Genomic DNA, 72,089 nt, shown 5'->3' with positions numbered 1-72,089 from the left:
CCAACAGGTGATCCCTGTTCCATTCTGTAGCTGACAATCTTCTTCATGGTGTCATAGCGTTCTTGACGGGCTTGTTTCTGGAATAGAGTAAAAGTCCAGTTTTAGTTTATTGATCGAGACAACTTGATGAACCATTTCATCTCTCAGGACACTTAGTTTTAAATAACCTATTAAAACAAAGTTTGTCGCGATAATACCAACCAATTTTAAGTTAATAGTTTTACCTGTTAAGTTATTAGTTATGGAAAATTAAATTTAGTTTAATTTTGCAAAACATGATTGGTTAATTTATTTTAATGTATTTGGTATTAGGTTGGTGGTATTATAACCTATTATAATTAAGTAAGCAACCACAATAGCAAATAAGAACATGTAAATCTTAAATGGCCAAGATTAATGGTTGATCTTGCTAGAGACTATTAGCAAGATCAATCAGGTCAAGGGGTCACAACACCAAACAACCACAAGGATGGACTCTTGGTGCATCCCGTCATCTTTGGTAGCTCCCACTGACTTCAAGAATTCCATGAGCTCGTCCTCGGTTTTCCTTTGGGTCTTCTTCATTACATAATTACACTAATACAAGTAATGAAAAACCAAACCCTATCTATTACAATTTTGAACCATCAAGGTGGCCAAAAACCATAAAATAAAACCAAAAACTAAATACAACTTTTAAACCATCCATATGGCCAAAATAAAAATCATTCAACCAAACAAACAAGGTCGGACCAGATTTACATATTCAACGAAAAATAAGTCAGACAATATTTTGGTCAAATAAAATAAATAAAATTTTGACCAAACTAGAATTGCCCTAATATTTCATCTAGATCAAAAACGTCATCTACCTTGAAGTTTATGATGTAGAACCGGTGAAAATACCAGATTCGACTCGTATGTTGTAACCTGGCTCTGATATCATTATTGGGTTTCAGTGGTGATCAATTAAAATTTTGTTTATTTAAACCGGTTAAATAAACGTGATAGTAGTAATTAATCTTATTAATTATAGTTATACGCAGCGGAAAGTATACAATTAATCAGCACCGAAACTAAACCCGACAGGATCTGGTTACAGACAATACAAGTACGAGTCAAAACATTAAATATATAATTATAAACTAACAATATATTTAAGTTTACCCCGGTTAATAATTAACCGGTTGAGACACCGAAGGCTAACGAACCGAGCTAGGTGACACAACGAGATCTAACGACCAACGATGGTGGTGCACGACGACAACGGCAGCGGTGGTGGTGTACCGCAGCAGCTGTACGCGCGGTCTGCAGTGGCGGACAGTGGATGTAGGCGGCGGCAGGCGATGGACGAGCAGCGGCAGGCGGCGGTGAACCGTCGGTGGTGACTAGTGGCTGGACAGTCGCCGGTGGCTGAGCAGCAGCAGTGGTGCAGGTCGGCCGGCGGTTGGATGGAGGAAGGATGATATGGACTTGTTAATTGGCTTAGGGTTTTAGGTTATGTAAATATCATATATTTATATAACCCTTAATTAGGTTTAACTAATCTAATTAGTTATAAACCCAATGGGCTAATAAGTCCACCTCTTGCTCCAAAGCCCGTTCCATGTAATTTTATCTCGTTAAAGTATCTAACCCGGTTAACTAACTTAAGCGGGTTAATGGTTCGTTACCTCACGGTGTAACTCTCGTCATAACCCGATTGACCGTATTGACTTACCTAAAACAGTCCATAATTCCAACAGTGAAAACGTTATGCATATTTTTATGAGGTAATTTTAGATACGTGACAATGCAACAGAAGATTTTCACCACCACCACGAATGCCCTCAAAGTCATATAAAGAAGGTATAAACCCGCCGCGTTGCGGCAACACAGTGGCACGAGTCCGTTCGGTATTGGTTAAGTCTTTAACTTCATTACAATACATACACTAAATCAAAAAGATAAATCTGTAAACTCTCAAAACAATATTGCCACGTGTACAATTTATGATCAAAATGACATGAATTTGGTTGGCATCAATTACGCTCGTTATGGTACCGGCACAAAACTCAAAAAATAATATATTAAACACCCATAATAGTAATGACACTTGTATAGCTTATGAAAAAAAAACATATTTAAACGTTTTTCTCGATCAGAAAACGCAAATATCGCAACGGTCCGACGCGAATTTGGCGAGTATTGATATGTTTGTTATATTATCGGAAATAAACCAAAATAATGATTTCGTTAAATTGACCTATTTAAATAATAATATTAATAATTAATATAAAACATAAAAGAAAAAAAAAGAATATTAAAAAAGAAAATTCCAATCTACATTTTTTTTTTGAAAGGTAATTCCAATCTACATCTAACAAAAAGGGAAAAATAGAAAAAAAATCAAAAAAGAAAAGAAAAATATGCTTCAGATAAGACCTCGAACCGCACTTTTAACAAATATCAAAATAACCAACTAAACATAAAATAAAATTAGTTACTCTTAAAAATAATTTAAAAAAAAAAAAGCCATAACAACTAATAAAATATTAAAAAATAACTTTGAGATGTCTTAATCGTATTAACCACTTTAATATTATTGGACCACGATTTCTTTTAAGGATATATTATGATTTTAAAAGATTTTTATTTAATTAGGTTTTATTTGTAATTATTTTAGTCATACTTATTTATATATATATATATATATGATTAATTATGCACCATATTTCATCGTTTTCACTACTCTATATGTTTACAAAGCTTTAGGGTTCTAACGTTTGTACGAACATATATTAGGGTTTTCTTTTTTAATTGTTCTTTTACTTTTCCTATGTAAATCCGCCGCCGCTTGACATGATACAACTGCCGTCGCTGATCTTCTTTGATCACCCAACCATCGCTGATGTCTCTTCGATGTGTGTCGCCGCAGTTGTAGCTCTTGCCACCACAGTTGTAGCTCCTACCGTCACTGTTGTGGATCATGTCACCATGGCAAGACGTCGTGGCTTGACCATGATCCAACAGTTCTCACTTCCATTCGCGTTTTCGTTTCATGTGACAACCGATTGTGTGTCTTGATAATTTTTCAGTATAGTCTGAGTATATGACTTGCTCTCTCTTCGGTTGTGAGGAATACTCTAGACTCTAGAGAATGCATTATTACAATGTTTAGGATATTTATTTGATTATTTTTCTTTGTTGTTATCCTTTTTATACTCCTATACATAATTGATTAATAATAGACGACACTTTACAGAATTTTCATTGTTCTAAAATAACAATCATATTATGGTGTAAAAGAGTGGGAAAATTAAAAAATAAGATGAATCTAAATCTTGGCTTCGTTTGAATTTGTCTGTTTTAAATTAAAACATTGTTGAACCTAATCCATTTTTGTTGTTTCTTGAAGGGAACCTAATCCAAGATGAATCCATTTTTGTTCTTTCTTAAAGTAATATATTATAAGTGTAGTTGCAAAATATATGCTATTTATTTTATCTGGTAATCTTGTCATTCATAACCATGTGTCCGAATTAAATAAATCACGTGTTATATTCAAGTGTCCTTAACATTACGAGGCACTCATGGATACAAATCATAAATTACATGTAACGCGTACCTATAAATACTCTAAAACTTTTTTTTTGTTTGTTTTTTAGTTTTTCAAGTATAATTAATGTCAAGAGTGAATCGATTTTATGTGGCAAGTCTTTTCCATGGAATGATGCCATGTACTCTACCCACAGGGGTGGTGACGGTGTTGCCATGTAGTTTAGAAGCCATACACCTTACCTATATTGATGCCCCTTCCTCTCTAATAATAACCATACAAATCCAGTGTGCAAGGTTTCCGCATTAACCCCACACATTTGGTTTGGTGACATGGTTTAATAATAAACTGGAGGTTGGATGTTCAAGTCTCTTAAGAGGCACATGCAACAATATTTAGCTGTTCAAACTTCAAAGAAAAAAAACAAGGGTTCCTCATGTCTAGGATCGCAAGGTTGAACCGATTCGGGCCTCATCTATGCATTCTCAGGTTGCATTTCTGTAAGGGTATGTTTCACATCTTATATATAACAGCATACCGTTACTCTAAACTTCACCCGTAACATAATTATAATCCTAAAAATGTCAAATCAACGCCACAAAAGTGAAACATGGGTTGCAAACTGAATTTAGTAAAAAATCTGCTGACTCTTTGATTGCTGACAAGCATTAAAACCATGAAAATGCCAAATTAATGCCACAAAAAGTGAAACCGGGATTGCCAAACAGAATTTATTCAAAATGCGTCAACTCAACTATTGATGGCAATCACTGATATATTCATCTATTATATAATTTGTGGCAAGAATTTGACCTACATTTTAGTTTCAACTAATTTCCTGGGTTTATATATTTGTTGATGATGCCTAAAGGTACCTAATTTTTATTTCCACCTATATGCGGATGACGTGCCAAATTTAAGTTTGTGCAACCACTAAAGCATTGGATATACTAATCTCCTGTTTAAAAAAGGTAAATTGGATTTTAATAATCCTAACTTAATGCCATTAACCGATAATAATCCCAACTTATAAAGTAGCTTTCATTGATCCCAACTTTCACAATATTTGTTTTTATTGGACATCATTTAAAAAAAACTTAACAACGTTAAGTTTTTTTCCAAATTTCAAACTTATATTTTAGGGCTTTTGATCGGAATAAGGATATGAGTCGATTGATGTAAAACTTACCTCAAAACAATGGTCGTTAAAAGGAGGAAAGCGGAATCTGGGGATGGGAGCCAAAAAAAAATCAGAGTTGGATAGATATTTGGCAGAAGAGATCAAAGAAGATATCGATTATTTTGCAAGTACAAAATTTACCGTTTGGGTTGGTGGAAGAAAAAAAGTGCAGCTTTTCCTATTTATCTCATATTGCTCGTGAGATCCTTGCAATTCCAATTTCTACGGTGGCTTTAGAATCTACCTTTAGTACCGGCGGTAGGGTACTTGACTCATTTAAGGGTTCTTTAATTCCTAGAATGGTGCAAGCACTAATTTGTTGTCAGGATTGGATTCGGTCATCTAACGTCCCTGTCAATGTTGAAGAGCACCTCGAAGATCTTGAAGAGTTTGAAGATGGTAGACATATAATTATATTTCTTTAAATGTTGATTTTTATTTATTATATATATGATTAACATCTTTTTTCTTCTTTATTGATGTTAGATAAAATCTACGAATGAATCAACAGTGTTGGATATTTAGGGGTGTGAGGTAAGTTTACATATTTACTTGCACAGTTTATCTTGTTTGTTAGAGATGTGCATGGTACATTTAAAAATAAATAAAAACTTAGCTAATGTATGTTGGCACAATTATTGTTTGGCCCAAGTGTAAGAATTATTAGGGTTTTATATATTTGGTAATGTCTTAACTAGCAAATTTGGTTAATCTATATAAGCCGAGTTATGGTTAGATATTAGATGAAGTAGTTGGTGCAACCGAGTTAGGGTTCATCAAGAGTCAAACCGAGTTAGGGTTTGAGAGTTGTAATCAGTTTTTTGAGTTAGATTTTCTAATTAATATAAACGAGAGTTATTCGTTAATTCGTGGTTGATTATCGATCTGGGACTTGAATTGAATCAGAACCGAGTAGCGGCGGTTCAAACTCGGGGAAGCCGGGTTTCTGACTGAACAGAAATATTCGCTCCAGTAGGGCCACAATAGGTTACGAAAGAAAAAAGGTAGTTTTGATTTTTGTGTGCACACTTTGAATTAAATAAAAAAAGAAATATAGCCTTTTTCTTTTTGGTTTAAGAAGTTTGTGTGCAATTTTTACACGGGTTGAACGAGTTAGGTTTTAACCAAGGTTCGATTTATTCTGTGGGCAAGCGGATTTGGTTCTGAAAAGTTGTTCGGGGCTGAGTTGTTTGTATTTGTTCCAAAGACGTGGAGCAAAGGGGTTTGACGTCAATGGCAGGTGACGAAGAAATACCAATAATCCAACCCAAAGCGAGTGGGGAGATATTACTACAGGTTCCAAAGTTGAATGAAACTAATTACATCACATGGACGATTGTGGTGGAAGCGATATTGGACGATCAAGACCTATGGGATGTTGTTCAACCAGAAGAGGGTACGGTTATTGATGCGAAGAAGAATAAAACGGCAAGATCATTTTTGTTTCAAGTGGTGGATGGTGATATTCTTCTTCAGATTTCTCAATACAAGAATGCCCAAGATATATGGATGGCTTTGAAAGCGCGGTATGTTGGGGCTGAGCGAGTTCAAAAGTCTCGACTGCTAACGTTGAAAAGTGAATTTGAGAAACTCAAGATGGCTGAAAACGAGACAGTTGACGAGTTTGCAGGAAAAATAACAAGTATGGTTTCAAAGGCAACGAGTCTAGGTCATTGACGTAGGCTGTCGCGGTCTACTCAAAAACAATTAATTAAGGACTTAAATACCTATAACTAGTACGGGTAAGTAAGTTCGTCTCCATAGGGACTCAAGGAAAGTGCAAGCTTAATATGACTAAATTAATTAATTAACTAAGACGGACAGACGATGTCAAGCGGTTTTTAGAAAAAGATTTAATTAAAACTATTTATTACTTAAAAAGATTTGTAAACAATATTAATTAAAAGTATTCATTCTAGGTTCGGGTAATGTGACATTCAACTTAATCACAGATTTACTTGTCTTGATTGCGCAGTAATTACTAGACCTAGTAGTTTGATTGTGATAACAGACGATACCCTAACCGAATTGTTGACACAATTAAACTCGATCTACACAATTACCAATTTATGTTTTATGACAACTAATTAAGTAGCATGAATCGATGATTATAAGTTCAATGACACAAGAGCCTAACCCTAAGTGTTGATGAACAAAACCAAACAAGTGATGCACTAATCAATAATCGCAAATATAAATTGTTTAAACAACCAAGCAATCAATTAAACAAGATAAAAGCAATAACTCAAATCAAGTTCATAACTTTAAGCATAGAAAATCTGGTCTTAAGAGGAATTACACAAAACCCTAGCCTAGAATGAACAAAGGACTTAGCCGAACATAATCATAATGTCAAAACACTTATCTTTGATGAACATGCAAACCCGAGATGAACCAGAACCTTCGGGATGGCTGAAAGTCGCCCTAGAACACCTCTTCTGCCTCTGGAAGTCGTTATTAGCCGAATGGGGAGGTTAAGGGGTTTAAATAGGGAAACCCTAAATTTTTGGCCGACTTAAGCATCTTCGCGTATCACGAAGATGTAAAAGGGTGCTTCTTCGTGTATCGCGAAGGATAAAATAGTCGCGACCGAGATCCTGCAACTTCGCGTATCGCGAAGTTGCCCCTCTTTGCATCTTCGCGTATCGCGAAGATGTAACTTTTCTGCATTTTTATTTTCTTTTCTTTACTGCCTCGTGATGCGTGCACTTCCAATCTTTCACTTCTCGATCTTCATTCCAAGCCCATAAATATTCTCGTTAAGCACCAAAGCTTCCAATATCCTGAAACACGTAAACAATGCTTGAAGTACCAATGTTCATTCATTTATTTACCTAAATATAACTAATTAATATATAATAATAACTAACTTTTACCCAACCATCACATCCCCACACTTATCCTTTTTCGTCCCGAAAAAGACTTTGCAATGGAATCAGAATAAGAGACTATTTTCGAAATACTTCATAGATTATCTTATTTAAGCACAAAGAACACAAAAACCGCGATTTCCGATATTGTTGTCCACTTAAACCCATGCCCCAATACTTACCGGGAAAAATAAGGTGCGACAGTTTTATTAGTTCATATGATTAAAATGGAACCCACACCTCAAAGCCCTGAAGCCGCTTTACCATGCTTAGTTATAGTTTGACCGAACCAGACCACCCCAACTTGACTTAAACCTTAAGATTAGACGATCAAAATTTTGTACATATGCACAATTTTTCAAGCCCATATGTAATAGCTAAGAAAATATTGGATATTTTATCGAAACCAACCCCAAACTTAAGTATTAAAGTCTACCAAAATGGCCATTAGATATGATTAAGGTGCAATTAGGTAACCAACTAGTAAATAGCACCCACTACATGACATACCCATGTTATCAAGCAATACCCCAAAGTCCATCACCATACGTGAGTAGGCACGAATTCATCTGTAGGGCTTACATATGACGTGTCCCGTGTGGTCCATTTCTTAATGGTAATGAGACGCGAGCACGGGGACCCCATATGACTAACAGCGTGGATGATCAAATCAGTAGTGAATTTGTACTTTGAAAGCACTATTTGTGATCATATTAATTGACTTATAAATTGGCAGATAAACTGCGGGTTTGCTCTTTTTAAGCTTTTTTAATATGAATAAATCCACTTAGGATTTACACATACCAGATGATAAACCGCATACCGACCCATGGTCTCCGTTCCCCGGGGCATCCCATCAATACAGGATTTAAGGCCATAAAACCATACGCCTATGAAGTGTTAGCCACTTAACTAGCAGTTTTTTCATTTATGTTTATATCACAAGTCATTTAGCATACTCTAATGCTAAGCCTATCCAACCATTGTACTATAGACTATTCATATTAAAATATATTTTTGGTGATCAAATCTAATAGAAAGGCTTGAGTATGGCCTAATCTTCCATTCCAGTCCTTACACAGGCTTAGCTAAACAAAAAAAACCATGAAGGCGTTTCCCACTAAAAATCAAGCATTTTAAGTTCAATTAAGTCAACAACCAAATTATCCTTTCATTCTCAAAGCTGAGCCTACCGACACATCCCAAATTAAGTGTGTTCCTATTTTATTTATCATATTATATAATACTTTTGAAAAATAATCCCCGATTTTCTATCATTTTCCATTATTGTGCAAAAAATCTTAATTCAAGGAACATTAAAACTTTTAAATTTCCAATTTCTCCCCCATCCCCACACTTGAGGCAAACATTGTCCTCAATGTTTAAAATTTAAGACATAAAATAGGGACGGGTTTAAAATTCACGTGACAATTTTCAAACCTGGCCTAATGTGATGGTGGTTATTAAATATACAAAAATACAATTACACTTTTAACACAAAAACTAATAAAACAAATAAGGTTATGAAAACGAAATCACCTGATAGAAAATAAAACTCTCATGTGCAACTCTCGTACCCTCGATGATCTCTCGGTGAACTTACCCTTTCAACTCTCAAAATAAAATCTGCAAACTCTCAAACATGTAGAAGCAAGCTTCTCACAAATTTTATAAATATAGGTCTTTTAAACCGTTTGCAAAACCATTAATTTTAATATTACCAACCAATTATTAATTAAATTCATAACCAAATTTGTTAAACAAGTAAAAATGTTAAAAGACCTAACTCACTTTCGTAGGAATCACGGTTGCATTTAGCGTATGCAACAAGCCCTTTAAACCCCCCTGTAGACCGAGGGACGAGTATGGTCTTGTGAGGGTTTATAGTGAACTACACCCACAAAGTTCAACTACAACAAAAATATACACGTACCTGAATACAAGGCCGGGTTGCCTCCCGGTTAGCGCTAAGTTTTTTGTTAAGGTCTTCAGCCGGAACGTTACCTCATTTTGCGTTTATGGTGGTCTAATGGAGTGCTTACCTTCCTCCACCTTGTTCTTCTTACTCCTCCAACATAGTGGTGCACTTTCCATGACACTCCATCTTGGCCCGAAACATGCCAATCTTCTTTGTTCATTTTCAAACCCCGGTGGCTTGCTCACCTTCTCCTTCTTTGGCGATTTCTCCTTACTTGTCTTACCTGTCTCATCATGAACCACCTTTTTTCTTGCATGTTTGAACATCACCTGACTTTGCCACCTCTGCAACACGTATCTCTACCACATTTAGCTCCTCTTTTTCTCTCTCCCGCTTCGACCTATCAAACACAAAAATTTCTTCTTTGGTGCCATCCTCACTTATATGAGGAAGACACATGTTAGTAGCACATGACCTAAGAGATTTATTTTCACAAGAATAATCAAATGAATTTGAAAAGATATGCAAAACTAACTTATGATTACTAAAGGCCATGCACACTATTCCGTCTCGGCAATTGATTTGAGCATTTGATTTTGCCAAAAATGATCTCCCCAATATCACTCTCGGCTCTTCTTCATTCTCTACCGGTTCATAATCCAAAACAAGAAAATCTTCAGGATAATAAAACTCACCAACCTTTACTGCAACTCCAACCAACTTCCCTTGGGGCCGTCTTCGAGTGAAATCAGCTAACACCAATGTGGTGTCAACTTCTTGTAAAGGTCCAAACTCAAATCGGTCATAAACACTTCCCGGTATAACACTTACACTCGCACCATAATCAACTAGCACCTTGGTGGTCTTGAACTCGCCAATCTGAATGGGAATAAGTGGTGCCCCTGTTTCAAATTCTTCAACCGTGTCGTTCACCCCATGATCTTCAATGGTGATTGCACTAATGTGTACGTTTTTACCATTTGATGAACTGCTACTCTGATGGCTCGGGTTCTTCACAGTATCACTTGGTAGCTTGGATGGATTCCTCTTCAAACTAGCCACTTCTTCTGCAAACTGGCTCACCTGTTTGTCTCTTGCAGCATTAGCTTTCTCTTGGAGCTCTAATCTTTGATTCACGCTTTATTATGAGCTTCTTGATCCATTTTCATTTGCTTCAGGAAGTCCATCACATCTTTAATCGACTCTTCCTTCTTACCCGAAGAATTTCCTTGACCTTGAGCTGCCCCTTGACTTTGCTGACCCTGCTGATAACTCTTCTGATAAACCTTATTATGACCACCCGACTCTCTTTGATTATACCCGCTTTGACCGCTACCCCTTTCGTTCCCATATTGACGCTGATTCGACTGATAACCTGCTTTTTGGGAATTACCATGAAAATTCGGGTTTTGTTGTGTGTTCGGGTTTCCGTAACTGAAGTTGGGATGGTTACGGAGGCCTTGGGTGATAGGTGTTTGAATTCATATTATTATTGTACCTCTTCTCACCCTGAACAAAGTTCACCTCCTCTTCTTCCTCTTCTTCTTCGTCTTCCAACACGACCCCACAAGTAGCCACTACATGGCCTATTCCACCACAACCTTCGCAAACTGGATACGCTTTTCCTGATTTGCCTTTTTCTTTCACTCCCACACCCATCAACTGATCCAATTTTTTCTCCAACCTAGCCATACAATCATCCGACTCACCACTATCCACGGCTTTCACAACCGCCCTTTTTACATGTGATTTGACTAAGCTTGCCTTTTTGAGTTCATTGCATGTCTCTCCAAATGTTGCCAATCTTCATTCTCGTCATTTGTCAGAAACGACCCATTTGTGGTCTACTGAAGATCACGCACATCGTCACTCGACAATCCGTCATGAAAAGCTTTAATCAACTCCCACAACGCAATCCCGTGATGCGGACAAGTTCTCAACAACCTCTTAAATCTCGTAAAAGCTTCTTGAAAAGTCTCACCCGACCCTTGCTGAAAGTTTCTGATGGAGGTTCGGGCCTAGGAAGTTCTTTGCGGTGCGTAATACTCGTCTAAGAATTGCTGAGCCAGTCTTGCCACATATAGATACTTGCTGACGGTAAGGATAAGAACCACTTCTTTGCTAGATCTTTAAGGCTGAACTGGAACACGACTAGCTTGACTTCATCAGCAGTAAATCCTTGAATCGAGATGGTGGCACAAATCGCATTAAACTTGCTCAAGTGCAAGTACGGTTCTTCTGATGCTTTCCCATGAAAAGTAGGCATCCCAGTCAGGTTGCTTTGCCTCACTGAAAACGTTCTTCCTTCTCTAACCGGAATCACAATGGGAAGCGGGTTCGTGGCCACTTGTGGAATGAAGTGGCTTTGAACCCCCCGAATAGGCGGTGGAACAAATGCCCTCGGGACCCCATCATCAAATTCATACTCGGGAAACTGTGGCTCGGGGGGATCTTGTTTTCTTCTTTCTCGACGGTTTCTTGGTGGTTGAGCGGGCTCGGGTGTTCAGTTTCTGGGAGGTTGTTGTTGTCTTCTATAATACCGATCCCCTTGCACGTCTTCCATCTCCTCTTCATCCTCGAATTCATCAAAATCGTCAAATCCCCCCCCCCCCCCGCCGATCATACTCGAACTCGACTCTATTGTGCGGTGGTTCAGACCTGATTGAACGATCATCTCTCATTTGATATCTTCTTTGAGCTCTCGGGTTTCGGTTTTGGTGAATGGGTGGGTTGAATGGTGGTAGGTCATGGATTGGTGGGTTTGTGGAATGTTTTATGGATATTTTGTGGAATGGGTTGATCTCGATTGTGCGGCGGGTTAAGGTCATCGGGTTGAAACACCGGTGGAACCGGGTAGGGTTTATCTTCTTAATGATTCATGTCTTCTTCTTCCGGTCTTGAAGTTTCACCTTCTTTGTTTTTGCTCGATTTCTTCTTGCGGCATTCTCAATCTCGGGATCAAACTGCAACACCTCCTTGTCTCGAGCAAACCTCGTATGCATCAACCTGAAAGATTAACTGCACACCACAAACAAGTACACCCCGCGTAAAATCAACGAAGAAAAGAAATTAAAATAAAATTAAACTAAATTACGCTAACTTAAACTAAGCTAAACTAGCACTAAGCGCGTTGAGTCCCCGGCAACAGCGCCATTTTGGCGTAGGCTGTCGCGGTCTACTCAAAAACAATTAATTAAGGACTTAAATACCTATAACTAGTACATGTAAGTAAGGTCATCTCCACAGGGACTCAAGGAAAGTGCAAGCTTAAATGACTAAATAAGTTATTAACTAAGGCGGACAGACGATGTCAAGCGGTTTTTAGAAAAAGATTTAATTAAAACTATTTATTACTTGAAAAGATTTGTAAACAATATTAATTAAAAGTATTCATGCTAGGTTCGGGTAATGTGACATTCAACTTAATCACAGATTTACTTGTCTTGATTGCGCAGTAATTACTAGACCTAGTAGTTTGATTGTGATGACAAACGATACCTTAACCGAATTGTTGACACAATTAAACTCGATCTACACAATTACCAATTTATGTTTTATGACAACTAATTAAGTAGCATGAACCGATGATTATAAGTTCAATGACACAAGAGCCTAACCCTAAGTGTTGATGAACAAAACCAAACAAGTGATGCACTAATCAATAATCGCAAATATAAATTGTTTAAACAACCAAGCAATCAATTAAACAAGATAAAAGCAATAACTCAAATCAAGTTCATGACTTTAAGCATAGCAAATCTGGTCTTGAGAGGAATTACACAAAACCCTAGCCTAGAATGAACAAAGGACTTAGCCGAATATAATCATATTGTCAAAACACTTATCTTTGATGAACATGCAAACCCGAAATGAACCGGAAGCTTCGGGATGGCTGAAAGTCGCCCTAGAACACCTATTCTGCCTCTGGAAGTCGTTATTAGCCGAATGGGGAGGCTAAGGGGTTTAAATAGGGAAAACCTAAATTTTTGGCCGACTTAAGCATCTTCGCGTATGGCGAAGATGTAAAAGGGTGCTTCTTCGCGTATCGCGAAGGACAAAATAGTCGCAGCCGAGATCCTGCAACTTCGCGTATCGTGAAGTTGCCCTTCTTTGCATCTTCGCGTATCACGAAGATGTAACTTTTCTGCATTTTTTATTTTCTTTTCTTTACTGCCTCGTGATGCGTGTACTTCCAATCTTTCACTTCTCGATCTTCATTCCAAGCCCGTAAATATCCTCGTTAAGCTCCAAAGCTTCCAATATCCTGAAACATGTAAACAATGCTTAAAGTACCAATGTTCATTCATTTATTTACCTAAATATAAATAATTAATATATAACAATAACTAACTTTTATCCAACCATCAGTCACGTATTCGAGCAAGATGTCTTGGTGAAAAAGTTACTGGATGCGGTTCCAGATAAGTATTTTCAACTCGTAGCCTCAATCGAGCAAAGTGTTGATCTCGATAGTTTGATGTTTGAAGATGCTATTGGAAGACTTAAGGCGTTTGAGGAACGTCTACGAGGGAGAGAGCGCGCTTCAAATTCGTAAGGCCAGTTACTTTTCAATCGATCGGAAGGTAGTTATAAAGGCAAGTCGTATGATCAGTCCGGTAGCCGAGGTAAGGGTTGGCTGAGTTCACAGGGGCGTGGAAGAGGCCGTGAAACCGGAGGTCAAGACCGAAACGATGAGGACCAAGATGGTTGCGAAAACCGAGGTGGTCAAAATCGTGGGTCAAGTCATAAGGGTCAAAGAAGAACCAATGATCGTCAAAGGGGAAGAAAGGATAGATCACAGGTTCAGTGTTACCGTTGTGATGAGTTTGGTCACTTTGCGGCTATGTGCCCGGAGCGTATGAAGAAAAAGAAAGAATCTAATTTGAACAAAGTTGATGATTTTGATCCATCTCTATTTATGATTAAAGGTGATCAAAAGACAGTTTTACTAAATGAAGACGGTGTGATTCCAAAGCGTTTCGAAACCGAGCCGATGGAGAAAGATGTTTGGTATCTCGACAACGGAGCATCGAATCACATGACTGGTAATAAAGCGTACTTTTATGAATTGAATGAACAAGAAACGGGAACGGTGAAGCTCGGAGATGAATCTTGTATTGATATTCGGGGAAAAGGGTTAGTCTTAATTGAAGGGAAAACGGGGGAGCAGCGTCTATTGACCGATGTCTACTACATCCCGAGCCTACAGTGCAATATCATAAGTCTTGGTTTAAGCAACGGAAAGTGGATGCGAGATTCACATGAAACATGATTTGCTAACCATTAAAGATGATACAGGTAAGCTTCTAATGAAGTTGACAAAGATCAAGGACCGATTATACAAGATTAGCCTTAAGATAGCAAGTCCCAGTAAACGAGCTATCATTGGAATGAAGAATTTTGCAGGTCGGGATCTTCAAAGTGTTGGACTGAAAGAAGACAAGCCGGTTACGAGTCAGATTCCAATCAAATATCCAAGTTCCAAAATTCAAAGTCCAATGAAGAGAGTTCAAGAAACTAAAAGCGCGGTCAAGAAAGAGATTCAAGCCCAAGAGAAGGCGAAAATGATCAAACGAAGCAAGTGTTACTTCAAGCCAAGTGGAGCCCAAAGAACATTGCAAGAGATCAAGAAAAGCCTCGGGAAAATCAAGAAAAGGATGACAAGCGTGAAGTTGAAGATCCGCCAATTTCGAATAGGAAATTAGGGGGTGAGTTGGGTGAGTCGGATACAACAATTGAGGGGGTGATTGTTGGCACAATTGTTGTTTGGCCCAAGTGTAAAGCCCAACCCAAGAATTATTAGGCTTTTATATATTTGGTAATGTCTTGACTAGCAAGTTTGGTTAGTCTATATAAGTCGAGTTATGGTTAGACATTAGATGAAGTAGTTGGTGCAACCGAGTTAGGGTTCATCAAGAGTCAAACCGAGTTAGGGTTTGAGAGTTTTAATCAGTTTTTTGAGTTAGATTTTCTGATTAATATAAACGAGAGTTATTCGTTAATTCGTGGTTGATTATCGATTTGGGACTTGAATGTAGTGGTTTATACACAGTTACCCATCTTAATTCCTTCAAAATATCCCATGTATACTTATTTTGGCTAATAAACACTTCATATACTTATCAACTGGTCACTAAATCTTTGTTTTTTGTTTGTTTTCTGATTGTTTCTAGATAATTAAAAAGGGCGTTACATGGGATCAGCTTTTGGGATGGAGACTTGGAGTTTGTAGCTAAACTAGTGAAGCTTGGAAGTTTAACTTTTTGGTTGTAAATTTTACAATGTTAACTTGTAATTTGGATGTTTCCACTCCGAAGTCTGAATGTTTATTTATGATCTTTTTATCTCATGGTTAGTTTGAAATTATGCTTTTGGTAGTCTGTCATTTTGATGGTTTGTAAATTTTATGGTTGTTGTTGGGTTGTATTTTTTGATTGCAAATTCGAATAGAATTTTTTTCGAATTCAACTTTTACTTCGAATCAAATCGAATTTCGAATTGGACTTTTATTTTGAATTCAAATCGAATCAGCCAAGTCTAATTCGAATTCGAATCAAATACGAATCCATATTCTAAAAATCAAAATTCGAATAATTCGATTCGATTAAAATCGAATATTCAATTCGATTTGTTGAGCACCTCTAGTTTTAGCCATCATGTTTGGATGGCATGCCAATTGACAAACTAAGTTCTAAACCTTATTTTGTCTGTCTCTACGATCAAAATGTCTAAAACCAACACACTAAAGATTTTCATATTCAAAATAGTTTACAGTTAGTTAATCAAAATATTCTTCGAAATTAAAAATAATCTTAATGTCTTTTACTGAGAAAAAAATGCTATATAATTTCTTAAAATGAAATAGCAAACACATGAGTTACTCTTATTACAACTTTCAACTTCAAAAGAAGAAACATTGCAACCGAAACAAGAACTTAGAAATGCCATCTTATAACATAAACAATATTAGAGCTATTCCACAGGGATAGCACGCGCAAATAAGCCAAAAGCAGGATTAATGACGGTTAAACCTCCATCAAGTACCAGATTATGCCCACTCATGTACTTTGATTCACCGCTAGCTAGAAATAAAGTCGCTTCTGCAACATCATCTTGACTGAGAGCTACCCCTTTGAGATTAGAATACACTTTTGTGTATTTCTCAGGATGATCATTTATCATACCAGCGGTAGATGGAGTCGGAATGAAATGAGGCGATAAGCAATTAACACGAATCCCATATTGGCCAAGCTCGGCTGCAGTGTTCTTTGTGAGCCCCACGATTGCATGTTTCGAAGTCGAATAAGAATGAGAAATGATCCCTCCAATGCATCCAGACACACTTCCTAACGTAATGATGTTGCCGCTACGAGCAGGGATCATGGCTCGAGCTGCGTGCTTGGTTCCTAAGAACACACCGGTTACATTGACCTTCATTACTCGTTCAAAAGTTGGCAAATCATTATCAAGAATATTCGGCTTTAGGTCATCGACAATGGCTGCGTTATTGATCATTATGTCCAATTTACCGTACTTTGCAAGTGTCATATTGATGGCATTTTCAATATCTGATTCAATAGTCACGTCACAGTGGATAAATGTAGCATTGTCAAGACCGATATCTTCACATACAGATTGACCTTTATCATCTTGGATATCAGCAATCACGACTTTGGCCCCATGTTTGACGAATAACCTTGCGGTTTTCTCTCCGATCCCTTGAGCTCCGCCGGTGATAAATGCTACTTTCGTTGCCAACCTAAGTATCAAGAAATTAAGGTTACAATTTTATAAGAAATCAATTCACATTTTCCGTTCAGTAGCATCTTCACTTTGTAGGAGCAAAAAAGTCGCATGGGTCGGTTTAGGGCTAAAACCCAACCACTTCGGTTTTTGAGTGTTTAAAACCATTTGGTGTCGGTTATTCGATTTTGGTTTGGGTTCGGCTTACTTTCGGGTTGTTACTGTTTTACCATTTGGAAATGAAAATCTGTAAGAATGGTTTGGTTTATTTTTTGGATTTAGTTACAAGCAAAACCAAAATTGAAAGTTCGGTTCTTATGGATATAAAACCAAACCATTAGTTTTTGTTTTGTTTGATTATTTTGGTTTATTTATTTTCTTTAAGGATTGGTTTTTCAGTTTAATGCACACCATGTTATGTACAAACTGCATAAGACCGTGTGTAGTGGATGGAGTTGCTATGCGGATGTTTTGCGACATGTGACGTCACGCCATTATAGGCGCTTTTTTGATTAAAAAAAAGGGGTATAGTGGATGGAGCCCCTACCCTTATTATTATTATTATTATTATTATTATTATTATTATTATTATAAATAATACAACTCAAACCAAACAACCAATCAGACCCTATCAATCTCCTCTCATCCGGCGCTTTGTGGGAAGCGCTCCCCCCTTTAAAGTGCCCAACGCGCCTCGGGGCGGTGTTTCCCGACGCTTTAGGACTTTTTGAGTGGAAAGCTCCCCACTACATTTGGCCTTAGTAGTGAGAGGGTGTAAATTAGAAAAAGATTACTATATTTATCAATGGGACACTAAGTTATCATTGTTTAGCAAGTCAACCAAACACTAATTAGGAACCTGTAATTTATTAACTTAATGAGTTTGATTTACCTATTATACCTCTCTAACCCTCAAAATTCATTACACTCATTTTTAAAAAAGAGTATCCCTTTTATCATTTTGGTTTTCCCCAACATATAAGTTAATCCAAACATTTTTTTTTAAACTTATTTTAAAAATTTATAAATTAATAAGTCTTTTTAACAAAAAGTCATTTTTCACTCAAATAAGCAATCCAAACACACCCATAGAAAATATTTTTTGCGTGTTGGTTATTCCTGAACATTGGTTTACATTACATTCTGTTTGGAAGACCGAACCAAACAAGTATTTCACATCACATAGAATATTACTTTGGAAGTCAAATTAACGTAGTAAACATTTGTAGTCAAATTAAGCTCTATTATTAGCATAATTTAAAATAGAGCTTTGAAACGTCATGAAAATGAAATTTAATCATAGTGGATTTTAGGTTGGAAACATTTCCAAAATAACCCAAATGAGAAGAGAGATTCCAAAAATAACTCATTTTTTTGAAAAATTCTCAAAATAGTCCGTCTCAATGTTATCTTTGAGATTCAACGGCTAACGAGGAACTGCCATGTGGCTTCAAATCTCATCGTGACGATGAGATTTCGTCACAATGAAATTGAGCTCAACCTTTATGTCGTGATTGTGGAAAATTCACTGCTTTAGGTTGTATGTAGTGGGGCGATTTTATTGTGATTTTAGGCTACAAACCACTACACTTTAAAATAAATTTGCCCATTTGCTGATGTGGGGGACGGTGTTGTAGCTCTTTGTAGCCCCCTTTATCACCCAAAACTCCTCCAATTGATCGCCCACTACACACTCTTATCAACTTTAACCCTCAAATCAATTTATTTGATCAATGATATAGATTAACCCTCAAATCAATTTATTTGATCAATGATCTAGATTTTTCTGCATGTTTATGATTGCTATCCATTTTGGGGGTTATTAGTAAATAACTAATTTTATAAGTTGGGAACCATGAAAATCACATAATCACATATAATTGTGATGGGCCAACGCTTGGAGCCACATCAACTCAAAAACGCCCGTACACCAATATTGGTAGTCGATTTTGAGGGATATATATGCATGTGTGTGTGTGCATGCATGTGTATGTATATCATGTATATATATGTGTCTACAAGCAATTTTAATTAACGGGTTGTTTGGAAAGAGGCTTGACCGATTAAAAGGTAACCTCTAAATTGGTTAACATGTTTCTAAAACTTACATATTACATACTAACATGCTTCATGAACCATTAAAATGTATATTTTAAATGAACCAAACACATTATACATTTGACCAATTCATAAATAGCATTCCATTGCAATAGCAAGAACCCCTTACCCAAGAGATAGAGTATGAAATTATGTACTCTTTCTTAAATGTTTTATATATCAAATTAGTTAAACACGAACAATTTAATTATACGATCCTAAAATATCTATATCTAAAACAGTCGTGTATACATATTGTGTATATGCATGTACTAATAATAAGATCATTTTTGGAACATAATTTAGCATACATTAGTTGAAAAAACAAATTAGAATCACCTGGGCAGAACCTGTTCTGTAACCTTTGCCATAGTTTTTGGTTGATACTTGTAATCAATTTGATGATAAAACTTGGAAAGAAATTTGTTGCCAATAAATAGAAGTAAAACTGTTCACATGAATCATGAGCAACTTTGTCCTTCAACATGTTCACATTATTGAATTAAAAAAAAAAGACCACGTTCATCTTATGACCACCGAATAAAACGTCACGCCATTTTTTTAACAAAAGAATACAGTTACTTTTTTAGTTGACATTTAAAAAGACCATTATATACTTAAAACCATTGTTATAATTATATTTGTTTATTTTACAATAGTTGTGCATCGTACAACGAAGCTCCGTGGTTCTAAAGGCCGGTAGATTACATACTGACGTGCCCTCAATTAATAATTAAAAAAAAAAAAAAAACCCAAGCAAACTACATCTTTCTCTTTTCCATTTATTTAATTGCCTTTTGGAATAAATGGTAATAAAATAAAAACTCACTAGAGTTATAAAAACTTCATAAACACATTCTTAACCATATATTTTTAATTAAAGTTTGAATCTTGCTGTCCATGATTAAAGTTAATAAAAAATCTATAATATATATAAACGAAAACCCAAAATCCTATTTGTCGCGATGTGGTCGCTCCCCTTTTTGTGGAAGCCATCAGATTTCTTAATTTTTAAATGGAGGTCTCTCATTGATTTAACCCAAATTCATGGGTATGGGTCTTACCAAAACCAGATAGCTCTTAAACGGGTTATAACATCTCATTAAATTAAAAATTAATCTTACCAATTATTTGATATGAAAATCCTACAAAATAGGAATATACTAAAATTTAATATCCAATTTAAAAAGAAAAAGAAATTATTTATAATTAATAAACAATTTTATAGTAAAAAACATAAACGGGTCATGGGTCACCAAATCCAGATAGCTTTTAAACGGGTTATAACATATCATTTATTTATGAAACCCTTTAATCATCAAACCCTAAATATATTATTAACTTTCATACAATAAAGAAAATAAATATTAAAAAACAAAAAATTTAAAACAACCGTTCTCTCAAGCCATCAGATTACTTTATTTGAAAATGAAACCTTCTCACGCATTTGACCCAAGTTCACGGGTAAATGTCTCACCAAACCCAGATAGCTCTTAAACGGGTTATAACATCTCATTATATTAAAAAAATAATCTCATCAAATATTTGATATGAAAATCCTATAAAACAGGAATATACTAAAAACTAATATCATATTTTATTTTAAAAAAATATATTATTTATAATTAAGAAACAATTTTATAATAAAGAAAATAAACGAATAATGGGTATCACCAAACCCAGATAGCTTTTAAACCAGATTATAACATATCATTTATTTGTGAAACCATTTCATCATCAAACCTCAAGTATATTAATTATTAACTTTCTTACAATAAATAAAATTAAAATCCAAATATACATATATAAATATTAAAACTAATAATGTAAAACAACCCCCGTAATACGGGGGATAAAATCTAGTGTAAAAATAAAATTACATTTTCTCTCTGCTGAAAAATTTGTTTAAAAGTTAAAAAAAACGTAAAAAAAACACGAAACAATTTTTTTAGTTTTCGATATTTTGTATTAAATGTAACAATATATATTGCATATGTAATAAAAAAACAAAAAAATTATCTTACATAGAGTGTTTACGGGTTCTTTCAACTCAAATTGGTTTTAATTGTATAAATGCCATAAATATGTGTGTGTATATATATATACACTAGGTTTTATCACCCGTATTACGGGAGGTGTTTAACATTTTTTGTTTTTTAGTATTTATTTTTTGAATTTTAATTTTCTTTATTGTAAAAAAGTTAATAATATACTTAGGGTTTGATGATAAAAGAGTTTCACAAATAAATGATATGTTATAATCCGTTTAAAAGCTATCTGAATTTGGTGATCCATGACCCGCTTATTTTTTTTACTATAAAATTGTTTTCTAATTGTAAATAATATATATTTTTTTAAAAATGGATATTAATTTTTAGTATATCCCTATTTTTAGGATTTTCATATCAAATATTTGGTAAGTTTAATTTTTAATTTAATGAAATGTTATAACCCATTTAAGAGCTATATGGGTTTGATGGGACCCATACCCGTGAATTCTGGCCAAATGCATGAGAAGCCCCCATTTACAAATAAAACAATCTGGTGACGTGAGAAAATTTAGGGAGCAATCAGAGAGATTTTAAAGGTTTCGTATATATATATATACACACACACATACATACATACTAGATTTTAACCCCCGTATTACGGGGGTTGTTTTACATTATTCGTTTTTAATATTTATATATGTATATTTGGATTTTAATTTTATTTATTGTAAGAAAGTTAATAATTAATATAATTGAGGTTTGATGATGAAATGGTTTCACAAATAAATGATATGCTATAATCCGGTTTAAAAGCTATCTGGGTTTGGTGATACTCGTTACCCGTTTATTTTCTTTATTATCAAATTGTTTCTTAATTATAAATAATATCTTTTTTTAATAAAATAGGATATTAATTTTTAGTGTATCTCTATTTTATAGGATTTTTATATCAAATATTTAATTAGATTAATTTTTAATATAATGAGATATTATAACCCGTGTAAGAGCTATCTGGGTTTGGTGAGATCTTTACCTATGAATTCGGGTCAAATGCGTGAGAAGCCTTCATTTACAAATAAAGCAATCTGATGGCTTGAGAGAATGGTTGTTTTACATTTTTCGTGTTTTAATATTTATTTTTTGGAATTTAATTTTCTTTATTATAAGAAAGTTAATAATATACTTAGGGTTTGATGATAAAAGGGTTTCATAAATAAATGATATGTTATAACCCGTTTAAAAGCTATCTGGATTTGGTGACCTATGACCCGCTTATGTTTTTTACTATAAAATTATTTATTAATTATAAATAATATCTTTTTCTTTTTAAATTGGATATTAAATTTTAGTATATGCCAATTTTATAGGATTTTCATATCAAATAATTGGTAAGATTAACTTTTAATTTAAGAGCTATCTGGTTTTCGTAAGACCCATACCCATGAATTTGGGTTAAATCAATGAGATGTCTCAATTTAAAAATCAAGCAATCTGGTGGCTTCCATAAAAGGAGGGAGCGACCACATCGTGACACATAGGATTTTAGGGGTTTCTTTATATATATATATAGATAGATAGATAGATAGATAGATAGATAGATAGATAGATAGGGTAAGGTTAAAATGAAAACCCATTTGAGTTGTGAAACCCGCGAAAACCCTATGTAACATCGTTTTTTTTTTGTTACATGTAATATATGTTGTAACATTTAATACAAAACATCGAAACATCAAAAAAAAAATGTTTTGCTATTTTTTATTATTTTTTACTAATTTTTATATATGTTTTCAAGAGAAAGAAAAAGTTATATTTATATTTACATTTTTTATTCACTTTAATTGTGGACCATAAGATTTAAACATTAATTAAAAACATATGGTTTAGAATGTGTTTATAGAGTTTTCACAAATCAAGTGAGTTTTCATTTTATACTTAGCCTATATATATATATATATATATATATATATATATATATATATATATATATATATATATATATATTTGCTGATTTTCAATTATGAGATGTTAAAAGCATTTGTTGATTAACATTTTGTTGTTATTGTTAGGTTTTTTTTCTTATGATATTATAAGTATTTGTTATTATTTTGTTGATAATTTTGATTCTTTTGTAGTTATTATTAGGGTTTTTTCTTTGTTATTATAAAGCATTGCTTTTGTAGATTGGTATTGTAGTTGTTATTGTTTTCTGCGTTCTCATTTTTGGTAGATAGATATTGTTTCCTACATTCTCATGTTAAGATAATTTATACATGAACCTTCCCCTATATACATATACAGGGAGAGGATCAAAAGAAAACTCATCCTTGAAGAGAAAACTAAAACAATCCTAAAGAATTGTTTTTTAATAAAAATAAAAAATATTTTCAAATTAGTTTCTTCCATTCTTTTTATATTTTATTACTCTTCACTAGAAAAAATTAAAGAAAAGACGTTGTAATGCACATACATATTACTGTGCGATACTTTTGTACTACACATGTGTAATACTGTGTATTTTTATGATCAATAGTGTTTAATTGCATATATTAAATATTTGTGTATTGTATATTTTTAGTAGTGTTGTTTTACATACAATATATATATATATAAAATAAAGTTTATGTAGTGCACATGTGCATTAGTGTTGTATTACACATGCGTACTAATGTGTATTTGATGTGCGCATTGGTCTTATATTGCACATATACAATAGTGTGTATCAAATATGTGCAAAATGTTGTATTCTATGCAACACAACACTCTTGCATACAAACAATACATACTATTGCAATTATGCACTACACCGACGAGCTTACCGAGGAGAGCTATAGGCAGGGAACAGTTCTTATTTTATCCAAGGTTTTTGCAGATGAACTCAATCATGTTGCTCCAAATTTGCCTCAACTCGACCGATCAATTATGTTGACAGTATTAACAAGAGGATTTATGCACAATGTTGTTCTTCGAGTGCTAGGAGCAGACCAGAGTTGAGACCCCACCCTACTGCTTTGTTTGGAGCTATTGTTGATCCATTTTATATGCCTCCACTTAATGATGGTTTCTTAGATGCACTTGCTCAAGCTGCTGATCCACAGCCATAGATTGCTCCACAACAATAACCTCAGGAACAGTTTGTTCGATCTCCATAAGAGCCGGTTATGCAACATGAGGATGTTGTTACTCAGGGGGATTGCAGATGTTAATCTAGATGTCGCGTTTGATTTGGCATGCAAGCTGTTTCGGAATTTGTTGTTGAGCCCTTTGCTCCTCGTTCTTCTGAGGCTACTAAGTCTGATAGTGCCTCTAAGGAGATTGATGAGACTCAATTTTATTTGGCACTACAAAGACGAATTCAAGTTGGTAAGAAAAAGAAACGGGCTTCAGCTGATGATGATTCATATTTTGACATACCATGTGATGATGAAGATTCTGAGGCAAAACAATACAAGCTAGTAAGGCGTACCAAGATATCAAGCGTTAGTGAAGGGTCTAGTTTATTCTGGGTGTTTCTGTGCCTCAATCAGTGACTAGTTTTTCAGTTTCTAGTTACTGATGTGTCTGTTAGATTGGTTACAAGTGGTATTTCTACGGTGGCTTTTGATGCACATGTTATTGTTGCTTTACTACAGGTTTCTTTGGAACCTACTAAGGTGGTGTCTATATTTGTTGATTCAACGATTGTGTCTACGTCTGGGGTGAATGTGTCTTTGCCTCAAGCCTCTACACCTTTGCATGTTCCGTCTACAGGTGTGGATTTTCCTTCACAGTATGCTCGGACTACTTGATGTGCTAAAAGTAGTTATATAAAAACACGCTAATCTAGACACTAAGTAATAAATTATAGACTCTTAAACTTAACTAAACTACTAATCGGAAAGTGAACCGATCGACTCTAGTATAGCTAAGTAAGTTCAGATATCGAACCCACAGGACTCTTTAAATTACATTAACTAGCTAAATTTAGACTTAACTACAGACACGACTGTTTATCTATTATTATTAGGGGGTTTTACTTAAAAACTAAAATTAAACTAATTTTAACTTAATCACTAAGACTTAAAAACAACTTAACCCTGGACTTAATTCAAATGATGATAAGATAACTACCTAGGCTAGAATCCCCTACATTTCAGTTATCAATTAACCCGGAATAATACTTAATTATGGAACTGGGATCGTAAAATAGGCACTTATAAGAAAACCCGAACAGGATCTCTGACCCTTCTCAAGAGAAACCTATGGATTTCTAACAAGTTTTAACGCACACCAGTATTTAAAATCAAGTTCGCTTACGGTCACCTAATTAATTACAAACTAGTTCCTTTATATGAAATCCTACCTTACAGCGCGGAAATCAAAGGCAGTCTAATATATTCAATTGACTCGATAGACAAAGTTAACCGATCAAACCTAGACGGACTCCTTACGAAGAACTAAATCTAGCAATCCTGATCAACAAAAACATATCAATAACCTAGCACCTTACAGCTATTTAGGTTAGCAACACACTTAGGTTTATTTAATTAACAATTATTATTCCTATGATCTTAGTGCACATCAATCATAAAATAATCAAAAACACAAAGTAATTGACCTAATAGCAACATATCATAATGACAAACAATAATCAAGGCAACTATGGAATAATATAATTAATCAAACAATCCTAAATATCCATATGCATCAATTTAATATAAGTAAACCTTTTACTAGTTCATAAAACCATAACGATAAATAAATTCCAAGTCAAAATCAAACATCAAAATAGGTTCATCATAAGCCTAGGCAGTCTATAATGTTTAGCCTAGCATCTTAAAATCAAACAAAACAATAATAGACGAAATCATGGCGACAATAAATAAGAATGAAAGAATAAAAGCGACAAAACCCGGAGTCTTCGTCCTTGACTATTAAGCACTTCGCCGGCTGATTCCTCAACTCCAAAGCTGTCGGAAACTCCAAATTCGGCTTTGGTTCGCAGGATATGCTTAATGGTGAGTTTAGGGGTCTTTTTATAGGCAACAGGGGTCCAAAAATAGGTTAAGTCGGTTAACAAACGAAACATTCTGGAGATGGGCTGACCAGAAGGCCGTCGTGCCGCGCGACGGGCTTGGCCACCATGGCCGCGCGGCGCTCCGGCAGGTGGGGGGGCTGGCCGGCCTAGCCGGTCCGGTTCTCTCCTGGTTCGGTCCGGTTCGTTTCCTGATCCTTCAGTTATCTGGTTCGGCTTTGTTTTTGCTCGTTTTTCGCCCTCTTTTCACCGGAATTAAAACCCGAAACATGGGATTAATGTATATTAAGCATTATATCACTACTCCATAGGTTCGTGTTACTTTTGATGCTAATCTCTATGATCGTGAGAGAATTACCGAGTTAGAACGAGTGCTGGCGGAGCAGATCTGCGTTTAAACCTAAATCTGTTAGAAGAAAGAAGAGAGTTGACAGCAATAAAGGAAGAAAAGTACAAATTCCAACTCAAGAAATATTATAACAGCAGAGTCAAGAAGTGCACATTCAGTCATTTTCAGCTCCTGTTCGATCCCGGTTTCGGTTTGGTTCCCACTGTTCCGAACCGTTGCACAACCTAAACCTGTAAAAGCAAGTTGATAAAGTAAATGAATGAATGAATGAATGTTTTAATAGTTATGTACTATATATAATGTGAATATAGGGAATGCTTGCGAAAGTTGTACATGCTTAAACTGTAATATGATACAAAAGATATGATAACGTAAACATAGCGAAGGCCTGCAAACCTTGTACGTATTTACATTAGGTAATGATTTTTACGAGACATATGGGATGATGATGACGATGGTCATCACCTGACGGGGCTTTATGGTCTTGCGAGACATGTGGAATGAATAAATGAATATAGGGAAGGTCTCTACACCTTGTGCGTGCCCCCTTAATATGATATGTAAGGTATATATGGTGAAGGAATGAACACATGTGGTATACGATGTTACGGTTTTGTTTAAAATGAAAACAAGCAAAAGAAAAGACATGAACATCATGAAATTTGAAGGATGAAACGTGTATGGCTGCCAATCCTCCTAATGTCTAATCCCAAACACTCTTTCAAACTGAATGCTTAACTTTAGGTTTCAAGTTCTAAGATTTCATCTCAACAAAATGTCAAAGAAAAACACAAAAGAGACAGCTTTTCGAGTTTCATATGATTGCTTTCATACTCAAGACCTCAAACCCATAGCGACTCTACTAGTTCAAAACAAACAAGGTAAACATTAAACGGTCCCATAATGCCAAGACTGTGCTTTACGGCTCTTCAAACAAGTTTAAGAAAACCAAATGACAAAACTCAGTGCAAACATTATGTGGAGGTAGGATACCAAATAATCCGCATGATAATACAAGGAAAGGAAACAGCAGATTCCAAATCTTCGCATACAATGGCAAGATCCTAATCTTGGATCAACAACCTGTGAACCATTAAAACAAGTTGCATGCCTGTAACATCACGAATCACCAGTGGAACAGTCTTGTCCCACCAGTAACAAAACATGTGCTGACCCTTTTGTAAGATATCTGGTCCCGGCGTCCGTATCCATAACTCACCCCTTATTCGAATGGTGCGTCAAAAAAACCATTTATATTTTTATGGACACAAAATAATGCCGCACATGCTGATTCATATTCTCCACACAGAAAATTGACTTTGTACGCGCAATACATTGTAATGCGTATATTTTTATACTAACAATGGCAACGTATTATTGTAAAGTTTAAGGGACTCACCAATACCTAACACATTGTAATATTGATGTCTTTAAGTAGGTTTTCAAAATAGTCGTTGCACAAACTAAACTGTCAACCATAATGATTCAAGTTAAAATGTTATAACAAGGCTACAAGGGTAAAGCTTTTAAAAGCCTAATCATAATAGCTAGCAACTTTAGTATATGTTGGATTAAAATGACCATATTATCCTTACAAGGTTCGCTAGCTATACATAAAAGATGTGGAAGAACCTCCAGTTTTACAAATCAAACAACAATCTTCTCTAGTTTAATGCACTGAAATGATGAAAACGCATAAAAAAACTATCAACGATTATCTGTTAGTAACTGTCTCAAGTATCATAAGCGCCTCTAAGGATTTTACACATTTATGTTATTTTTTATTTCACATGGTGACAATACAACAATCCCAATAAATGAGTTTGCACGCATTCAATTAGTTTAGGGGGTGCTAAACGACATGCTTTGCCTGAAAGTTTTTTTTTTATATTTTATATTTTTTATATTTTATTACTTTAAAGTTATATCTTAAAGATAAAAAAGTATAAATAACAATTACATTTTATTATAAATCTTATACCAATTTCTTTTTTAAGTTTAAATTTTGGCATAACATATCCAACCAGCTTAAAATCTAGATCATGCTCTAATAGCTCCTAATAAAATAAATAAATAAATAAGTGCAATAAGATACAGAGGACATAAAGCACATATTTTAAAAGATAAAATAAAATAAATTGGTTAAACATGATGAACATGTGAACCCAGCTTCACGCCTTGTTGACACAAAGATGACTCACTTGGCTAAACATGTTTGCGGGTTCGACCCAAAGCTGACCCAAACTCGCCTTGTTGACATGAAGATGACCCGTTTAGCTAAGCGTGAATAACCCAAAACTGGCACGAAGATGTTTAAACAAAACACAAGCATGCGCATTTCGTATTGGGTTCATGTCGTGTAAGAAACTCACTCCCCAAGCCACCATGCTATGCCTAAAAACAAGTCAAAATTGAGATCAGAATCATCACATTAGCTCCATTGACTTTGCGGTCAAACAAACAAAATTTCAACTCTTAAACAACATGAACTGATTAATTTACATTAACAGAGATTATTGTACTTCTGAATGATCCCAAAGGGGAGTTCCAATAATCCATTCAACCATTTCACGAGTCTTTTCACCAAGAGAAAAACTCGTGTTTCCTTGATAAAAAGTGTGAGTTTCTCCACCGACTAAAATCCAACTACAACCGGGAGTTCTTGTCACACCCCAACCTAACTTTAGGCTTCAAGTTCTAAGCTTTTATCTCAATAAAAAGTCAAAGAAAAACACAAAAGAGACAACTTGTCAAGTTTCATATGATTTATTTCATACTTAAGACCTCAAACCCATAGTGACTCTACTGGTTCAAAAAAAACAAGGTAAAACACTAACTGGCCCATAATGCCAAGACTATGCTTTACAACTGTTTAAACAAGTTATAAGAAAACCAAATGACAAAACTCAGTGCAAACATTATGTGGAGGTAGGGTACCAAATAATCCGCATGATAATGCAAGGAAAGACAACAACAATTTCCAAATCTTGGCGTATAGTGGCAAGATCCCACTTAACAGTGCGCGCCTCCTTCCGGTGTTCCTCGGCTTCCTTCTCCAGCCTCTCCCATTCCGCGGTCATTATGGACCAGTCTTCTCTCATAGCAATCCATTCTCGGGCTATCTCAAAACTGGTAGACAGAGAGCAAGATACTCCGCGGACGTAATCTTTATAAATATGACCACGCGAAGGTCCGCGTTGATAATTGAACTCCGTGGGAAGCAAACAATGACTGACAAAGTCATGACAAACAGCTATATAATTAAATCGAGAACAAGGAGTAAGGTTCCAAGAAGGAACAAAAAATCATCACCAACACGAGGAAAAGGACCGAAAAACCACCGGTGTCATCACCACCACCACCACCATGCCTAGAACCATCACACTGTAAGGCCCCGAATCCCGGGAATCCTACAGTTGATAATCATACAAGAAACTTATAAAAATTAAAAACCAAGAAACATTCCGTTTTATTTAAAACCGATTCAGAGTAAATAACAGGGGAATAATAAGTGCCAAGATTCCCAAAACTTAACAAAGTTTTCTTTTAAACTCAAGGCAGCCCATTTCATTTTAAAAACTAGTTCAGAGTATAAAATCAGCGGAAATTTACAAGCACTAAAACAAGTTCCCAAAAACCGGGAAATATGCCCAAAACCAAATTTAAATGCATTAAGTAATAACTTAAAAATAAACAGTCTTCATTATTAAATTTTCCCGACTAGCTATGCCTTCAACCGAATGAGTAGTCTCGAGCACATCCAAGCGGTAAGCATCCTCCTCTTAACCTGAAACTCATACTAACATACACACAAAGTCAGCTTGAGCTGAGTGAGTTCAAGTTTTAAATATTGACATCTATATAAATCATTCAAAGTGTTTAAAATATTGACATCTATATAAATCATTCCAAGTGTTTAAAATATAATAGGGGATATGAACAGTTAGGCCATAATGAACCATAAGTAGTCATACTTATATATCTATATAATTATATCCCTATGCTTATCATCCAAGTAATACATCAGGGTCGAGAACACGTACAACCCAAACATGTAACATCTGAGTAAAACATTAGGGTCGAGCACACGTACAACCCAAACACGTAACATTCCATCCAACGTATGCAAACACAAAGTAGGCATACGCAGACATCCTTAGTCGATAACGACTAATTAACATCGCCAATAATTGGCCATAAAATAACGCATATATATATATGTGTGTGTGTATATATATATATACATCATTCCAAAATATACCATACTAAAAGTAAGCCTATGGTCATAAAGTAACACATGTGAATACATACATAAATATCATCTCAAGACATGCTATGATACGAGTAAGCCTATATCCTTGAGCCTAGGCCATAAGTAATATATATAACCTTAAGAAATATATGACCATAAACGAGTCTCAAATATCCTAAGACATAGAATATAATTCACACATAGTTTCATAACTCCACAAATACAAATAAGGCTATGTAATACCATCCAAAGGAGTAAGATTGTAATACGGTGTGTATGCTAGCCCAAAACTTGAAAAGAGTAAAAAGGGGCATCATGAACTCACCTGACACGAGGCACACAATCACAATGGGCTAGAGGACCCTTAAGTACTCCCGCAACTCAAAAGCCTGTCGGATTACGAACAATAATTACTAACGGTACCGAATCGGCTCGTTTATCCTACGAGGTGTTCTAATATGGTTTGATGGACCTAAAGCCCCAACCATACCAATACCGTTTACATCAGCCCCCGAGGCCATGTATTTACCAAAACCACCCTTAGTTAATTCCGGGGACAAAGGATTTCCAAACTACACCCGAAAGTTGTTAATTTTATCGAATACACGCGTTAACGGGTTGTTTATGCACTTAGAAACCAAATCAGACTCGTGTGGACCAAATTTATTAAAATCACAGCCAACAAGTCCACACGATGCTACACGAGTTGGATGGGTCGATAATTCGCAAGCACGATGCACAAACTACCAATAAACGCGAATTCGCGTTGTACCGACCCGTTTGAGTAACCGACAACCAATTCAGGCCCATTAACATAAAATTTTAGTTTTTCACAGCCCGTATAACATATCGAGGCTACACAATCTGAATTGGTTATTAATTCCCTCAAACAACGCGCTAAACGCAACAATTAACTAACTAGACAAACGAAATCCTAGTTTTTCAATCTATTGACAATTGACCAATCAAACGAGCTTCGTAGCCCACGATACTAAGGTAAAACATATATGACATACCTAGGAAGATGATGGAGTAAAACCTCATTTTAAACAGCCCCGAAAAGAATACAATTGAACATCCACCGGTTAAGCCAAAAACGAACGTATCGATCAATAACGAGTATAACATGCAGATTTTAGCATGCAAAGATGTATTTTATTGCATAGGAAAACCATATAAATAAATTATGAAATTTTTAACAAAGTTTAATAAATGTCTTAGGCGATGTTTTGAGCAAAAGGATGGATAGACGGACTTTTAAAATGTATTACAATGCTCTAATTTAGAAAGACAAAACCCCGGATTTTAAACAAACATTTATAAACGATCGAGCCGATTAACGAAATTTACAGGCGTTACACACACCATCGCCACCACATTCTCCACCACCTCTAGAAGAACGATTCAGAGGAATGATCAAAGAAGGATCTTGAAAAGTTGAATGAGTAGGGGTAGGTAGAAGATCACCAATAATATCAACATCAACTTCAGCATCGTGAGCAACATTTTCCAAGTCACCCCCCCCCCCCCCTAACTTCAACATCCTTCATTGGGGAAGGAGATCGGGAAGGTACCTAAATCGATTTTCCCTTTCCAGAAGTCCAGGAAGCAGGAGGAGATCGATGAGGAGGAATATGAACCTTCTCCATGATAACAGGGCCAACATGTGATCCTTCATTCAACTTCTTCTTCTTCTTCGATGAATCTGCCAGATAACAAAAAGGCAATAAATGAAAAACAAAGTAAGAACAAGGCCTTTTTGCGGATAGGAGCAGGAGTATCCCAGTCAAGTGAGCATATGAGGTCCAATGGACTTCACAGCATCCCCAGTGGGCGTATGAGGTCCAGAAGCCTCATCTTTCCTCTTCTTCCTTGATTTATTTTTCTCACCCTTGCGGGATTGAGAAAGTTTCACTGTAAGGTCAAGAGGAGCAAACAAGCGTCTCCGCATCAGGACCTGCCGCAAGCTCAAATCATCAGAACAAAGAGACTTTCGAGATGATTCCTTAGACTCCTCACCGGTCGAAAGAATCACTTGCACGCAATGAGTAGCAATAACACATAAAGGACACGAGGGTTAGGAATTGGCTCACCAACCTGGTCAGCCCCTATCAAAGGAAACACAAAATTCTCACGATTCTCATCAAGAATGGGGAGCTCTCCCTCCAGCAAATTTCTGCTGGTCATAACACCAGCCGCACCTTCAACCATGGACAAAAGAACACTTCCCATGGCTCACAAAAGAACAATAGGCAGTTAAGCAAAATAAAGGATATCGCCAAAAAATGCGGAAGTACATAGTTAAAATAGTACGTACACAAACCGTCACGGCCATATATAGAAGTCTTATGCGGCCTCGACCGAGTGCGGATCATCCTAGTAGCAACCAGAGCGGATTCTTAGATAAAACAATGAGGGGTAACTTGAGTAGTTAAAGTTTTATACCAATGTTGGTCCTTATAGCCTTGCGGAGGTGAATCTTCAATATCTTTAGCAAGATCGTTGTAAGTCATAGGTATGGGGATAACGTCCGTGCGGATATAAAAGAACTTTTTTTCCACTCATACAAGCTCCGCGAAGCCTCCCTAAAAAACTGCACATCCTTGTCCCATAGGTGGAACCTTAACCAGCCACCTTTTGTATGAAGCTTGTAAAAGACACACCGTCCAACAGTAGAAGTTATACGTTGACTCTAGCAACAAAATTCAAAGTGACGAAGACGCATAATCCCAAACGGATGATCCTGAGTGATATGTAAACCATAAGTCAACAGGATGCCACTGACAAAAGTGGTAATAGGCAGACGGAAGTTCCCATGGCCAAAAAACTTGGAGTACAAAGTCAGTTTATGAGCTGGAGCATCCATCGGAGTGCTACCGTCAGCGGGTAATCGATGGAAAACGTTATAAAACAAAGAAAATAGATGAAAAATCTTGAAGACAAGATACAGATCTACAGGGAGATGAGAGAAAGGAAATAGAAGAAGAAATGGGGTAACCGACCTATTTATACTAACCGTCGGTGGAAACCAGGGTTAAAAAGGAAAATTACGAAAAAATCGGAGGTCCAATAGGAAAGAGACATGCCACGCGGGAGTTTCGAAATATCAAAACAAGTTGGAGCGTGAGGTACACGCGCTGAAAAGTTGAAAGGACGTACTGTCATATCAGACGCCGTCTGATGTCACAAAAGTTAGACCCACTTGAGGAAGGATCTTAACCATATCAAAAGATCCAACAATTTAGTTATCACCTGGTTACATACAATTTCAGAAATTTTTGCAAGGAACCTTCCGCACCAGAAAGGGTGCGAATAACCTAATGGTGAAAACAGCAAAGCCATGGACGCCAAGAAACCATCCACAATGACCTCTAAAAACAACAACCAACCATGGTCACAATGACCAGACAAACAATAATGTTTGCTGGGAGTGAAGCCTGGTCCGAGATCGCTACCAATCACGAGGAGTGTACCCAACATGTAGGCAATGATTTAGGTCCAGCCAACATATCAATCAAGCCATCCATTGTAAAATATATAAGGAAAATAAAGGAAAAAGAAGAGCTGGTAATAGACACAAAACCATCCATTTTGGTTTATATTTGTTCGAATAAAATGCTTAGCCAATTCCATGCGTCTAAGCAAAAAATCTTTTCTTCTTCCAACTTTTCTGTCTTCCCATTCATTCCCAGTGGGTTCCTCTTCCTCCAATTCTTTCCATTCTACCAATGAATAATCTATAATCATTCGTAAATCTAGATTTTCTAATTGTTGTATGATAGAACCCCCCCCCCTGTAGATATCTCTTGATTTAGAAGGTCATGACAATTACAGTAATGTTGATCTTTCTTTTGGCGACAAGGACATTCGGAATTTCATCTCTGATAATAATTTTTTCAGGATCGAGTTGGTAAGTATTAAAATCTGTCTTTATTTCATTTCTATGATTGATTATCATAGACGGCCTCTTTACCATTATGTATAACTATTCTATTTGTATAGATATGGTAAGGGCGCATTCAATCCTTGCTTGTATATTTGTTTTCAGTTCTTCTCTTCGGCGCTAGGTATAGCAGTTTGGTAGCTCGCAAAGCTCATAACCTTGAGGTCACAGGTTCAAATCCTGTCTTCGCAGTACTTTTTGTAAAAAAATGGTATTTTTTACTCTGGTAACTTTAACACTTTTTTTTGGGTAGAAGGCAAATGGGGGAAGGATAGAATCACTACACTATGACGACTAACTATACCAAATCTTTTATCATTTTCATTTCTAATTTTAGATATGAATATGAAATAAATGACTTCATTTTGGGCGGATAGCGGGAATCGAACTTGGAGGTTGTGTAATGCTTACTCTCAAACTTATCGATTACACAATAGTAATATTCTTTGTTTCTCTCTTCATCTTTGGATTCCTATCCAATGATCCAGGACGTAATCCTGGACGTGAAGAATAAATGTTTTCCTTGCTTTGTTTTGCAATTTTCTTCATATTTTTATTTTCTTTTAGCTATTCCACACAATTAACTAGAAAAAAAAATATATAAAACCATCAATGGAAAGAGGGGGATTCGAACCCTCGGTATGAATAACTCATACAACGGATTAGCAATCCGCCGCTTTCGTCCACTCAGTCATCTCTCCCAATTGAAAAAGATAATTACTATGTTACATTACACATCAAGTAAGGATTTAATTAAGTATTTCTTTCACATTATTTATCGTTATTATAGAATTAGCAATTCCATTTAGATGCTCGAAAGATCAAAGTAGAAATATTAAAAAATCAAACCTTCTTGCTTTTATTTTATTCGAAGTGCCTTTTGGCCAGGCCGGTCAATACCCAGCCGGGCCTTTTTTTTGTTACAAAAGATTCACTTCATTTTTTTATTTATAGGCAACATACTCTAAATAGCCAATTTAGTACCCGCATAACAATTTCCGTTCTGGGGTTTACATATACTTATCATTTTTGTTATAATGAAAATTGAGAAGGATTTTTTATTCAAAAGAATAAATCAAGAAAAGAATAAATCAAGTACGTACAATTTGTATTTTCTTATGTCATTTGGTAAGTGGATTATGAAAAGAGGACGCATGGAACAATGAATGTCGGGGTCTATTTATACTCCCAAAATTAAATGCGGTAGATAACAACTGAATGCAACACATAGAAAGCACCAATAAGAATATGGCACGCGGCGTGAAAGCAGGGAAAGTTAATGTGCCGCCATCCAGAAGAATTTAAAAAGCATCTGGAAGTAATTAGAAGACAGTGTCATGCGCGCAATGACATCATCACACAGTGTTATGCAAATAGATAAAAGCTACCTCCATAAATAACCTCATAAATAGCTGTCATAGCTAAGCGACGAAAGATAACTACAAAATCTTACAAGCATAAGTCTAAAATTCCACAAACCACGGAAGAAACAATGGACTATGGGGACTTGTGGAGGTAGGGTACCAAATAATCCGCATGATAATACAAGGAAAGGTCAATTATCCATAGAAGCGGAAGATCTTCCGCGGAATAGATACACTCTCCGCGGAGGAGATACTTTGTCATCAAAGCAAAGACAACCACCCACTGAAGCAAAATATCTCCCGAAGAGAGAGATATATCCTCTGCGGAAGAGAAATTTTGCCCTTAGTAACTCAAAGAGTTTAGCGGAAGATATGTTGTGCTTAAAAGGCAGAATAACACGTGATAGGGAAGGAAAAGACCAATCACAAGTCCAAATCCCCATAATGCCCACCATTACAAGATGGGCCAATCATAAAAGGCCAACGTTGTATCTGCCTACAACAAATATTTCCGTACGCCAGCTGTCCAACCAATCAGAATTCATTATCATGCTCAGCCATAAGATTAGAAGCTTTCATTGAGTAGGACAGGCGGCCCAATCCTTCCCCTTCCCTTCGGCTATAAATACTGAAAGGGACCAACGGTAAGGGATCTGCAGCCTTATTCTCTTTAACAAATTACTCATCACTTACCATACTGATTCTCACATCAAAGAGTGGTTACGAGAAGGCCCCCTTATTCCCCTTCTCGTAACAAGCTCAAAGTGTTTAGTTTTGCATGTTAAGGTCACCGGAACTCATATCGACTAGTCCCTAGTTACTCCAGTTTGGAACCCTAAGCTAAGCCCACCATGGGTTAGATTGGCGATTCTTCTTTCCCGGTTGAGATATTATACTAAGCCTACCCAGAGTTAGTTTGGTGTTTCTTCACATAATCACATTCCATTCCCAAACCACCAAGACGGTTGAAGCGCAAGATGGTCGGAATCCTCATTTATTGGGACACCAAATTCCTCCACAACTCAGTAGCATGCAAGTTAGGTGATGTCACGGATTGCTTATTTACAAACTAAGCTAATAATAAGTTTAATAAACGCACTTTTTGTTAGAAATTACAACTCTTAGTCGTATATTTATCCTAATAATTAATGATTTGGTAAATTTTATTGAAAGTAAAATGAAAATTCTCAATTTAATCATGTTGCATGAGGAGCATTGCCATATGAAGACCAGACAATTCATTAGTCACCCATGTGAATATATATATGATAATTGAGCAGGCACCCAAAGCAGATCGCAAAACTAGCAAAAGGGTAGTTCACACACAAACCCTGTTCTCAATGAAATTACACGACTTGTTTCAAACATTTGTTTATTTCCAAACATTAAATCAAAATGTTTATTTTTTATCCAAAAGTTAATTATAACCTGCCAAAATTTTTGTTATTTCAAGAAGCGCATACTAGCTTGCAGCCGAATTTAAAGCTGCTTGAGATATTCAATGGCTTCATCTAAATGAAAATTTTTAAAGAGGAACTAAAACTGACGACAAACTGAGCAATCGCTTGACCACAAAGACTCGAACGGATCATAAAAAAGGGGTAAACTAGTAATTCCATTTTTTCAGTTAGCGACATGGACCCAAATTGTTCGTTTCTGAAACCCTAATTTTACACTAAGAAATGCGACAATTTGCAAACCAATTCTAGGCTAATTATGTGTTCAAAACCCTAACTTTAAGCTTTGAACTGGAACCACTGTTGTTTATGATTTCTTTAGGTAACTGAAAAATGAAAAAGAAATTTTCTAGCAGTGTTTTGTTTATTTGAATGCCGGGAGTTGAGATCAAAAGGCCATGTTGGTCGACTCATTGTGGTCTATATTTTACATAATAATTAGACAATTGTAATAATAAAGAAATGAGATCGTGTAAAATTAAGTAAACTAAAACTTCTCAGTTTGATCTACAACCATTTTACAAAAATAAAAAAGAAAAAATCATGTCAATAAGTCTTGGATTAGGCAAACGTTAGTTTGGTTAAGTGTGAGGCAAGAGGGAATGGGGGATGTACCAAGGATTCGAACCACGCATGCAACAAGAAATTTGACAAGAATGGGGTCCTGGTTAAATTCTAAAAAGTGTATGCCACTAATATGAGAGAACACCACTATTTTAGCCTTCTAGAATTCGAACAGACAAGGTTGATAGACAAGTTATAAGAATTTTAAAGTCCCGGTAACTAGCTGCACTAAAGTCATTAAAAGAAAATCATTATCGTGTAGTTCTCTTACCAAAGAGTCCCCAAAACCGTCGATGTCGAACTCATCCTACGTTTCTTTTAATTTAACTCTTTTGTTAAGCTCCAACCAACAGCCCAAAATAGCAACCAATTTAATTAATTTAGCCCAAGTTGATTTAACTCAACCCCAAAGACCACTTAACATTTTTAAGCCTACATTTGGATGTATGTTTAGCCCACATAATAGCATACATTTCACACAGCCGCACAAAAGAATTCATTTAGCACCAATCTAATTAGGCACCAATCTAATTACGTTAAGTGAACTTATAAAACTAAGCAATCAACATGAGAGATCTATGGAGTAATCGGTTCGTAATTCATTAACTGATAAGAAATTGGTTACAAGAAAGAGATGGGAAAACAGAATCCTATTACAAGAGAAGGAGATGAGAGAACAGACTTTCTTCTACAAATTCATTCATACCTATGCTATTCTTCGTTTACTCCTTATATCACCGCTCTTTACCAGGTTGTGCCTATTTGTTTAACTCTAAACTTGGGCCTGGATCAGACTTGAATCGGGCTGGATCATAATTCATAACATTACGCATGCACAAACTGGTTAACCAATTATTCGAAAACTGGTTAATTTAATAACCGTTTAATGGTTAACGGTCAACTAACTAATAGACCGGTTAATCGGATCGATCACTAGCAGGTTTTCAAGCACAAAAACCCTAACCAATATAACCGGTTTCGGGTATAACCCAACCGGGTAACCAGTAAATTTCTGAAAAAAAACATGATTTAAAAAAAATTTAAAAAACATAAAACCGGTTTCGGTTAACCAGTTTTATAACCGGTTATTAGCGGATTTTTTAGGCCAAAATGTATAACCAATTATAAACCGTCAGGTAAAATCAAGTATAAACCGGTTTTTATTAGACTGGGTAGTAACCGGTTAGGTTCCTGGTTACAAACTGAGTAGAAAAAGGTTAACCGGTTGGCTTGTGCATCTAAGACTAAAGTCCAACAAATTTGGTGAGCTCTCGACTATTCACTTTAACCCCCAATGATTTTTTTTAATTTGAATTTCGATAGGTTGAAATATAAATTCCACATTTTAGTTATTTCTATTTGAACCTTAAAAACATAGAAACAACAAAATAGTGAAACTTATAATGATGTAAATACTTCTAATAAACAATTAGCATGCAATAACATGTATGGGAAAAGTTAAAATGTAAATAGAGACAAAAATAATAAGTATAAAAGGATTTATTGTCACACAAAAAACACCTAAAAATAATAAAAAAAATTATAATTCAAAATATAAACAAAAAATTAAAAAACTAAAATGGTTCCCCGCCTTTGCAATTCAAAAAAAAAGACACAATATCGAGAAAAAAAGACTCAATGACGAAAACAAACAAAAAACATGATAATAAATTAAAAAAAAGGCACAAAATATAACACAATGTTGATTAATGATATTAAGGAAAAAAGAAACAATCAATGACGAAAATAATAAGAAGAAAAAAACACGATGATAAACAAAAAAACACAATAATCTCAACAATTTTTGTTTTTTTATTCTTTTTAGAACGAGCAAGAGAAACTTGAGCGACGAGTATGTTCACTCGTTTATCGATTACCAAGAGCTAAACTACAAGAAAGGGATCAATGCTGGCCCAAGGGTTAGCGCATTTACTGACTGGAGGCACTTGGGCCACTCAACGGTTGACTTTGGTTGGGGTGGTCCTGTCACTGTTCTGCCCCTCTCAAGGAACCTGCTAGGGAGCGTCGAGCCGTGTTTCTTCTTGCCGTATTCAGAGGCTAGCCAGGGGAAGAAAGACGGGTTCAAGGTGGGGTTGTATTTACACGCAAAGGCGGTTGTTAGTTTTCGAGAGGAGATTGAGAAGTTTGGTAAAATGGAGTACGTGTAGGGAATTGTTGAGCCAATGTATGGTTCGACTCATACATTTGAATAATAAAATGTTGGAAGACAATATATATCAACAGAAAATGAGTTTTCATATGAATAAAATTCGTATTAACAATCTCTTGTGCCACTATATTAAATTCCAATGAATCAGTAGGCTATTATTATCTAAAAAAATCAATCTTTATCCATTTCATATAAAAGTCTATCAATGATAAGTATTCCGCCATATTCTAATTATATGGTTCTCTCAGCATAAAACTATGTTTGTTATGATATATGGACATGAATAGAAGTACCTGAAACTCTGTTTTGGAACTCGCTAGACACATTTAGATCTCGAGCTACTTGTCAATCAGCAGCGCAGCAAATTCCTGAACCATGCGGATGTAACTAATATATCAAGGACTAAAACAATCATAATCCCAAACACCAAACAGATATATAAAACTATTTATATTTAATTTTATAAAAGAATATCTTGTCTTGATGGATGTGGATGGGATGGTTGAGCATCAGGAGTTGATTGTTGTTGACAATAGAACGAACAAGTATGTCGTTTGCCTCCTCGTGTTTCTTTTTCAGCATGTTGCATATCTGCATTGAAAAGCATGTCCATTATTAGTTATTACTTTCGGCTCATCCTCAAATAGTGTTTCACATTTAATATGCTTATATGCTCACATCGTCAAGCTCCTTTGAATATGCTTCAGCCTTTTCAAAAATATCATCATTTTCTATTGAAGATATGTCCATTTCTGTTAGAGAAACATTAAGCCTTGGGGACTTATCATGTACCAGAGTTGCATGATTGCCACCCTGTGATGAGGAAACCGAAATGCGTGTTAGTTGTAGTTATTCATGTCGTCTTGAGAATGATCCACAGATGTTTCTAGAAGAAGTACCTGTTCCTCGACAGCTTTTTTCGATAATGCAGTGATTTTGCTGCTGATTATTGATAAAATATATGTTTTAGATAAAATCAAATAAAATAAGACAAGTACACATAAAGTTGTAGGACCTGCAGGGTGATGCAGAGAGACGTTTTAATGGAGTTAAACATGGTGTTGATTCCTGCATAATTAATCATAAACTTTATTATGTACTAATTTATGTTTATTTTCTTTTGAGCGATATTAGTTTGTGTTTCATAACCCTTTATCCAAGCATTTATTATTTAAAGAGTTTTTATGAATGGGCTGATTTGGGTTATATATATTTGTCTAACGGGGAGGTAAAAATGTGAAAACATTGATTAAAAGAAACTTAAGTGCATTTTGAATGCATAAAACCTTAATATCTAAAGTCAAAAAACCATACATTACTGAAACAATTTGTGGCACCCTAGTATCTATAATGTTCAACCAACCCATTTTGACCTAGAGGTGTAAACGAGCCAAGCCGGCTCGTGAGCTACTCACGATCAGCTTGTTAAAAGCTCAAATCGGGCCGCACTTAAACAAGCTTGACCCAATATCGAGCCTTAAAATAAGCTTGCTCGATAAACGAGCCTGAGTTCAAGCTAGCTCACGAACCTAAAGGAGCCTATTATTTACATAACTTTTTATTTAACGCATTAAATATATATCTTATATAATAACATTTATCATATACAAAATTATGATAAAAATAACTAAATAATATATATTATGTTACATATAAAAACTATAATTGAAATATATATAAAAATAATTAAAATGTGTATAAATTAATAAATAAATAAATAACAAACAAGCTGAGCTCAAGCCTGAGCTTGAGAAAACAACCCACAAGCGGAGCTTGAGCTTTATAAAAAGAGCTCAAAATGAGCCAAGCTCCAAATCGAGCTTTCACAAGTCAAAAAGGGAGAAAAGCAAACCTCAGAAGCTTTACGTTTCAGCGTTGGGGTAGGTGGTGTTCGTTTCATAGTGTCAACAGAAAGGTTTCTCTTGAACACCGTGTTTGTTTGCAACTCTGGACTTTGATTCTTGTTTTTCATTGATGTCAAACCCTTTGGTAACAAGGAACTGAGTGGCTTTAGCTTCAGTTCCGTAGGTCTGCATTTAAAGATGAATGGCAATTGGTACAATCTATTTTAAATGTTTAATAGACAAAACAGAATATTCAAATAACAACCTAGAAACTCTTAAAGTAGAAACTTCAGATGCCTTAATCTCAGCTTTAGTCAGAGACGTCTTATTTTCTTTCACAACAGGTTTCCTCATGTTATGAGTAGATGTCCTGGAATTTATGATATTCAGTGGAATATTTTTTCTCGGTTGTTCAGTTGAACTAGATGGACGAACATCAGACCTGATGAAAAGATCCCCAAAAAGTTTTTGGGGTGTTTTGTAAGTCAAATGTGTCGGGCAAAATCTTTATTATCATAATGAAAATATATCTTTTCAATCATAATTAGCTCAATAACTGTTTATGAAACTTCTAAAAAATAATAAAGAGAAGTGTTTGGGGGTCACTTCCCATTACTCGACCAGATTTGAGTAGTACTAAAAGGTATCGATTTCAATCCGAACCCATTACCCAACCCACCCAAATCGTCACCACTACGATAAAGATTAAAATATACTGATAATCCAAATACAATTACTAAACCTGAGTGCATTGTTTTGGTCACTTTCCTTTGACACAGGTTCCTTCATTAGTGAAATATCATGTGCTACTGTTGTCACCATTGATTCACTTCTGGGTCTTATATTATCAGTATTCAAACCCTCCTTGTAATTAACCATATCTTAATGGAATTAGTAAACTTGTTTTACTTAAGACCTATGAGAATTATAATATCATCTGTTCAAAATTATACCGACTCACCTTGTACTGTTAAGGCTCTTTACATGACTTGCTTCTGTGTTTTCAATGTCTTCTCGCAGCACTTTGGGCAACGACCTTGATAAACCAGTAAATTTGCTACCAGATTCTAAACATCTAGAGCCAAACTCCCTGTAAATATCTTAATCAGGGTTTTCCTGTTCATATTATATTTGCATTAAAAGAATGTTTCACCTTTTTTCTAATGCAGCGTTACTTGGTAAGGTACTTGTTCTTTTGTTGCCAATGGAGAAGAGTTTTGTTGAAGAGACAGATGCCTGCTGCAACTCAGATTCACTTCCATTTTGCTTTTTGAAATATTTTGATCGGATTGGGACTTTCACTCTCTCTTTATCTGGTGCCGACTCATCAGTTGCGATTCCACTGCATAAGATTAGAAAGATATTTACACTTCTGCCTAGCACAAGGTTAAAGGCCTTGTCTATAATATCAAAATCATTTAAAATTCATGTGTAACTATAATCTGCACATATTCCAGTTTCAGTTAAACATTTAGTCACAAATTAACAAAGACGTCCAATATATATAGAATACATACTCTATTCTGCCCAGCAAGTTCCTTTTATCAGCCAATTCTTCATGAGCCGAATTCTCTATCCCAGGTGTCAAATGAATTTCAAGATGTGAATCAGCCTTAGGTACATCACTGTCACCAATATGGCCAGTAATTACATTATCATCCCTCTCACAACTTTCACCTTTCTCACATTGTGCTTCCAGATGTTCTGAGAAATTTTCAGTAGGAACCAACTCAGTCACAGGCCTCACGTCATTTTGCTCGTCCCCTGTACTTGGGCTCACGATTTTAACCAAGTTTCTAGATTTTTCTTCTTGCACATCTGATAATGTATCTTCAGAATGAACATATGCATCTTGCACAACTTTCTGAGCAAGAGGTTCTGGAGAATCTCTCTTCTCTGATGAAGGAGATTCTTGTATAGGTTCTACTGTTCTCTGTATCTTCTGTTCTTCAGAATGTGCAGGTTTTAGAAGAGAGCTCTCATCTATGACAGATATCAAGTTGGCATCCTCAGTTCTGGTATCAGGATCCTTAATGTTGTCTGTTTGAATGTCAACCTCTGAATTGGTAGCAACCCGTGATGCTGGATTCTTAAATGATATATCATCATCCTTGAATGCATCAACGTCTTTAGCCAAGAAGTCAGCAGAACCTCCACTGATGCTTGCATTTGAGTGTCCTTCCTTATCTTTAGATTTGTTTGTGTTTTCATCAGTCTTTGTCTTTTCAAATCTCCAAACCTACAAAAGCATATATAAGTGACTTTACAGTTAGATTGTTGAGATATTTTCTAAGATACAGAAAAACTTGGATATGACTATATAAACATACCCATCAAAATCAAATGAGAATCCAAAGCTATCTCTTTTTTACTGATTGGTTCCACCAAAAGCTTCTTCTTTTGATCCCTCCTTTGATTTTCCAGATTTCTTTGCAGGGGATGATACATCAAAACCAGGCATGTCGATATTGAAAGATGATATCTTGCTAAAATCAGCATCAAGAGAAAAATCCATATCCCTGGAGAAGTTAAGCAATGAATGTTTAGAATAACCATATAGAATTCTGGATTGACTCAGCTGCATAATAATAATAATATTAAGAATCTGATCTTTTCTCTCTAGAATAAGCAATAAATACATTTGTCCTCCATCCAGATACAAAGTAATAAACACAAAACTACTATATATGTAAATATGCAACTATGAGTCTTTGTAGCGCTTACATTTTGTCAAACTTAAAAGCCTTTTGCTTGCCTTTGGTGGATGGTCCAAAGTCGAAATCCATTTCATCATCTCCCATGGACATCGGCTTCCATGATCCAAATAAGTCTTTGCCAAAGTCTATGTCTGCTATTGGACAAAGAATACAATTAACTCCTCATTTGCGCAAACAATAACAGTCTTATCAAGAAATCAAAGTGTGAATGATTTCACATAACTCATATGTTGGCTACAATCAAAATATTCTCCTAAAGCATCTACCTAATTATATAAGAAAACGTCAAGGACTTAGAACATTACCTGGTGAACTTTTCTCCTTTGATTTGGCAGGAGGATCTGTTTTTTGTAATTCAGCCATCTGCATATTAGATTGATGATATGTTACTTAGTCCAACACTTCAACATAAAACTATACAGATGAATGAGACGAAACTTTCACTTTTCTTGAACAATATTACATCCAAACAAGGTTCTGCATATCTCTATTTCCCTAAATCCAAAGCAATCAGGCCTTAATTGCAGCAATCAATGACCTAACTAACTCACATGAAAATCAATCACAAACAATTCAAAAGAAACAGATTAGTTGAAACCAAATACTCTCGGAATCAAGTTGGACAAACACATCAAACACCTAGGGTTTCGTATAATCTTAAAATTCAGCAATTGATGTCAATCATGAAGCATAATAAGATCTAGACACGTATAATTATCAAACATCTTCTACCTATTTGCATTCAAGTACAGCCAATCTACCTGAACGATAATGAGATCTAGTCTATCATTTTGTGAGTTTGATGAACAATATTACATTGAAAATAGTTCTTCATATCTCTATTTCTCAACAGGCTAACTAACCTCACATGACAATCAGTCTCAAACAATCCGAAAGTAACAAATCATGATCACCGTAAACAGTATAACAGACTAATTAAAACCAGAAACTCTCGGAATCAAGCTGGATAACTGCATCAAACACCTAGGGTTTCGTATAACCTTCAAATTCAGCAATTGATGTTAATCGTGAAGCGTAACTAGGTCTAGACACGTATAACTGTCAAATATCTACCTATTAGCGTTCGATTACAGCAGATTTGCTTAAAGGATTACTAGATCTAGTCTATAGTATGTGATTCAATGATAATAACAGAAGCGCAGAACGTAATTAAACAGATACGAGTAAAGTAACGATAGAGTGTAATAATGAACTGAGCATATAATCGAATAGAGTAGTAATAGTAATTGTTATGTAGAAAGAGAAGAAACCTGGAGTGTGAGTGTTGGTTGTGAGTATATAATCTGGCGGTAGAATGCTTGAACCAGTAGGCTTATATAATGTCGCAAAAAGGGAACAAGTGCACATGCCGCACATGCCATTTGGTTGAAATCTTGGTCAACAAAAGTTAAAACCGGTTTATGATCGGTTTTGGTTCGGGTCGAAACCAGATTCTTGACCAGGTATGATCTGTTTTGGTTCGGGTTTTGGCCGGTTTCCGTTCGGTTAACTGGTTTCGAACCGGTTATGGTAGAGAAAATTACAAACCGGTTCCGAGCCTACAGCTTCAGTTGGTTCCAAATCGGTTTCTACATAATCGGTTTTACCACGGTTCGATTTTCGGGATGGTTCAGTTGACTGGTTTATATGCCCACCTCTAATCACTAGCATCCGCATAGTCGTTACCAAGTTGTTTAACAAGCGAGCCGAGTCAAGCCAACTCTAGCTTAGACTTAAAGTTAAACGAGTCAGTTTGGTATTACTCAAAAGCTCTTAAAGAGCTGAGAATTGAGCTCGAACTTGGTACCTCGATTACCAGGAAGTTTATGCCCGATCGTTGAAAACCATAGCCTTGCCATATAGCTAATTAGTAAGCATGTTTGAGCTAAGGGCTGAGTTTAGGTGAGTTCATTATATCTAAGCTAAGATCATTCACAGGGGGGTGTAATCAAACCTTGATATAATGTTTTAAACTATCAAATAATAGATTTTATTGAAAGAAACATTATATAAACAAAGGTAGACCATTCAAACTGATAGTCTAACTGTTATGCTAGCCTAGTTAAAAGAAGTAGCGAATGAATTATTTGTTCATGTAATGGTTTTGATCGTTTCTTCATGAGAAATAATTTTTAAAATTTCTTTCTTTTAAAATAAAGATAAGACTGACAAGCAAATGAACCGAAACTCTCTATTAACATAAGATAGTATATAAAAAACATGAAATGATTACTTTTATGTATTGAAAAAGACAAATGAACCTTTTTTCATAATAAGCAAACATCCTTAAACAAAATTAAGAGTTCAGGACTATCAAATAGTTAAATTTACATATAGTCTAGTTGTTATGTTGAACTATTTAAAAAGAAATAAAGAATAAGCATTTAATTTGAAAGGTTTTAAACATATTAAATGAAGTAAACGTTTTAAGCAATTTTTTGAATTTATAAAACAAGACCGTGTGAGAAGATTTGAAACTAGATCCTATGATGAACTAAGGATTTAAGATAGACCTATAATATAATTGTAAGTTAAAGACCATAAATCAATCTCTATGTCCGAATTTACTATCGAAAGGTTATTTACAAGGTGAATACGTAACAATTTTCAAACCTGAAATTGATTTCTTATCGATTATACGGCTTGAATAGATTTCAAAATGTTTGATGCTTAAGGTAGTAAAGCATTCATGCCATAAGTGCACACATAGTTGGATCCGATGTATACACATATTACAGATGAAAGACCACAATATGACTAGTAAGAGATTCAGTTGTAGGCATACTTAAAACCATAGAAAACCTTGTTATAATACTAGTTTGCTATGTGGTTGTATCCTGAGGTGAAATAGTCCTGATAAATATGTAGCTTAGTAATACAAATATGATCAAATAAGTTTTATTATTTTTGCATAAGAGGGCATTATTCACCCGCATTTGTTGGCCTATTAACATTGAAAGCATTTTAGGTAATCAAGATTAGAGTAGACACAAGGGTAGATGTTGAATGAATGCTAACTCCTTTACACACTATAAGATCTGATGACCGAATCAATATTTTGTAAACATCTTCGGTAATATGAAATACGGGTATTTAAGTCCTTGGTTATAAATTAATATTCTATTCAATCACGAGTTGGATAAATACGAAAAACCGGTGTTCAAACATTAAAAAAAAGGCAAATTGGAAATAAATAATCCCAACGTTTGTGTATTGGCCGATAATAATCCCAACTTTAAAAATCACTGCTAGCGGTCCTAACTTTCAACTATTTTTTGTCTCAATGGTCCTCCGTTAAAAAACACTTAGCACCGTTATGTTTTTTCCCAAGTTTCAAACCGATGTTTTAGGGCTTTTGATCTAAAGAACAATACGATTCGACTAATATAAAACTTATCTAGAAACAGTGATTCAAATGACTTGATTTTTGTTAATTGGAAATTCAAAGACCCGAATTGAATTAAAGCATTGTTTCGTCGCTTGGATAACATATGGATGTGCAAAAATTTGGTATTTCATGTAGAAAATGTTGTATACTTTACCTACCAATGTTCTATATCATCATCACATAGCCGCTACTAAGCTACTCTACAAGCAAGCCGAGTCAAGCCATATTCAACATACGCTCAAAACTAGACAAGTCGGCTTGACTTCACTTAAAAGCTCTTAAGAGTTAAGAGAGTTAGAGAGCTGAGAATTGAACTCAAACTGGGCTAAGATAAAACACAAGCTAGCTTGTTTGAAATCGAAGACATCATGCATCAAGCTTTAACATTATATTGGAGTAAAATCAGATTTAGAACTAAACTTCTTTCTAGCCGTTTCTAACCCACCACCTCCGTTTCCACATCCACACCTCCCACGACATCATTCTTACCGCCACCTCAACCATCAACACTATAAAATATATAAACAAATATAGCAGGTGAACCAGTAATGGCCCGGGCTATTATTACCCAAGTCTATGGCATGTTCTTAAAACCAGGCTCATTTTTATCCAAACCTATCTCGACTCAAAAGCCGACCAAACTCACAAATTTGCCTCTCATACATTCTAGGATATGGAATAGTGAATACCTAATGCCTGGCTTCGCTTTGGCCCGGCAGGTACTTTCTACACATATGCATACCAAGTATAATGATATATACACCTAATATATCAAACTTAGAATGCGTCAACCCATTCAAAGTCTTACACGTAAGAACAAACATGCAACTACCATCGATATTATCATTAACCTAATCATATTTTCAAATAATCCCTAACACTGATCAACAAAATCCTGAATTCATCTAAATAGTGTCAGAAAATGAAAAGCACGAGACATCTCAACAAAGTCAAAGACGCTTCGTATCTGGAGTCTGGACCGAAATATAACCATGCCCTTCAACTCTGATTTGCCCTTTGCTTGGAATCAGATACATGGAACATAAGCTGCAAACGAACATAGTTTTCTGATTAAATTATATTTTATAGCTCAAAAAATACCCCTGCCACGCTCCAAGCAAAAAATAATCTTGCAAAAAAACGACTAAAATCGTACCTTTGTGCCGATATAAAACGTCACAAGCAAGCCAAATAGTGTAGGTAGTCCTATAATATAATGAAGATTTTATTCAACTGCACATAATAATAATTAGGAAAAACAAACGAGTAAGAGAGAGAAAAACCTTCGGCCTGAAGAAAGACCGACTTTAACCAACTTATGCCTGATGGTCCAATCACAAAGCCAACAAGGTTAGCCACCTGTCAAATACAAAGTACATAAAATTCAAAACAAATGCAGTTATAAACATTCAAACTGATATGAACATTGTTGCAATCTAACAAAATAAAAATTATTAAAAAACAAACCATCAAACAAGTGATTGTAATAGCTCCGGCGACCGCACTAAGCACGCGAAAAACAAACTCTTTAAAAACGTTATCAACCTGCAAAAACAATTTTTAAAATCAATTGTTGCAATTTGATTTCAATATTGAAACAATAAAATGCATTAGATCACCTTAACAGAAGTCGCTGCTGATTTCACAATCATTTCAGGAATAAAGAATATGCATGTCAACCATGCCCATGAAAGGAGTTTCCTATACACAAATAAAGAATTAGAAGTGGGGCCCAAAAAGAGTAATAATATAAGGAACTGGAAAAACAAACGAAAAATATACCATTCAAGATCATGCCATATGGCAACAAATGTGAAGACAACCCACACGTTCAAAAGCTTCCTTTTGGATCCCCCTAAGGGAATGTACATGTACCTATGCTCATTTGTACAAAAAAAAAGTATGTCACTCTACTTAAAACGAAAAATAAATAAGCATTCAAAACTTGTACCTCACAAGCCATCTGTTAAATGAAGCATGCCAGTTTTTCCAAAAGCTTTCTAAGTTGTAGCAGTTATTTATACAATGTGGCATATTCTCAGGGGCTTCAATACCACTTACCTAAGTTTTTCATATAACCAAAAATGAATTAGCTAATAATGAATCGAGTCAAAACAAATAAAAAAACTATTAGAAGAAAAAGGTATGCTTTTTAAATGAATTTACCAGTGCCCAAAACCGGAAGTATCGCCAAATGAGGAAAAACTTGAGCCACATGAAGTTTAAAACCTGTTACAGTAAAAAAGAACCTTTAAAGTCTCAAATCTTTTTCCATAAATCTTATAAGGATAAAACCACACAGTATTAAATAATATATAAATACATAGAAAAGTATATTAAGTGAGAAATTGAAATTTAGTACCATGAGCTCTCACCCCATATCCAACAATAAAGACTTCCATAGGGGATAACTGTTTCCAGATTCCACTAAATATCAAAAAAAAAAAAAACCAATTAAAAACAATAGAAATTAAAGAATGACTATAAAAAAAAACCAATTAAAAACAATAGAAATTAAAGAATGACTATATACAATAGAATGATATTTTGTTATTTATAGACTTACCTAATGGCAAATGCATTGTAATAGAAGAAATGTGTCATAACTTCCATAAGAAACAGGCTAAGTACCCATCGAAAACCATACCAAACCACTTGTTTAACTGTATAACTCTTCTGAGGCGTATCCAGCTGTCACAAAAGATCCCACATTGGTGAGATTATAGTTCAATTATCTAAAATAAACATGATCTTGTCAAAATTACTTTCATGCCCTTAAAGTTGGATGACAAAAAACCTGGGAGGCGAATGCGTTGAAGCTTATAATGGGTCCCGCAATATAAAGAGGTGCGAATAGCAAATAACATAGGTATATAGTATATGAGAACTTGTCGATCCCCACACTTCTCTCCTGAAAAAAGAAAAAATATATATAGAATTAACTGATATTGATATAAAAGTAATAAAGCCACTAGTGTTATTAACAGTAGCTTTACTTGCCTGTAACATTCTGTAGCATGTTTTCCCAGAAGAACATGTGGTGCAGTGTCGACTGTGCTTCTGCAATTACCGGATTTTTAAATTAATTTGGGAAAATGTATATAGTTTTCACAACATATATATAAATATATACCTCTTGATAGACATATGTGCTATGATCTGACCAATGGTAGTCATATCCAAAGCTTATCATGCGCAATACGACTGTCATATAAAGAATGAAAGTAAATGTTATGAGTTTAAAGAGAGAAATTAAAAAAGGTTAAAATTTCCAGTAACATGTACTAACACATCATATGAACACTGGCATGTAAACAAAACTGTTCGGCGAGAAGTTCGTTTATTTAATAAACGAACAGACATCAACAAAAATATATGTTCATTTAGTTAAATGAACGAACATGAACACATATCTCGTTAGTTCATTGATGTTCGTGAACATTCACATGTGTTCTTTCATTTAATTTCGTTTATGTTCGTTCGTTTATTTTTCATTTAAATTTTTTTGGCACATTACAACTTAGTCTGGCTTTAATAGCTTTTTAAGCCCAACACATGTTCTTCACATTACTTTTAACTAGTTTTAGCTCAGTTATGTTAGTTCATGTACATTCTCGAATCTCGAACCGTTCGTTTATACTGTTCACAAACGAGCATAAGCAAGCACGAGCATGTTCTTTTTTAAACGAACAAACATGAGCAAGAAAACACCGCTCGTTTAATTGTTTGTGTTTGATCATTTGTTCGGTTAAAGTTAAACGAACAAATACGAACAATCTCAGTTCATGCTCGTTCGGATCATTTACAAGCCTATATGAACGTAGCAAGTAATACCAAAGTTGAAGCAGATATGCCATCTGAAGGTGCCCCTAAATTTATCCAAATAAGCCCAACGGTTTCTGCATTTTCAAAATAAATTAATGCATCATAAATTAACAATACAGAATAACCACAAATTGAGGGACCCACCCGAAACTGGTGAACGAGTATCCCTCATAAACACGGTTACAAAGAAGAAATGATAGATTGAACACCCAAATTACAAGTGGGAAGTATTTTGTTCGTCCAAATATCTGCATCACAGAAATAAAAATTATTGACAGATACCTAAAGTAATAGGGTATAATAAAATGCGACAGTTGCATTATCAAAGCTTGTATCTAACTGTACCTTAACCAAAAGAAAATTGGCTGATGCGATTGAGAGGATAAAAAAGATGCTGCATTGAGATGAAATATGTAGACACAACCATTGGTTATTTCCAGTTTTATAATAATAAAAAATGTTCGGATTTTGTGGATCCTTTATAAAGGAGCACTAGATTGAGGACATACAATGCTCCATGCAGATATGACAAATACGCCAATGAAATCACAAGCCAAACAACGGACATCCCTTCAGCCTTCAAGTTATACAAAGCCCTCAAACCGTTAGCAATCAACGTGAAAAGTCCAAAAACAAAGGTTAAAATTGGTAAATTGCTGCGAAAATTTCTCCATTGTGCATCAGAAACATCCTGCAATAGTAAAAAAGAGAGAGAGAGAGAGAGAGATCATAAGATATGAAGTTGGCTTGTGCTCATTCTTTTGCCTCAAATGTTGTATAATATTAATATTGATCAACAATAAAAACACACATTAAGCAGGCCCGAGATCAATCCAGGGCGTAAACCATAAAGCTTGTTGTAATTATCTGTAATATCAATAAAAAACAAATTAGGAATAAAAAAAGATAGAACAAAGAATAGAGTAGAAAAGAAAATACCATGGGACAGGTTGAGGGAATACTGAATGATGATAATGTAGAAGATAACTGCATATAGCAGAAGAAATACAAGCTCCCGTTGCCTCCATGAATTATTCATGCTTTCTCAACCAATAAATATGACCACTCTGCAGGCATTATCATTTACATGAAAAAAAAGAAGATGCCAATATGATACTAAACCAAAATACCAAATCTACATAATTCTTGATAGAAATGAACACAGGAAATATATATATATATATATATATATATATATATATATATATATATATATATATATGTTATGTACAAAAGTGAATCTATAAGACCACATGTTCACATATTTTCACCAAATTGCAAGCATGTCATCCAATATTGAAAATATCAACAGTTGCGAATTTTATATAATTCAGTGAAGTAAGGTGCTATTTGTAAAAGGATGTACAAGCGAAAAGGTTGAACGGAAGTTACAATATAGTTATAATTATCTTATACTAAACATCTGCAAAACAAAGCGATTAAGCAGCAGCCGATCAGATATCGGCAATGTTATGTACAACACCAACGAAAGAAACGAATCAAGAACAATTAACCAAACAATTTCAAGCATTATTGAGAACGCAAAACAAAAACGAAATTGATCGACATAAGAGCGAACTAACTAACAAGATGAAGTGATCTTGCGATCTAATCCCCAAATCAGAAGCTAACAACCATTAACTAATAACTAACTTTCACATTCAGTCCCTCAAGTTTCACTAATTAGCATCCAAAACTTCTAGTGTCACATTGAATCTTATCAATCAGTTATGCAGTCAAGTAACAGGTAAGTTGTATCATCAGCAATATAATATAGAATGTAGATCAGAATTAGTGCAAGCATTTTCCACTAATTCCAAATAGTAGCTTCGATTATTAATACCATTCCAAACTGAACTGTATATATTTATGTATTTGTAAAATTATTATGAATGAACTCACGGACAATATCACTAACAGTGAAACGTTCAAGTAAAAGTAATTTAGGGTTTGAGTAGAAGTAGAAGAAATTAATTATAATTACCTTAATGGATTTTCCGATCGCCGTCGCCTCCGACTAGATTTTCTGCATCGACAGAGATTTTACTAATTATACATATATAATATCTTTGTTATGATTTAAAAAGCTTTTAACTAATTTAATTTATATCTTTTTTTTAAAAAAAAAATGGTATTTTAGAATACCGGTTGTTGACCACCGCCACCACACCCTCGAACTCGTAGCATGTAAATTCACATACAACATATGAACCACACGACCCACGAATCGAAAGGTGCTGATGTTATTTTTTTATAATAAACTTATTGCTTGGTATTGTGGTTTAAAGAATGATTTGTAGATTCTAATAAACTTGTTCGCATACCCTTAAATACGAGCAAATCAGATCGGTGTTTGGTGAAAACGGGATCCCTTAGATCCCGCTCCCATTGCGGTTGCCCTTCAACTCCTATCAAGTTTGGAACCTTTCATTCGTATGGTTAGAGGGGCTTAACCATAACCAAGACTCGGTTATAGAAGTTTACTTAACCATAACTAAGGGTGTGTTTGGGGTTGCTTATTTAAATGAAAAATTATTTTTTGTTAAAAAAACTTATTAACTTATGACTTTTTTAAAAGAAGTTTTTAAAAAAAATGTTTGGATTAGTTTATACAGGGGAAAACCAAAATGATTAAACATTAAACTCTTTTTTAAAAAGAGAGTAATGAATTTTGAGGGTTATAGGGGTGTAACTTATAAACTTTTTGAAAAATGACACTCTTATTTAAGTGTTTGGATTGCCTTATTTTCATCAACTTATAACTTATAAACTTTTTGAAAAGTTAAGGTGTATAAGGTGCTTGACAAACAATAAGGCCTTATGGATTAACCTAATGGGTTTGATAATAGGTAAATCTACGCCTGTAAACGAACCGAACGTTCGGTAAACTATTCGTGAACCGTTCGGCGAGAAGTTCGTTTATTTAATAAGCAAATGAACATGAACAAAAATATTGTGTTCGTTTAATTAAACGAACGAACATGAACACATGTTCCGTCCGTTCATTTATGTTCATGAACGTTCGTTTTATGTTCGTTTATGTGTTAATAGAAAATAATTAAATATTATCTGGATAGGTCATCTACTTAAAGGTTTTATATTTGTTAATTTGTGCTCATTTAAGTGTTTTGATTTAAGTTCGTTTATATTTGTGTTCATTTAAATTTGTTCATACATGTTCGTTTATCTTTGTTCAGCTATGTTCGTATAGGTTTTAAACAAACGAACACAAATATCCATTTTTAAATAAACGAACATGAATATTTGTTTGATTAAGTGTCTATGTTCCTTTAAAGTTAAATGAACGAACACGAGCATGCCTTTGTTCGTGTTCATTCGATTCGTTTATAGGTTTTCATTATTCACATTGATGAATCCATCGATCTCAATCTCTAGGCTCTGCCGATTTTATTTGTGTCTGTTTGTGTTCGTGAACCGTTCGTGAACACATTAATTTCCTTAATGAACGAACACGAATATAAAATCTCGTTCGGTAAGTGTTTGTGAACCGTTCGTGAACACATTATTTTCTTAACAAACGAACATGAACAAGGCCTTTTCGTGTTCGTTCGGTTCGTTTACAGCCCTAGGTAAATCAAACCCATTAGGTTAATCCCTAAAGCCTTATTGTTTGTCAAGCACCTTATGCACCTTAACTTTTCAAAAAGTTTATAAGTTATAAGTTGATGAAAATAAGGAATCCCAAACACCCCTTAAACGGTTGGTTAAGCATGTGCCACTTATGGGTTGCTTTTGGTTAATTGTCCAATGTATCTCCTTGTTGAAAATGGTTTGGTTATAATGTCCCAAGCTCAATTATAAAGTTTTGAAGCTAAAATGTGTCCGTTCAAAACTTGTGATGGTGTTTCAAATTATGTTATAAACAGTTGCAACACAAATTTAAATGTTCGGAGCTAGAAAGGGAGGTATAAAAGACTGAATTTGAAGGTATAAAAACTGAAAAACAAGAACATGCAATCGGTTTCAGTTAAACTTGGTTAGCGAAGGCATTAACCGTAACAATAACTGAATGATTGTTTAATTATATTTGTTTAACCATAACCATCGGTTTTGTTCGAATATGATTAATTCGGTTAATTTTTTCCAGTTATCAGATGAATTTTCGAAGAATCAAACAAGTTATAGGAAGTGGGTACATAAGATTTTGTAGTATTTAATAACTTTGTAAGAAAAAAAACCTTAATATTTAGTTTGGAGTGCATGTACGTATGGTTGAGACGTCATCTCTGTCTGAAAATCAGAAGTTGTAATCCAGACCAATAAAATGAAATCTATCCTTTTCTTATCCGCATCAAACCCTAAAACCCACTACTCATCACTTTAACAAATGCCATTCGAACTCATCTACAATGGCTGGATTACTCGGAACCTCTTCTTCTTCTTCTTCTTCTGCAACCTCACTGCTCCCCTGTAGATCAGCTTCTTCTTCTTCTTCTTCTTCGTCAAAGGCACCGATCCGTGCTCTATCTTTTTATCCAGGTTTCATCTTTACCTTTCTTTCAACTTTTTATTGATGAAAAACCACAACTTTGAATCATTTGATTAAGAGACTAGATTGTTTATGATTGTTTGTTCATTCATTACATAAAATTAAGTTGTAATTTTTAGAGATCTTCATGGAATAGAGTAAGGATGGAAAACAAACTGAAAACATATCCGAAACATTTGAGACCGGCATTTAGGTATAGATTTAGTTTTAAAAATTTCTATTTTGGGACCGGTATGGTATTAGGTGATACTTGCCCAAAACCGTTTGCCCACGTGGAAAACGAATAAGTAGTTAGAAACTTGAAATTATTATAATAATACAATTGTTCCTACCATCTGGCTTTTAGATTACGAGTTTCGGGACAACCATTGCTTGAGTATTTACCCGTTTTTTCATTCACATTTTCATGTTGTGGGTCCCATTTTACATATAAGCCAAAACGAAGGTGTGATTATGGCTGGAATTCGCTTAATCTGGGTAGAAATTTAATTTAATACTTGAAATTTGATGTTTATTGCAGGGCAGAATCAAAGTAGGAAGCTTTATGGAGGTATTGGAGTTCCATTAAAGAAAGGAAGATCTCAGTTTTCAGTCTCAAATGTTGCCACTGGCATCACCCCTGCTCAAGAACAGGTACATTTCATTAACCATTCAAAGTTTCATTTGACCCGTGTGAGATGAAACACAACGCAAATTGAACCGATCATAAGTAAATGGGTCAAAACTGCCACTTGTTTTACTGACAATATACCAATGGATACCAGGCTCAAAAACTGTCAAAGGAAAACCAAAGGCCCGTTTACCCGTTTGCAGCAATAGTCGGGCAAGACGAGATGAAACTATGTCTTTTGTTAAATGTCATTGACCCAAAAATTGGTGGTGTCATGATCATGGGGGACAGAGGAACCGGTAAATCCACATCCGTTCGGTCACTTGTAGATCTACTTCCCGAAATCACAGTCGTTGCAGCCGACCCGTTCAACTCAGACCCGGAAGACCCAGAATCAATGGGTATGGAAGTAAGAGAGAAGCTACTCAAAGGCGAACAACTCCCAACCATAAAAACCAAAATCAACATGGTTGACCTCCCATTAGGAGCCACCGAAGACCGTGTTTGTGGGACCATTGATATTGAAAAGGCGTTAACCGAGGGGGTCAAGGCGTTTGAGCCTGGTCTTCTTGCTAAAGCAAACCGAGGGATATTATATGTTGATGAAGTTAATCTTTTAGATGATCATTTAGTTGATGTTCTACTTGATTCAGCTGCATCCTGATGGAACACGGTTGAAAGAGAAGGTATATCAATATCCCACCCGGCCCGTTTCATTCTTATCGGGTCGGGTAACCCGGAAGAAGGTGAACTCAGACCACAATTGCTTGATCGATTCGGTATGCATGCTCAAGTGGGTACGGTTCGTGAGGCCGAACTTCGGGTCAAGATCGTTGAAGAACGGGCCCGTTTTGATAAAAACCCGAAAGAGTTTCGTGAAACGTATAACGCGGATCAAGGGAAACTTCAGGATCAAATCTCGTCTGCTAGAAGTCGGCCTTCTTCCGTGCAAATTGACCATGATCTTCGGGTCAAGATATCAAAAGTGTGTGCGGAATTGAACGTTGACGGGTTGCGGGGTGATATTGTAACGAACCGGGCTGCAAAAGCTTTAGCGGCTTTGAAGGGGAGAGATCAAGTGACATCTGAAGATATTGGTGTTGTGATTCCAAATTGTTTAAGACACAGATTAAGGAAGGATCCTTTGGAGTCGATTGATTCGGGTTTACTCGTTATGGAGAAATTTTACGAGGTTTTTAGCTGAACGGTGTCGTTTTGACTGTGTTTTTGAAATTATGGGCTATGACAGATGAAACTACAATTTAATCATTTGATAAGTTTATTTGAAATTACAATTGGGTGCAGCAAATTTATAGTCTGCTCGGGTTTCTGTTCCATGATTTAGGCATCCTCGGGTGGAAATCTGGTGGTCGTTGGTAGAACAGGGTGGCAGCCGCTATCAAGATGGTGCCGGTCATGGCCCATATTGTGTAAACCTTGTTATTTGTTGCGTGATCGAAGTAGTGAAATAAGCCCTTTCCTCCTTGAAATTCTATCTCCTCCTGTCGTCTGTTTTTGTTCTGTGTCAACAATATGATGTATAAGAATACAGTTTGTAAATGCGACAAAACGGATTAACGGACGGCTTAGTTGGGCTTAATGCAGTGGAAATCAAAACAGGCTAGGGTAATTTGAAAGGCTTTGAAATAACATTAGTAATTATATAATGTTTTTGAAGCTGATTATGAATAAAGGTATGTTTATAGTGATTTACATATATAGTGAAACCGACCGAACCGTCTAGATTAGAGCAGGTGGCTGGTTCGCCTGTTTGAGATCCAAACAGTTTGGTTCATGGTTCGGTGTGGTTTAAACTTGAAACAGTCCATATAACCTTTATTATGTGTATGTGTATATTTTTTTCGTTTTTAGAATATCATGAATCGTCAATATCAAACGGACCTCCCCAGAAGGTAATTTTAATGTGGCTGATTTCTATGTTATGTATGGCAGTGCCTAAGGGCATATCGGTTGAAGTAGTTCTTTTTTATCAATCAAAACCCCTTCCCAAACTATACAAGCTTTTTCCAAAGCATATGGCTTTCTGGTTACCATTTGAATGTTTCTTAATACAAAGTAGTGATTTTGAAAAAAAAAAAAAAAAGCACGGTTCCACCCATCAAAACCGAACAATGGGGCTACCAAATTGGTAAACCCAGCCAATCTGGCCGACCCACTAAACTTGGCCGGTTTGGGGACAAGAAACTATAGTTAGCCGTTCAGACAAGTTTCAAATGCTTTAATGTGTTAACTTTTATCAATTTTATTACTTTCACACATTTAACCTCCAAATGATTAAACATAATCGTAAAAACCTTGGTCTCTAAAGACTTGATTCTAACAAAGCTAAGAGAAAAACAAAGAGAACAAACCTTGAGAAACATTTCAAAAGGAGCATAAAATATCGATTCTACTTCTTCGTTTAAAACCGGATTGAATGCTTGCCTATCCCATAGTATACCTATCACTGGAAACACATTCACATTCCCCTGTCATTACAATCAAACAGTTACAAAATTTGTTTGGTAATCGGGCAGAATGAAAACGGGTACGCATTTTGAACCTAAGTTCTAGGGGTGACACCCGTATTGGGTTGGCGGGTTAAATAATTAACCCGAGCACAACCCATATATATATATATATGTGTCAACTGCCAACGACCTAAATCCTAACCCGTACACGCTTAAAATCTTATAACCCCAAATATTGCCCATTTATATAAATGAGCCAAAAGAAGTGTAAACTTGTTGTAAATGGGTCATAAACAGGTTCGCAGGTCGATCAGTTGAATAAAACAGGTTGACTCACCAAACACGACCCATTTAACTAAACAGACCAATCCAAACATGACACGTTTCATTAAACGGGTTGCATTCAACATATCTTAACCTTACTTGCAAACGGTTCAAGGACCGTAACAACATCCACAAGCTTAGGATCCAAACCAATCTCCTCCTGAGCCTCCCTCAACGCGGTACAAACATCATCCGCATCCCCTTCTTCCTCCGGGCAATGACACTTGTCCTGCAACACAAAACCGCATTCCAACTTCACTCAGGCATTTCATCAAACGCTTGATGTGCATAACTTTCTTTACCAGAAAACGACGACAAACTCGATGATCGTTTAGTTAAAATAACATATATATCATCTTCTTCCTCAAATAGGCAAATAAGAACAGCAGCTCGGTTGGGTGTTTTGAATCTTGTGGATTGTGTTGACTCGGTATTTGGAAGAGAGACATGTTTCGATTGACGAAACCGGTTAGACAAGTGCAGTAGTTTAGGTGATCCTGTGTAGTTATTGCAATCCATGAAGAAGATTCAATACAAACGTTAGAAATTTGTGGATGTTATGTTTGTTTGGTACGAAGTTAAGTTTCGTGGTCAACAAACTAAATTAATATTGTGTTATCTGTTAGTGAGTTATGATTCAAAGTAACATCTTTTGTTACAAACAAGTGGACGAAGACGGTATTGGTTTGGTTTGTCATGATCAGTGTTAGTTTAGTTTGTTATGATACGATATAGCGACCCGAAGATTTTTTTTTTCCTGCAGTATTTGTTGTGAAGAATCTAGTGTTACAAAATGTAGTTTAGCTTATGGTTATTAGTTACAAAAGTTAGCTAAGTGGTTTAGTAGTTAGTTCATTAGTTGGGATCTTATGGTTTTTAAAACGGTATGTTTTTTCTTTGATGGTATTTTTGGATAAGTCATGCCTGAGCATCAAAATCAGTATGGACGATTGACATTCATTCTCAGAAAGGCTCACAAGAGTATTGGGAGTAGTTCCAAACGCTATTAAAGAAAGTTAGTTCACGATATCACCGATATATCAGTGTTATATCGGTTATCGGTCCCTTATCGAAATATCTGTCAGAATATCGGTACCAATAATATTAGCGATATTGATCAATATTGGACAAATATTTGACCGATATATCACTGATACTCCCGATATCGGTGTTTTAAGTCTTAATTATCAACTTTTAGTGTTCAATGTTAGTGTTTTAAGCCTTAATCAATTCTTACTTGCTACGATTGCTAGTGTTTTGCAATTTGCAAAAGGTTAATTTCTTAATGGTATGAGACTATACTGAATTATTATTGTTAAATTGCTATATATATGAATTTTACATGATATTAAAATTACCGATATCTCAGGACCGATATCCGATGTTTTCCACATTAACTGCTTAGTTCATTAGTTAAAGGAAATTGATTTTAATTAATCTTAATTATGCTCTGATAGCAAATAACAGTAATACTTGGCTGGTGGCGGTCCCAACTAAAGGTATATTTGTTTACAATTATCCATGACTAACAAAACTCTAACGTCGTTAGTTGTCGGTCGCGGAAAAACGTTTTTGATCGTAAGACAAACATTTTTGTTGGAAAAACTCTATCTTTTCTACCCAAATCTCTTTGTAACCTTAGATCGGACCTTTATGACCATTAGTCTAGTAAAAGTCACTGTCGGAGTCAATTGGTTGTGGCAGTTAGTTGGAAGGGAGTCAGTTGGTAGTGGTGATGTTCAAGTTGAGTTTTCTAACAAAAAAATGTGAGTTTTCTGACCAAAAACGTATTTTCGGCGAACTGCAGCTAACGACGTTAAAGTTCTGTTAGTATCGGACTGTTGTAAACAAATACACCTTTAGTGGGAACCGTCACTAGCCAGGTGTTAAGTTGAGACTATTATTTGCCAATACTGTATAGTTAAAATTATTTAAAACCAATAATCCTTGATTTTTTTCTTTTCGAACCGTGACTATTTTAAACAAAACAAAACCAACAAGACCCCCTCCACTAGGGGTGTTCACAGTTCGGTTTTCGCGGTTTTTGGGTCAAACCGTGAACCGAACCGTTGGTAACGGTTTTTGATTCTTGTAAACCAAAACCAAACCGTTTAACTCTTAAACCAAACCGAACCAAACCGTTCATTCGGTTTGGTTCCGGTTTGGTTTCGCGGTTTGAGTCTCGAATAATTTGAAATGTTTAACATATATAAATACAATTCGTCCATGATCATGTTTAAATACAATCTGCCAAGAAATATGAAAATACATCGGAATAAGTGACTTGAGATTCTAAGCCTGATCGAGATCATAAAGTATATCTTGATTTAAGGTTTAATACTTTAATGAAGAAAATTTAAAGACCAATTCATTGCAACTTGCTACTGCATTTGCACTATCAGTTCATATTTAACATAGATATTGAAATTATATATATAACATAAAATATTTAAAAAAATATATAATTATATTATACGGTCCGGTCCGGTTTTGTACGGTTGGTTTTTGATATAAACCGTAAACCAAACCGTTCACTCCGGTTTGAAATTATTGAAACCGACCGACCGAAACTTGAAGAAAAAAACCAACCGTTAAACCGAACCGATGACCGGTTTGGGCGGTTTCACGGTTTCGAACCGAACCGTGAACACCCCTACCCTTCACAGGCCGGAGGAAGGCCGCCAAACACACAAAGAAAAATTGCATTAACTTAAAATTATACCAACTTGACCAATTTAACGGTCTCTTTTTCGACCTATATTTGTACCACAAAAAGGTCAAACGACTTTATATCCCCTATAATTTCTTCAATCTTGACCTCTTTACCTCCGAACACCTTTTTGTTTCTCGCCCTCCAGATCCTCCAACAAGCAATTATCACAATTCCATTAAACGCCTCCCTCTAAACCGCTCCGAGCTTGATGGATTTGTGAAGATCTAAAACGTCTCTCACGAAGAAGCCAAAAATAAGAGGACTTTGCACCAATGACTAATGTGATCCCGTACTATCACCGCCGCCATATAACCGGCAGTAATATGATCAGTTGATTCGTTTCCCAACTCACAAAGGGCGCACAAGTCATTCGAACAGACACATTCCTTCTTTCTAAAGTCACCCGAGTAGGAATTCTATTCATCTCTGCCCTCTAAGCATGAATATTACATTTCGCCCAGAACCCATTTGCACCACCTTACAACATAATTATTTCTATCAACTTTATCTTTTACAATCATTTTTTAACCGATCTAATTGTGAATATCCCTGTATTATCTCCCAACCACTCCCAAAGGTCTCGTATAAACTACCAGAATATAAACTACCACAAATATCTAGTAAGATTCATTGTAGCAACTTACAAACTATCATCACAACTTTCAAATTTCATTTCCTCTCGTTCTTCTTAATTTAGATAAGGTTAGATTTCTAACAAAAACCAAACAGGTTCATCAATCATCGCCTCCACCATCCACCGTCGCCTATGTTATCATCACACCATCACTAAGAAAAAGTTAAAACCATCTTATTTAAGTCATCCTTGTTGCTCTCCTCTATGCTTTGATTTGTGTCTTAGGACATTCGGTATTTGTCACACCCTCTCTCTTTCCTTAGATCTTACTTTGCACCCAAACTAGTCGTCGGTCGCCTCTTCAGTTCCTACCAAGTCCTTAAGACTATCTCCAATACATGCATAACTTACATGCCCTTTGCAGTTGGGATTACTTAAACATGATAATGGTAGTTGATGAAAAGAAAACAAATTACAAAAATAAACACAAACGCATCAGTATATAAGTTAGTAGAAATGATTTATTTGACATATTTTAAAGTGGTGAATTTAGTGTGCACACTACAATACCATTCTACAACATGTAGTAGGAAAAAAAATATTTTCTTAATTTGGGTACAACCAAAACAAAACTGGCACAAGTTATGGTATTGTAGTATAAGTTATGGTAAGTCATAACATGACAATAGTACAGTATAAGTTATGCAACATATGCTGATGTAGATAACTATATCAAGCTATAACTAAGGCCTAAGGGTCTTAACAACTATTGAAACCAAAGATTTTTCACAAGTCATATGTAAATATGTGAATAGTTGACAAAATAATTTTATAAGCAAAAAAACTACAAAGCTAAAGTCAAATGCCGCAATATACACAACAGTAAATTTTACTAGTTTGATATATTCTAAGGTGATGATTCTAGTATGTTACACACACCAAATGTGTAAAAATAACAAACATTTGTTTTATTAATTTGGGTACAAGTGAAACAAAACTGGCACTGAACTAACTGCTTATGAAATCCAAACTTGCAAATAGAAAACAATATCAGAGGGGTGAGAAACTTGTTTAAAGTGTTTTTACATCTTCATATATCATTCATTGGGAATCATTGATCCTTTGTTAAGTCACTCTTGCTTTTACCTTTTTTCATCTTTGCTTTGACTCGCGATTTTAGTACAAGAGTCTGCACTGTGTTTGCAAAATTCCCAACTGCCATTATTATCAGAAGGATTCCGCAAGTAACGACCTGCCAACACACATTTCCCAACATTCAACTTCACCATCATCACACCACCAAAAACTATCCGGGCCGGGTTGGTTTAGGATGACGCACCAACAGTTTTTGCATGGGTCAAAAACTGTTTTCATCGACCCATTTAACTTTTACCTAGTCTTGTTATAACCCATTTGACCACGTTTGAGATAACACCACCCAAACGAGTCCACATGAAAGGTTTTCATGTCTAAGATTGCATCGACCCGTTGGCTTTTATATAATCATTTTTAAACCCATCTGACCATGTTTGAGATAAACACCACCCAAACGTGCCCACATGGAAGGTCAAAAATTCCATTGAATCGTTTTAACTTTTATATAATCTTTTTAAAGCCATTTGAATACGTTTGAGATAGAACACCACCTAAACGGGCCCTACATTAAAGATTGAAAATTGGGAGTTTCTTACCTGCCATTCAGAAACAACACCAACCACTGCAGTTTGTAGCAATAACACACCCACATATGCTTCAAAAGCCTATAATAAGTAAATAAAACAGTTAAAGAGTTTGGCTATAAAACAATTTATAATAAAACTAATCGGGAAGTAAATCACCTGCAAGACGAAAAGTATGGACAATAACAACCATAGTTGACCTTTGACTCCAGCAGTTTCACCCCACACAACATCCATTCTTCTAGCCTACAATTAAAAGTCAGAACAAATACTTTATATCAACGCAGTAACAATTTTATTGATATCTATTGATATATTAGTTTTGGAGACTAAAAGATTTATAAGACGGTTGAACACCTTTCCGAGCGCAATTCGAGTATAAAGTCTTTGCCTTTGATATCTGTTTTGTAGAAGCATTGCAACTCCTTGCATAATTGCCCACCTCAAAAACAATTGTATACCTTTCTGCAAATTAGTTGAATACACACATAAATATATGGTTCTAAAAGACGTTATTATTATTATTTTTTTTTTGAAAAAAGACACCATTATAAATTTATAACCTGCTTCAGGGCACAGTCAGGATGCTTTTCAATCTCCCACGTGAGGCTGATGAGTGCCATACCCATAGCACAATAGTGATGGTATATCCACCTGCATAGTCAAAAACCTTAATGGGTCATTTTTACGGGTCAAACTAGCCAGGCTGGGCTGGGTTGAGCAACCCACAAGCACTTTCTTGTCCACTTTATAGTGATTTTGTTAGTAATTAATGTGTTAACTGTGATTACAAAAACAATATTGTTATAGTAAATCATTTAAATCCAGTAATAAAAAGATACTGTGAGACTTTTACCCCATTTGACCAGTTCCCCTTTTCGTTAAAGTTCTTTATTTAGCCCGTAACCCGTTAATAGGTAAATGAGCTGAACCTAATATGTAAACCAAACGAATGTTCAGTGAACCGTTCGGCGGGAAGTTCATCTATTTAGAGCATGCTTGGGATTGAGTTTGAAAACAACTTATTAGCTTATTGGCCTTTTCAAAACGCCATTTTGAAAAGCCAGAATTTGGTGCTTTTAGAAAACTGCCTTTTGACCTTTTCAAAAAGCTAAAATAAAAAGGATTTTTGTAATGGCCAAACACTTTCTAATTTATTGGCTTTTTGAAAAAGCCAATAAGTTAATAAGGTGTTTTCAAACTCAATCCCAAACAAGCTCTTAATAAACAAACGAACATGAAGACATTTCTCATTTCATTTATGTTCGTTTGTTTACATATTCATCTATACTTTTTAGACTCACTACAATTCAGTTTAGTTTTATAGTTCCATTACAATAACAATTTTGCCTAATTTTTATCAAATTTCTAGGCCAGAGTGATATATTTATGTTCATTTTCACTTTCAATTGTTGTACCCTATATTATGTTCATTCATCAATGTTCAGTTATTTTTCGTTCGTTTACGTTCATGAACTGTTAATTCATACTATTAACAAACATAAACAAACACAAACACACTCATTTTCTTAACGAACGAACACGAACCAGAAATCTCTGCTTGTTTAATTGTTTGTTCGGTTAAACTTATATGAACAAACACGATTACACATTCATTCTTCATTCAAGTTCTTCGTTCGGTTAGTTTACATGCCTATAAACTAATATGCAAGACATCATTTGCAGAATAAAAGGTTAACAGAGCATAAAAAATCATATGAAATTACCATGGGCGTATATCGCTTCCATTAACTCTCAAAATATTCTCTCTTAAAGCTAATGCTGTGTAGAGAAAGAGCAGCCATGCCTAGAAAAGGCATCCTAGTTATCCTCTTGTAACAAGTTTATTGATATATACTTTTTTTTTTAAATAAGCATAATAATTGCAAATGAAGAGTAAAAAATGTCTACCTGGTAAATCTGTACAGGTAATGCAGGAAAACATCCACCCCAAATTTGTGATCTTAGCATTAGTAGCAACAATGGGAAAAACAAAAACAGATATGCAGTTCTATCCTGAGTATAGTTTATAAAATAATATTAGATGTGGTCACATTATCCAAACAAGATAATCAAATTGCATGCTAATGTAGATGCAAAATCAATAATTTCTTACTCTGAAACTATAATATTCCTCTTTCACTTTCAATTGAACGTCTTTTCGGTTAGCACGAACGTTTATTGGACCAAGAAACATCCTCAAGAAACGTCTTGTAGGTTACAACAACCAATCAACAAACAGAATTGAATATTTCACTCTACATTTTCAACAAAGAATACTAACATCTCTATATGCTTGCTATCAGTTATGAACTTATGATAAATAATATCATTCCTGAACCTAACGTTAGTGTTCTTGACTTTGGAGGCAAATCTACTTACAGTCTGGAGTCCAATAAATATGAAATTCAATTAGCTGCAAATTAGCTCTCTTTGTTTTATAATTTGGTAACGTTAAAGGCTGGATTTCAGAATCAAAAAAGTAAAAGTTGGTTTAACTAATATAAACAAACAATAGTCTATCAGAGAATTAAATACTTTACATTTTGCACAAAGAGGTACTAACAACTCTATATGCTTCCTATCAGTTATAATCTATACTATCATTCCTGAAACTATATTTAGTCTTCACTTTAGAGGTAAAATTTGTTGGGGAATTTGGGAATTTTGACTTGGATTTTCCGGAGAGTCGTATAAAACTTTTCGGTGGTTCCCCAAATACTTTGCTCGGATACTCTGAAATTTGAAACAAGAACCAGGTATGAATTCGTGAGAGAGATGAACTAGAGACAGGACCAAATGATACAAAGGTAATTTTTTTTATCTCCAGAGCAGTTAGTGTTAGGACAACTACCTTATGCAGGGCGCTGCCCGTTTACTAAAGCAAGCGCGTACTCCGAACATCCCTAACTTGCTTATGTTTATTATGATTACATTGGTCGACTAGTTAATCCAATTACACTAAAATACTAACAAAATTTCTTACATTCTGGATTCAAATAGATATCAAATACACAAAACTTAATAATAAAAGTATCAAATAAAGGATTAATTAACAAAAGCAACACACCATGTGATTTGTAGGGAAGAAATGTAGCTGCATCTCCTTCACTCAATGTATAACTAGCTCTACTCAACTCTTCAGACAACTGTCAACAAGCATGCACAGTTAATTATTAATTATCAAACAAATGCCCTAATTTCTGCCCTAATTCAATCAAAATACTCAAAACTACCTTCTCAGCCTGCTTAGCATCCAAAGTGCCTTTCTTAACGGACGAATCAACAAACGATCGGAGCATTTTAATATTGGAATCGAGAGCTAGGGCTCGTTGGCGTAACGAGGCATCCTCCTGCGAGTTTCTAGCAATTAACGCCGATGCTGACTCCTGCAGCTCCTTACTCTGTTCCACCAGCCTAGTCACTTCTTCCACGGCGTTTCTCTCCGGCGAACTCTTATCGCCGCCGTCCGTGGCGGCGGATTCTCTCATATTGTACAGATCGAATATGCGAGCGAGTGAGTGTGTGTGATTAATATACAACACAATTATCAATTATATGTGTAGTTGTTTTTGTAATTGATTATTAGATAAACAAAAGGAGACGGAGACGGTGACGGTGAGATTTTCCGGCGTGGCGGCGACACGGTGGATATTGATCCGGTTAAATAAGTTGTATCCACGTGCAGCTTGAATTCTTGTTAAATAAGTTACCAACACGTATAAGTTGGTTGCTATAGACTTCTTAGTGTTATAAAACTATAAAATATAAAATATAATCTTAGAATATAATAATTAGGATAACGGATCAGTTTTAGGTATTACGCATATCCGATTATTAAAGTCCGTTTCAAGCCCGTTGGTTTTTGAGTTTTCTATCAAATTTTGATAAAATACCCGTTAGTATATCTGGCTCAAAACCCATCGGATGTCTATCAGGTTTTGATAAAATATAGCTAATAGCTACAAAAAATGGTTACCGTAATGATAAAATGTCTCAAGTAATTATAATAAACAAGTTGTGACTAATAATATATCTACCTATTCTAATAAAGTAAAATAATTGTGGACACTTGTTATGTTTTGATTAATTCTCACAAATTTTTCCCTTCAAAACTAAGAAATCCTCATATATGTAATAGATCAATAATTATTCATTTTTCTTTTATACTCTATTTATGTTATATCTATATATTTTTATAAATATAAATATTAACATATTATTTATTATATATTTCAAAATACTTGGTGAATTCCAAAAGTTAATAACAAATCATATTTCTCAAAGATTGAAAAGAATATAATTTCAAATGTTATCATTCACATGTTGTACTATGTATATTGTAGAAGATTGTAAAGAAAAACAAAACCCGAATATTCTTTCATTTTACAAAGTAATTTTTTAATTATTAAATATAAATATATGCTTAAAAGTCAATTACTTTTTTTTAAAAAAAAAATCAATCCATTTATCTATTATTATTATTATTGTAAATGATCATATAACTTATAAATATATGCTTTAAATCTATTCATTTATTTTTTCGGTTAATTTAGTAACTATATATATATTAAAATGTAAGGATAGTATATATACGAATCATTTTCAGACATAACAAAGTTTTATCATACTTTCATGTTTTTGTGGAACTTAAATTTGTTTTTATGGGTCAAAAGTTGGTAAATAAACTGTTTGGTAAAAGTTAACTACATTTAGGTCAAAATTGTTACAGGTCAAAAATGAAAATTTTGAGTATTTTTAAAAGTTTGATAATGCAAATAGATTTATCGTCAAATTTGTTATGGGTTCAAAGTGTTGGCTTGATAATGTCAAAAGTATGAAAGTTATAATTTAAACATGATTTGGGTTTCAAATTTATTTTTAAAAGCATTTTTTCAAATAATCAAAAGGTTCGGGATTGACAAATTGACTATTTTTCTCTCGACTATTAAAATTTATGAAAAGATTGCGAATACTTTCGACATGCCACCCTAACGCCTATCAATGCTTCAAACGTTTATCAGATTTGAAATATTTATGTCAGCATTAATTTTCTTTCAATGGTGATCAGAACGTTGTATGAGAAGCATGTCATGCAAAACTATGCTCAAATGAAACAAAATATTCACAAAATTTAATGGGTTAACATGTTATTTTCTATGTTGTCATTATGACAAAGTTAATAAGCCTTCTGAAACTTATCAAAATCTATTTCATGGTGTAGCTCAGAAAAACATAGTCTTGAAGAACATCCATCGTTATAATTTAAATTTCTCATTTCCTTTGATGGGTGGTAAATTGATAAATATATCAATAAAGGCAACGCTTCTTTTGTATTTAGGCTGAATGGTTAGAACTACTATCGTATAAGAAGTTTTATTTCTGAAATTGGTTCATAACCAAAATTATTTCAATTATACATATTGAGAATGAAATTTTCAATAGAAAGAAGCATTCTCGGATACTTTTTTGCACGAACATTTTTTTATTAAGTTAATTTAAAAAAATCATTTTGTGATACAAATAAAATCAATTTATGTATACATAGTATATATACAAGCATAGATGTAAATATGTAATACACTTTTCATATACGCTATGCAATTATTTCCTTTACTTGTAATTTTATAATTTGAATTATCCCGTGTGTGACACGAGCTCTAAAACTAGTTTAGATATATAAAAGGTCATATCGGGTATATAATCAAGTAAATGGGTCAATGTTTAAATTATATTACTCGAACTATATTATCTAATATTATTGGATTAATAAGACTTTTTTTTAATCTAAATTAATACCATAGCACGCTCAATTTAAACTTGTAAAAATTAATGCTAGGATTGTTATGTTCCCTCTAAAAAGGTAAAATAAATTTAAATGATAAATTATAATTAAGCAAGGTAATTACATCGAAACAGAAGACAAACAGACAACAAACTGTGTTACTACCTTTTTTGAATTGCAAAACTCAATCTTTTAAAATAAACTAAGCAATTACTAATGTATCTAAACTATTAAAAAAATTAGTAAAAAAGGTGTTAGATGTGTTGTTTCACCATAACTAATTTTAGAAAACATAAGCATACAAAAATGCATTAGTTGTACTGAAAGAAGCCGATCATGATGACTTTGAATATCTTTTCAAACGTCCGGGTGATATGCGATGTATTATATATGAAAGATGGCTTATAGTCTTATACATAGTAAAACAAATAATGTTAGGGAAAATTATGAAAATAGTCCAAATGAAGAGAGAGGTTTTGAAAATAGTCATTGAAAATTGCACATTCCAGAAATAGTCCTTAGAAATCAATCGAAGCTGATAGGTTTGAAAAAAATCCGATGGTTTTCGCCATTCAATACCAAGCTGCCAAGTGTCCCACTTAACCTCGTTGGATTTCCCCTCAAAATCATCTGTCCAGATGGTATTCCTCTCAAAACAAGCTCCTCTCAAAACCATCTTCCCACATTGCTTTCCTCCTGCTTTCATCTCCAAAGTTGGTTTTCAACCACTCTATTATCCGGCCATCATATTATCCACACCATCGCGCACAACACCAACAACATAATCACTCCGACAATAACCGCTCTGCCTAACCTTACGTTGCGACGAACAATTTGCCTAACCATTACCGTTACCAATCGAAAGAACCAACGGATCTTCAACGCCCGTAACCGACGGAAAATCACGCTTATTATGTAGAACATGAGTAACAACCGCAGCAGAAGGATTATTCATCACTAAACCCCCATCCACGGCCAAACACGTCGTCTTATCGTCAATCGAATCCAACGGAAACGACTTAAACATCGACGGATCAGCCGACGTGGCATGACACACCTTCCATAGATCAACTTTGGAGGTCGGATAATATGGTGGCCGGATAATAGAGTGGTTGAAAACCAACTTTGTAGATGAAAGCAAGAGGAAAGCAATGTGGGGAGATGGTTTTGAGAGGAGCTTGTTTTGAGAGGAATACCATCTGGACAGATGATTTTGAGGGGAA

The 72,089-nt window shown here is 35.0% G+C and overlaps 2 protein-coding genes and 4 pseudogenes across 5 annotated transcripts; 1 reads left to right on the top strand and 5 right to left on the bottom strand.

Moving 5' to 3' along the window:
* Window positions 1–16,381: 16,381 nt before the first annotated feature.
* On the bottom strand, window positions 16,382–17,293 carry LOC143583059 (secoisolariciresinol dehydrogenase pseudogene; annotated as a pseudogene).
* A 23,577-nt stretch (window positions 17,294–40,870) lies between these two features.
* LOC143583049 (uncharacterized protein At4g18490-like) lies at window positions 40,871–45,494 on the bottom strand (annotated as a pseudogene). Its single transcript, XR_013144086.1, has 13 exons — window positions 45,293–45,494; window positions 44,995–45,121; window positions 44,588–44,789; window positions 43,784–44,509; window positions 43,424–43,575; window positions 43,228–43,360; window positions 43,013–43,131; window positions 42,536–42,712; window positions 42,279–42,456; window positions 41,442–41,494; window positions 41,326–41,368; window positions 41,105–41,239; window positions 40,871–41,017 (listed from the first exon to the last, which is right to left on the bottom strand). The product of XR_013144086.1 is annotated as an uncharacterized protein At4g18490-like (transcript).
* Window positions 45,495–49,361: 3,867 nt separating this feature from the next.
* Window positions 49,362–53,279, bottom strand: LOC143583058 (membrane-bound O-acyltransferase gup1-like). Its single transcript, XM_077065477.1, has 19 exons — window positions 53,140–53,279; window positions 53,012–53,067; window positions 52,710–52,891; window positions 52,546–52,594; window positions 52,345–52,448; window positions 52,210–52,274; window positions 51,509–51,579; window positions 51,376–51,435; window positions 51,173–51,286; window positions 50,942–51,066; window positions 50,751–50,802; window positions 50,542–50,604; window positions 50,327–50,436; window positions 50,158–50,250; window positions 49,995–50,076; window positions 49,843–49,920; window positions 49,659–49,734; window positions 49,532–49,581; window positions 49,362–49,422 (listed from the first exon to the last, which is right to left on the bottom strand). The coding sequence occupies exons 1-19, from the start codon at window positions 53,237–53,239 to the stop codon at window positions 49,375–49,377; spliced, it is 1,578 nt and encodes a 525-aa protein (XP_076921592.1). The 5' UTR covers window positions 53,240–53,279; the 3' UTR covers window positions 49,362–49,374.
* Window positions 53,280–57,165: 3,886 nt separating this feature from the next.
* LOC143583051 (magnesium-chelatase subunit ChlI, chloroplastic-like) lies at window positions 57,166–59,002 on the top strand (annotated as a pseudogene). Its single transcript, XR_013144087.1, has 2 exons — window positions 57,166–57,343; window positions 57,475–59,002. The product of XR_013144087.1 is annotated as a magnesium-chelatase subunit ChlI, chloroplastic-like (transcript).
* Window positions 58,631–60,634, bottom strand: LOC143583052 (nudix hydrolase 22, chloroplastic-like; annotated as a pseudogene). The gene is made up of 4 exons (XR_013144088.1): window positions 60,418–60,634; window positions 60,210–60,344; window positions 59,693–59,809; window positions 58,631–58,840 (listed from the first exon to the last, which is right to left on the bottom strand). The product of XR_013144088.1 is annotated as a nudix hydrolase 22, chloroplastic-like (transcript).
* A 3,766-nt stretch (window positions 60,635–64,400) lies between these two features.
* Window positions 64,401–68,625, bottom strand: LOC143583053 (uncharacterized). Its single transcript, XM_077065474.1, has 10 exons — window positions 68,318–68,625; window positions 68,148–68,230; window positions 67,198–67,291; window positions 66,993–67,097; window positions 66,809–66,888; window positions 65,645–65,735; window positions 65,439–65,546; window positions 65,241–65,327; window positions 65,094–65,162; window positions 64,401–64,654 (listed from the first exon to the last, which is right to left on the bottom strand). The coding sequence occupies exons 1-10, from the start codon at window positions 68,570–68,572 to the stop codon at window positions 64,514–64,516; spliced, it is 1,113 nt and encodes a 370-aa protein (XP_076921589.1). The 5' UTR covers window positions 68,573–68,625; the 3' UTR covers window positions 64,401–64,513.
* Window positions 68,626–72,089: the final 3,464 nt, after the last annotated feature.

This window comes from Bidens hawaiensis, unplaced genomic scaffold, assembly GCF_021521415.1.
Source record: "Bidens hawaiensis isolate Kalapana, Puna unplaced genomic scaffold, B.hawaiensis_p1.1 tig00032112_1, whole genome shotgun sequence".
Lineage (NCBI taxonomy): Eukaryota > Viridiplantae > Streptophyta > Magnoliopsida > Asterales > Asteraceae > Bidens > Bidens hawaiensis.
The sequence above is the reverse complement of the archived record's forward strand: the minus strand, read 5'-3'. Positions and strand labels throughout refer to the sequence as shown.

Excerpts from the sequence above, each read along its gene's own strand:
- LOC143583058 (XM_077065477.1), bottom strand. The coding sequence starts at position 53,239 with ATGAATAATTCATGGAGGCAACGGGAGCTTGTATTTCTTCTGCTATAT. Across the intron at positions 51,067-51,172 it reads TCAACGCATTCGCCTCCCAG|CTGGATACGCCTCAGAAGAG; the intron begins GTTTTTTGTCAT and ends CTTTTGTGACAG. Across the intron at positions 49,735-49,842 it reads TTACAATCACTTGTTTGATG|GTGGCTAACCTTGTTGGCTT; the intron begins GTTTGTTTTTTA and ends TGTATTTGACAG.
- LOC143583053 (XM_077065474.1), bottom strand. The coding sequence starts at position 68,572 with ATGAGAGAATCCGCCGCCACGGACGGCGGCGATAAGAGTTCGCCGGAG. Across the intron at positions 67,098-67,197 it reads AGGAATATTATAGTTTCAGA|GATAGAACTGCATATCTGTT; the intron begins GTAAGAAATTAT and ends AACTATACTCAG. Across the intron at positions 66,889-66,992 it reads TACCTGTACAGATTTACCAG|GCATGGCTGCTCTTTCTCTA; the intron begins GTAGACATTTTT and ends TGCCTTTTCTAG.